Below are 52,296 nucleotides of genomic sequence, written 5' to 3'. Positions count from 1 at the left end.
AAAAAAAAAAAAAAAAAAAAATGGGCAAAGGATCTGAATAGACATTTTTCCAAAGAAAGACATAGAGATGGCTAACAAGTACCTGAAAAGGTGCTCAACATCACTAACAGGGAAATGTAAATTACAACTACAATGAGATATCAGCTCATAGCTGTTAGAATGGCTATTATCAAAAAAACCCAGGAAATAACAAGTGTTGATAAGGATGCGGTAAAAAGGGAACCCTTGTGCTAAAACGCTAACTCAAAAAGATATATACACCCCCATGTTCACTGAAGTATTATTTACAGTAGCCAAGACATGGAAGCAATCTAAGTGTCCATTGATGGATGAATGGATAAAGAAAATGTGTATATGCAGTAGAATATTATTCAGCCATCATAAATAAGGGAGTCTTGCCATCTGTGACAACATGAATGGTCCTTGAGAGTATTATGCTAAGTGAAAAAAAATCAGAGAAAGACAACGTATAATCTCATTTATATGTGGAATCTTATAAAAAGAGCTCATAGACACAGATAACAGATTGGTGTTTGCTAGAGTTGTCAGGTGGGGATGGGGGTCAAAATGGGTGAAGGAGATCAAAAGGTACAAACTTCTAGTTATAAATAAATAAGTCCTGGCAATGTAAGGTACAGTATGGTGACTGTAGTAAATACTGTACTGCACATTTGAAAGTTGCTAAGAGAGTAGATCCTAAAAGTTCTCATCACACACAAAAATTTGTAACCATGTAAGGTGATGGATGTTAACTAGACTTACTCTGATCATTCTGCAATATACACAAAAACCTAATCGTTATGTTGTACACCTGAAACTAATGTTATATGTCAATTATATCTCAGATTTTAAAAAGATACCTTTTAAAATACCTTCATACCATTAATATTTGTACATTTTAACAGTTTAATAATTTTTACTTAGAAAAAATGTTAAGAATTGATGAATCTTTGTGATTCTTGATATTTGAGTGTTTGTTATTGGAATGAATAATAAAAAAACATTTTTCTTTAATCATTGAAATCCCTATATCTGGTATTTAAAGGTATGTTGTTTTACAGGTAAAGATGGTACTTAACGGTATGTTGTTTTACAGGTAAAGCTGAAAACTATAAATGAAAGCTGGAAAAATCTCTCTAGTTCTCAAAAGCAAGTAAGTAGTATGGTTTTAGTCTCAAGTGTCTAGTTAGAATATCTATGAGAATATGTTAGAGCAAGGCTTGATTCATGTGAAAACAATGTTATATTACACAAAGTATTTTTAAATCATTTTCATATTCTTGGAAGCAATTTGGCTTTTCTCTTTTGGTAGTTTTTTTTTTAATTGGCTTCATTTTATTTTATTTTTAAAAATATTTATTTGTTATTTTTGGCTGCGTTCTGGCACACAGGATCTTTTGTTGCAGCATGGGCTCTTCATTGCAGTGCACAGGCTTCTCTCTACTTGTGGTGCGCTGGCTTCTCTCTACTTGTGGCACGTAGGCTTAGTTGCCCCATGGCAGGCATGTGGGATCTTAGTTCCCTGACCACGGATTGAACCCATGTCCCCTGCATTGGAAGGCAGATTCTTTTATTTATTTATATAGAAATAAATAAATAAATACACACATACATACATACATACATAAATTGAGGCTGCATTGGGTCTTTGTTGCTGCTCGTGGGCTTTCTCTGGTTGCGGCGAGCAGGGGCTACTCTTCATTGTGGTGCACGGGCTTCTCATTGTGGTGGCTTCTCTTGCTGCGGAGCACGGACTCTAGGCACGTGGGCTACAGTAGTTGCGGCTCGTGGGCTCTAGAGCACAGGCTCAGTAGTTGTGGCGCATGGGTTTAGTTGCTCCACGGCATGTGGGATCTTCCCAGCCCAGGGCTCGAACCTGTGTCCCCTGCATTGGCAGGCAGGTTCTTAACCACTGCGCCACCAGGGAAGTCCCTGGTAGGTTTTTTTTTTTTTTAATTTATTTATTTTTGGCTGTGTTGGGTCTTTGTTGCTGTGCAGGCTTTCTCTAGTTGCAGCGAGTAGGGGCTACTTTCTGTTGCGGTGCGCAGGTGTCTCATTGCGGTGGCCTCTCGTTGCAGAGCAGGGGCTCTAGGGCATGGGCTTCAGTAGTTGTGGTGCATGGGCTCAGTAGTTGTGGCTCGCGGGCTCTAGAGTGCAGGCTCAGTAGTTTTGGCACACGGGCTTAGTTGCTCTGCAGCATGTGGGATCTTCCCGGACCAGGGATCGAACCCTTGTCCCCTGCATTGGCAGGTGGATTCTTAACCACTGCGCCACCAGGGAAGCCCCCTGGTAGTTTTTTACTGCAAATAAAATTGGTATTTAAAACAGTGTCACTCATAACTTAGTGTCACTGTATCCAGTGGTGGTCACACCTGGCCCCTGTTCCTTTTCCATACTCCAAGCCCTGAAATTGTAACAACTTCATTAATATTTAAAATTTTTCTCTCTTACCTTTTTTCATCTAATTTTTATCTCACGAAAACATTCGTTTCCAATCCCCCCTTACACATGTAGAATAGTAAGGTAATTTCTAGAGTATATATAGGAAAGCATTCCAGAAATTAATTGCAAAGATTCCTCTAAAGAAATCATTTTAACGATTATACTTTTTCTCAGGTATATATTCAACTTGCTAAAGATGATAAAGTTCGTTATTACAACGAAATGAAATCTTGGGAAGAACAAATGGTTGAAGTTGGACGAGATGATCTTGTACGACGGTCAGTGAAATACACAGCAAAATAGTGACCCTGAGAAGTATTAAAATAGAAGATTGAATTATGTTCATAATGGATAGACACAAGAAACCAATTAGGTCTCAATACCCAAAGCTGTTGTAAAATTAAAATGGATAAAAGTTGGTAAACATTTATATTTAATTTCTTTTCTTTAGCCCGTTGACTTCTGCCAGCCAATTCAATACATTTTGTATTGGTGTCTTGCTTTGGAAAACCCAAACAGATAAGAGTTCATGCAGAATGTATTTTGTGTTTAGGAACCACTGAGCATCAAAATAATCCATGAAATGTAACCGTGAATCATTTTACCTTTGATAAAGGTAAATCAGACTGTGAAGTTTTTTTATACTCTATGACTATGGAAAGAATATTCTTGTTTCCTTATATTATGGAGGCAGGAGTTTCCTTTTCAAAAGTGTCTCAACGTTTATAGAACCCATAATGTTCTGTGATATAATTGTTCGTTTTTAATAGAGCATCCAGAACTCATGTTGGCAAATTCCAAATCCTAGGTATAATTCATATTGTAGTCAGAGTTGACGGTTGTACATGCAAGAGATTTCTGGTGTCAGTTGCAACTTTTATAAAAGGGATAGAGAAATTTATAAACCTTTTCCTCATTATCTTTTTTCCTAAATTAAAAACTAAAAAATTATGTACCATATCTATGCATATTGTTTTATATTGCATAGAGTAAAAATTTAAGTGTTTCCTAATTATATGTTTTAAGGTGAGACATTCATTTTACAGCTTTCTCGGGTTTTTTTTTTTTTTTCTTTGTTTTTTTAAAGTAGGAATTTGTATTCTGAATTATTTTTTCTCTTATATGATTATATTTATCCAGAAAGTAGAGAACTTATTTGGTATAAGTTTTAAAATGAGAGATCTAAAAAACATAAGTCTCCTGTCTCTAGATTTGGAGCCTGTAATTTTTAAACATTTTGCATAACATACAAAAACCTATGTACGGGACCCAGCTCTGGCCTGTTGGTGAAATCCAGCCCACTGCCTGCTTTTCATGGCCTTGTGAGGTAAGAATTGTGTTTACAATTTTAAATGGTTAAAAAAAAAAGAATATTTCAAGGCACATGAAAATTAATATGAAATTCAGTGTCCATAAATAATGTTTTATTGGAACACAGCCATACTCATTGTTTATGGCTGCTTTTGTGCAACAGTGACAGAGTTGACTAGTTGTTACAGAGATGGATAGCCTGCAAAGACTGACCCGTACAGTGTGGAATGAGATGCTCTTAAATTATTTGCTATGGCTCAGTAAAATAATCCTTAGGAATTTGCCAGTTAGCATATAAACCTTACTATCCTTTAGCATTTGTTTATCCTCTTAGGAGAGTCAAGCAAAGGTTTTCAAAATCCTTACCAGCCTTTTGAGCAAAATATTCTACTGTCATCATCAGTTCACAAGAATAAGATAACTCAAAATTTATATTATACAAAATATTATGCCAAAAAATTGTGTATTCTAGATCTCCAGAAACAAATGAAGATTTTTGTAGTTTGTGGATAGAAAATAAGTTAAAAGTCATGAAAAAATGACTTTTTACATACCGAATTTGGCAAAGGTAGGGACTGTAGAGAAAAATATAGCTTAAGAGAAGCCTAAGAGTTAAATATATGAAGCTGAGTGTATTCAGACAACTTTCCCCTGTGGATAGGAATACAGGACAAAGTCTGCCATTAGGTAGATAGGCACCTTGGGTCTGAGGCTAGAGTATTTTGGGGAGTAAGGGTTAGGGAAAAAAAGGACGTGTGCTAGTGTCTATCACAAGCTTTTCTCAATTAGGTTTCCAGGAGAGAAGTAAGCCCTAATTCCCTATAGCATCTAGAATGGTACTGATTTTGTATCATCCTCAAGAGAATGGAGAAAATAATCACTCAAATAATTTACTGTGTTCTGTGCGTCAGATGAGCCTAGGGAGCAGATAGGAGTCAGTGTTTGTAATGAATATTATAGAATGGGTGAGGTAGAGAAATTAGTTATGTAAACACCTGCAGGACAAATGTAGTGTAAAACACATCTTTGCAATTACTTTCTGAGCTCTTTTAGCATTTACCTGTATCATTTTATAGCAAACACATTCAAATCTTATCTTCCCGAATATACTGGGAAGTTCAGTGTCTGGTAAGTTCTTAAATATATACATCTTAATATAGGGAAGAAAAGTATGAAATAGTGAAAGGAGCTAGAGCAAAACCATTTTATGATATCATTTTATTTGTTTTTGTTTCTAAAAGAATGTCATCATTAATACTTTAAATATTAGGATAATCTGATTTCACACCTTTCTTAATAAACTTCAGTACCTGTTGAAGACTGGCATGCCATATATCAAATGCCATCCAGTTTAACAATATACACAAATATTCTATTGTTATAAAGAATAAGAGCTTATATCAATAACCAGTGGCCAGTCATATAACACCTTACTTTTTAGACTTTTCTTAAATTGACCCAACAAAGTAATTGCTGTAAGAGCTAAAGAATAGTGCCAGGGAAAAGATGCTGAGGAAATGAAAGCAGTGTTTATGCTTTTCTGAGCAGTTGGTCATAAAGAGATGTTTATACTTTTGTTCATTAGAGTACCAGTATTAAATTTTTTGAAATAAATTGATGATGGGTACGTGTGTAATTATTTTACTTTCTGATGTTTAAGGGATATTATGTGCAGATTCAGCCTACTGTAATCATGTAATTTTGCTGTTGCTTTTGGCTAACTCCTTTTTTGGAAATCCCACTTTCTTTTTTTAAATAGTTGGCTATGAATGTATATATTTAAATTTCTGAATTAAAATGATATTACTACAAGTAGAGTTAAAGTAACTAGAAAACTTTATTGATTTTTCTGACATTTACTGTACCTAAAATTAATCACCACCAGGTTGTGCTAAAGCAGCAAGAAGTTCTTATGTAGTTAAGTAATAAGTGTCCATTATTTCTTTTAATTTTATCAATCTTTTTACTATAAGAATTCTCTCAAGAATACTCTCTTACTTTCCTCTCCTCACAGCCCCTCTCCCTTCTTCTTTTCAAAGCTCCAAGCTCTTACAGACAAATTTGAAAATGTTATAAGCACAGACTGTATGTTTTGAAATTTTAAAGCAGTAATACTTTTTTTTTTAAATACTTTTTAAAAAATTGAACCTTTGGGAAGAATAAGAAATGAACATATTTATTACTTTGAATTTGTAAAACTTTCCAAACAGAAAGTAAAACTATACAAAGCTAGTATCAGTCTCTCACATTGTTCACAAATAAAGTACTTTTGGTAATTGATTAAATCATTGATTATATTTAATGGAAAATACATGAAACATGACTATTTTCTAGCACATTAAAAAATACTTTAAAAAAATTTTTTTTTCCTGGCTAAGAAGCTACATACTTAAAATTGACCCTAAACAAGAATTTTAAATAAGCTAAACATTTAAAAATCACCCTAGGGCTTCCCTGGTGGCACAGTGGTTGAGAGTCCGCCTGCTGATGCAGGGGACGCGGGTTCGTGCCCCGGTCCGGGAAGATCCCACATGCTGTGGAGTGGCTGGGCCCGTGAGCCATGGCTGCTGAGCCTGCGTGTCCAGAGCCTGTGCTCCGCAACGGGAGGGGCCACAACAGTGAGAGGCCTGCGTACCGCCAAAAAAACCCCAAAACACCCTAATGTCATTTAAATCATCGTTACATAATGGTGTCTGATTTACATGTGATGTGCAAGAAAATAATTGAATTTACTTTTTTGCCCGTACTAATTTAAGATTTATCCAATTTCATTTCTCCACGCCCACAAGTCATGTATAAGAGGAGAATAAGGAAGGCAGTATAGTTGACCTTTGACCAGTGCAGGAGTTAGGGATGTGGTCAGAAATCCATGTATAACTTATAGTTAGCCCTCTGTATACATGGTTCCTCTATATACGCAGTTCTGCATCTGTGGATTCAACCAACCATTGATTATGTAGTACTGTAGTATTTACTGTTGAAAAAAATCTGCATATAAGTTAGACTCACAGAGTTCAAACCCATTATGTTCAGTGTCAATTATACAGTTCTGACACAGTGACTTTTTACTATAGAGACTACCAACCATCAGCCTTCACATTAAAAAGTTGATTGGTTATACCCAACTCTAAGATTCTATTTAAATTATCTGTTTGATCTGGAGACAGGGTGGGATCAAGATGGAGTAGGAAGACCTTGAACTCACCTAGCCCAATGAACACATCAAAAATACAACTATGTATAGAGCAATTCTTCGTGAAGGAGACCTGAAGACTAGCAGAACAGCTCTTGTACAACCAAGGCTGTGGTACACAGAGTCTGGTAGGGAGGAGAAGCATCCTAGCCAGGATCTGCATCCGTAGCTGGTGATCCAGAAGATTGGGATGTCACAGGCTTGGGATTGTTCCTAACGAGCAAGGAATTCACACCCCATATGAAGCATCCCAGTCCTGGGGTCTGTCACTAGGAAGACAGCCCTCTTAGTTGGTTTGAAAACCACTGGGGCTTACTGGAGGGCTGTAAGAAACTGAGACTCCACTCTTGAAGAGCACACACAGATTTGCTCCCAGTCCCAGCACAGACCAGCAGATTGAAAACTGTCTGGTGCTCTGGCCAGCCTGCCAGGACACCCCAGGGTACACTCCAATCTGCACCAGGATCCCACTCCAGTCCTGCCTGAACTGGCACCATTCCCCATTAAGGTGGAGACTGCCATTGCCAACACACATGTATGCACTGGGGAAAAAGGATAGCCAGCTCAGAAGTGAAACTCCAACACCTTGGCCGCAACCTCACCTCTGACCAAAGCAAAGACTGCCACCACAATTGCACGTGTGCGAATGTACTAGGGAAAGAGCAAGCCAGCCTAGAGGTGGGGTTCCAACCCCTTGGGCCCTGACCCCACCTCTGACCAAGGTGGAGCCTGCCATTGCCATCACACATGTGTGCGTGCACTGGAGAAAAAGCAAAGCCAGCTCAGAAGTGCTGTTCCAACCCCTCAGCCCCAACACCACCCCTAACCAAGGCAGAGACTGCCATCATGCCAGGAAGAAACTTAACTTCCTTAGGGCTCCTGCTCAAGCCCCTTGGACTTGGTCCCACTTCCCAATAGGGTGACAACCACCACTGAGCCTGGGACAAGTCCCAGCTCACATCTGACTCCAGCTCTATTCCCTTGGACACTAGCCATACCTCCCATCAAAGCAGCTGCCATCAGCACACCCCAGGAGAAGACTGCTCCCACCAAAGCCACTGGGCTAACACAGACTGCATAAGGAGGCTCCCACAGAAGGACATGCCTACAAGACCATAATAGGTAACAGTTTCACCTAATTTCATAGAGACAAATAGAGAAAGTCAAAATGAGAAGACAGAGTTATATATTTCAAATGAATGGGGGGGAAAAAACCCGGGGGGGGGGAAATGAAACATAATTTACCTGATAAAGAGTTCAAAGCAATAGTAAAACAAAAAACAAAACACACACGAAACAGAAAACACACACACACACAAAAACTTGGGAAAAGAATAGAGGAACACAGTGAGAAATTCAAAGAACTATGAAACATGAAAAAGAACCAGTCAGAACTGAAGAATAACTGAAACAAAAGTACATTAGAAGGAATTAACAGGAGATTAAGTGATAAAGAATAATGCATAAGCAATCTGGAAGATAGAATACAGGAAATCAAATCAGAACAGCAAAAAGAAAAACTTTTTTAAATGAGGATATTTCAAGAGACCTCTGGGACAACATCAAGAATACAAACATTCACGTTATAGCGGTTGCAGAAGGAGAAGAGAAAGAGGTTGAAAATATATTTGATGAAATTATGGCTGAAAACTTCCCAAACCTGAAGAAGGAAAAAATGTCCAGGTACAGGAATTACAGAGTCCCAAACAAGATGAATCCAAAGAGACCCACACCAAGACATCATAATTGAAATGATGAAAGTTAAAGAGAGAATCCTAAAGACAGCGAGAGTAAAACAAAGATGCTTTTTCTTTTTGGCTGCATTGGGTGTTTATTGCTGCGTGCAGGCTTTCTCTAGTTGCGGCAAGCGGGGTCTACTCTTCATTGTGGTGCACGGGCTTCTCATTGTGGTGGCTTCTCTTGTTGCAGAACACAGGCTCTAGGTGCGTGGCCTTCAGTAGTTGTGGCATGTTTGCTCAGTAGTTGCAGCACATGGGCTCAGTAGTTGTGGTGCACAGGCTCTAGGGTGCGCAGGCTTCAGTAGTTGTGGCTCACGGGCTTAGTTGCTCCACGGCATGTGGATCTTCCCAAACCAGGGCTCGTGTCCCTTGCATTGGCAGGCAGATTCTTAACCACTGTGCCACGAGGGAAGTCCATGGACTTGAATATTAGATGCTTTTTATGGTTAAATTTTATAGGTGTGGTAATGGTATTGTGATTATGTAGGAGAATGTCCTTACTCTTAGAAGATACATGATGACACACTCAGGGCTGAAGTTTCATCACAAGTAAAGACATCTAGATAAAGCAAATATGGCAAAATCAGCTATTGACTCTAGATACGTCTGCTCACTGAATCTTTCAAATTTTCTATTTGAAATTTTTGATAAGGAAGAACTGGGAAATATATTGACCAAGAAAATGTTTATATTGTTTACTGAAATATTGCTTGAATATCCCATTTGTGTAAAACGTCAAATAGTTGTGCATGTTATCTAAGGTAGATGAGGCTGTGTGTGATAATCTGTTTTTTTCAGTTTGTGTGTATTTTTACTCATCTAACAACTTTGTGTATTGCAAGTGTCAACTGAAAAAGAATGCACAACCTAAAAGTTGAGAGTTATGTTTTATGAGGCTGACATTCTTAAGACTTCAAGCCGGGGAGGCAGCATCTCAAGTAACCCTGAGAAAACTGCTCTGAGGAGGCGAGGGGCAAGCCAGGATATATAGTAGTTTTGCAACAAAGGGCAGGTAGTCGGAACAAAAGATTATCGTTAATAATAATAATAAAAAACTAGGTATCTCAAGTTAAGGAATTTAGCGCTTTTCTACGTATGGGAAGATGCAAGAGTCTGGGCTCACTGAAACCATTCCTTTGATACGCACCTCAGCGATCTGGGGCCAGTATCCTGTGTTTTCGAGTGTCCTCAGGTCTCACTGTGGGGAGTGGCTGCAATCCGATGGCTGCTAGATGGCAGGTATTCTTTGTTTCCTTTCTAAGTTCCCTCAGGGCTCACCGGCTCACCCTCGGAGGTGGCTGCAATTGTTGATGACTATGACCGTTGATGACTATGACATCCTTTGTTTACTGACATGGCAGGCAATATTCCATTTCTCACAAGTAATTTTGAGAAGCTGGCATCATCACACTTTATCATGATTACTACTACCGCCAATGCCACCAGCACTGGGCTGCTGTGCCTTCCTGGGAGAAGCCCTGCTACCACCAGGTTTGTTTTCAAAGTTTGCACTGCGGGTCTCTTTGGTCTTCTCTTCCACCCGCGTTAGCGTCTGGGCTAGCGCAGCAACCGCCTCACACCGGCTCCCTGACTGCGATCAAAGTGGCTCAGGTCCCACCCCCAGCTCCGGGCGGGGCTCCAGCCGCGAGGCCGGTCGTGGGTAACACCTTCGGGGTCGACAGGCCCTCTGGCGCATGCGCCGCCCTGCGCGCAGCCTCAATCGGGGTGCGGCGGGCACTGGAGCACGGTCGGCGCTTGGCCGGTGCGAAAGGCGGCAGAGCTTGAGGGAGGGGCGGGGTTCAGGCTCCTATCCCGGCCAGCGGCAGCTGCTGCAGTGGCTTGTTCGAGTCTGGTCCTTGTACGCTTACCTGCGCCTGCGGGTCGCCAGAGAGGCCGCCGTAGTGTTGGCGGCCACTGTTCTGAGGCCGCTGCGCACTCGGTGAGGACGGCAGGGACTCCTCGCCCTCCCACTGTATTAGGACCGGAAACTGACTCAGAGTGGCTAGCGAGTGCCTCAAGACGGCAGAGCCGGCGGAGGAGGCACATCCACATCTGCTTCCTCCCTAAAAAACAATTCTGCCTAAACGTTGTGCCCGTCCCTGCACTGAGCCAAAGGACATCGCTGTCAAGTATAACGTGGACTCTTTTCTCATGGGGCACGTGTATTTCTGGGATTCTTGGTGTCTCTTCGGGGGTCTGGGATCATAGTTCATAATGGTTAGTTCTGGGGCTGGTATGAACTGTCCAGCCTGTGTGTTTTCAATGGTACTGATTTGAGTTTACTGAAGGACCCACCCAAGATTTGGGGGCACAGGGTGTTCCAAGATTTGGGGCGCTCATATAGGTTCCAACTAAAATGATTTTGTCCCTTGGGTTCAGGTCCTGATTCCTAGGAACAAAGCGGATCTTGTGAGGTAAAGAGGAATCCCACCTGGAAGATGGCTCATGTGAGTGGAGACCTTCCACCAGGGCTGCAGAACAGAGGAGGATCAAGGCCAAGAAAGAGCAGACCCTAGATTTGCACAGCCGATTGCACCATGCACCATGTGATCGTTGTGCTCTGCAAGCCACCTGTCAGACTGTGAGAACCTGAGGTGTGAGCCAGGTTTCAGGAGAGGGAGCTGGCCTAAGGCAAGGGGCAAGTCTGCCCAGGAAATTATATAGTCTGGGGGAGAGAAATACCACCTACCACTAAGAAAACTTATCTCAGACCTTCCTAACAGCCTTTGACTTCTTTCACATTCTCTATTCTTTCCAGTGCCTGAGGGGGCCTCACCCTATGCCCTTTATCACCCGTGACATTGAGAGACGTGGATGCTTCCTCCATCCTGACTTCACAGACACAGGAAGTAGTGAAGGAAAGAGCTTCCTGGACTACTTGTTTCTGCCTAGGATGAAAGATGAAAACCACTGAGCCCAAGAGGATGAATGACCAGGTCATCCCATTCGTAGCAACCTAGCCAATAGTCAGATTTTCCGACATAGTTAAGTCAAACCCAGTTTCTATTAAAAGACTGAGAAACTACTGCCAAGGTAGTTCAGGACCAAAAGATGTTCTACAGGAGGACATTTTATCCTGCTAGTGTGTGGAGCTTATAGGTAGGAGAATCCAGGAGATGCAAGGCAGATCAGATCTCTTGTGATCTATTCTTTCTTCCTCCAGCCCAACTTTGTAGTTCACTATGTGTTTCCTCGATCCACAGAAAATGAACAGATCTCAGGTGGTTTGTTTATTTTTTCCCTCCTTTGTTTACAGTGTCTTACATGAGACTTTTTAGGGTTAGTAGGTTAGAATGGAAATATAGAAATAGATGAAAGTCAACTTCAGGGATAATAGGAATGATATCAGGATGAAGTACTATGCAGTTATATGCAGGTTATATGCTATTACTAGACTATTCTGTGCTATCATTGACCGAATTTGTCTGATTTTTCTGATAGTCAGAAAAAATGCAGATGTTCTTTGTTACATGATTTGCATTGGCCCTTAAAGAAATCATCATGTGAATTCCTCATGAGGCATTAAGAATTCTAAAGAAAATGTTCCTTTCCTAATCTTACTGTAGGTAACATAGTGAATAATCTTTCAGTGACTATGGGAAATGGGTGTAGCCAGCTGCTTGTAATTGCTCCTCAGGGGAAGCAGGACACTTTGTGTCAAAGGAGAACTCAGTCAATTGAGGTTTCCAGGGGCTTCTCACCATGGTCTTGTAGACCTCTTCCTCATGGTCCCACTTGATCCGGGCATAGAACCAGGGATATCTGCAAGAAAGAATGGATTATGTCACCTTCAGATAATCTTCTCTAATATTATGTATAGATTGTGCTGCAGATAGATTAAAGTTGTATTTTCTGGCACACGCTTCCCCAGTGCCCTTTTACGTTTCAAAGTGCATCACTTGTTGGATCTGTATGGTGAGGAACACCGGTAACCTTATTATGACAAATGTCATTGATCTTATAGTATTTGCCTTAATTAAGCATTCTATCCAGTTGACACTCATGTTCAGTCCCTCCTAGAAAGTGTTGATTGGTTTCTGGTCTCTTCCTCTGTGATGATTTCTTTTCTGTTTTCTCAATGGAGTCTTCTTCCTCTTCTTGCCTCTTATTACTGCTTCTCCCAAGGTGTCCATTATTGGTCCCCTATTGTCCTCACTCTCCTGGTCTTGCTGAGTGATCTGTTTTCCTGTCTGGGGATGCATCATTTGCTGGGATGCTTTTCTGGCTCTCCAGCCCAGACCTCTCCCCTACCTTAGACCCAAATGGCCAACTCTCTGCTGGACATCTCTGTATAGCTCTTCTAAAGGCCCGTCATACTCTACAATCCAAAAGGAAAGTTGTTATTAACAGCTCCCCCCACTTTCTCCTTTATTTCCCATCAAATGTTATCACCAGCCAGTCCATCATCCCAGTGAAAAACCCAGTATCTATTTCTAAGTGCTGTCCTTTACCTGCTACCCGCATATCCAGTCAGTGATCAAATCTTGTTACATTCAATTTGTTAATATTTCTTTCTTTTTTTGAAATTGAAATAAAGCGCACACAGATCCTCGGGGTACAACTTGATGAATTTTTCATATGTGCTACAGCTGGATAGCTATCACCCAGCTCAAGATAAAGGCCATTTTCTGTACCACAGAAGTCTTCTTTTCTTTCCAAGACTGTACTTGCCCACTCATTCAAAGGTAATTATTATTTTGACTTCTGTTATCATATATTACTTTTGTCTCATTTTAAACTTCATACAAATAGAGTCATGTAATATATAATCTGTTACGTCTGACTTTTACTCATCATTATGTTTGAGGTCATCCATGTGTAGCAGTAGTTTGGTTTTTTTCCCATGGTATGAATATACCAGTTTATCTGTTGTGTTCTGAAAGGATATTTGGGTTGTTTACAATTCTGGCTTTTGTACACATGTGCACTTGAATCTGAGGGATAGAAACCTAGGAGTGGAATTGATGGGTCATAGCATGCATACATATGTTTAACCTTGATAGATTCAGCCAAACGGATTTTACAAAGTAGTTGTACTGCTTGATACTCCCGCCAGCGGTATGTGAGAGGTTCTCTTGTGCCATCGCCTTGTTAGCATTTGGTATTGTTTGTGAGGTTTTCTTTTTTCTTTTTTAGTATTTGGTGGGTGAGTGTAATGGTATCTCATTGTGGTTTTAATTTGCATTTCTCAGATTGCTGATCATGCTGAGGATCTTTTCATGTTTTCTAACCATTTTGATATCTTTTTCTTTAAAGCGTGTATTTGTTTTGTTTGTTAAAAAAATTGATAGTTTTTCTGTGCTGTATTAACTTGGATGTTTATATTTCTAGATATGAGTCCTTTGTCAGATATGTGTACTACAGATACCTTCTTTAAGTTTGAGACTTGTTCTGAATTTTAATTAAGTCCAGTTTATCAATATTTTCTTTAATGGTTAGTGCTCTTTGTGTCCTGTTTAAAAAAATTTTTGCCCATCCTGAAGTCGTAAAGGAATTCTCTTATATTCTCATCTAAAAATTAGAATTGTTTTAGCTTTCACATTTAAGTCTATGATCTATTTTGAATTATTAGATACATATACATAAACATATACATATCTTTTTTTGAGCTATGGCTAGTCAGTTCCCACAGTACCATTTATTGAAAAGACCTTCCTTTCCCCACAGAATTGCAGTGGTGTCTGTTAGAAATCAGGTGACCATATGTGTGTATCTCTTTTTGGATTCTTATTTCTGTTGCAGTTGCCTCTTTGTCTACCCTATGCCAGTACTGCCCTGCCTTATTATTTTAGCGTTATAAAAAGTATTCATATTTGTGGATATAAGTTGTCCACTTTTGTTCTTCAGGATTTACCGTAACTACTTTAAGTCCTTTGTATTTCTTTTTTTTCTTTAATTAATTAATTAATTTGGTTGTACTGGGTCTTAGTTGTGGCAGGTGGGCTCCTTAGTTGCGGCTCGCCATCTCCTTAGTTGCGGCACGCAGGCTCCTTAGTTGCAGCAGGCAGTCTCCTTAGTTGCGGCTCCAGGGCTCCTTAGTTGTGGCTCGCCACCTCCTTAATTGTGTGGCACATGGGCTCCTTAGTTGTGGCATGCGAACTCTTAGTTGCAGCATGCATGTGGGATCTAGTTCCCTGACCAGGGAATGAACCCAAGCCCCTGGCATTGGGAGCACAGAGTCTTATCCACTGTGCCCCCAGGGAAGTCCCAGTTCTTTGTATTTCTGTATAAACTTTAAAATCATCTTGTCAACGCCCTGCCCCCCTTCCCACCCTTCCCTGGGAATCTGCTGGAATTTGGTATTGCATTGGATCTATAGATTGATTTGGGAGTTAGGTTATATTAATATTGACTTGAATTTTCAACTCATGAACATGGCATTTCTCTTCATTTACTTAGGTCTCCTTTAATTTTTCTCAGGAATGTTTGATAATTTCCATGTGTACATGTTTTACTTCTTTTGTTAGATTTATTCTTAGGTAGTTGAAAAATTTTCTCCCTATTTTGGCGTTGCTAGTATATATAGTCAATTTTTGTATATTGAACTTGTTTTCAGTGACCTTACCATTTATTAACTCTAATATTTTATCTGTAGATTATTTTGGAGTTTCCTTCCACACAATTATGTTATATGGATATTTCTTACTTTTTGTCCCATTTAAAAACTTTAATTTCTTTTTCTTTATTGCTGTGGCTAGGAGCTACCATGGAATAGAATAGTACATACTTGTTTTCATCCCAGTCTCAAGGGAAGCGTTTCGATATTTTATCATTTAGGATGATACTTGCTGTAACATTTTTGGTAGATGTTCTTGGGGAAGTTTCATTCTACTCGTGGTTTGCTGAAAGTTTTTATCATCCAATGGTGTTGAATTTAATTATTGAGTTGATTGTATGGTTTTCTCCTTTATTCTTTTAATGGATTGATATTAACATACTGATTGATGTAATTCTATTAATGTTTTGATTTTCAAGTGTTAAACCAGCCTATTTTTCCAGGAAAAATTCCCACTTGGTCTTGATATTCTGTCATCTTTGAATGTATTTCATGATAAGTTGTTTAGGATTTTTGTCTTTCTTCATGAGAGAGACTTTTATTTACCTTTTTTATAATGTTTTTGTCATGTTTTATATCAATTGTATATGGCCTCAAAGAAACATGTTAAGTATTTCCTCATTGTCTATTCCCTGGAAGTGTTTGTTGAAGATTGGTATTATTTATTACTTAGTTGTTTGTAAAAATTCACCAGTGAATTTATATAGGGCCTGGATTTTCTTTATGGAAAGTTTTTAAATTATAGATTTAATTTCTTTATATTAGGGAAATTATTTTTTAGAACATGATGTAAGTTGTAGTTGCTTCTTCCCAGCTTGTCATTTGTTATCCCCAGCTGGGAGCAGGTGCTTTTTGTCCCAGGGCAAAGCACAATCATACCAAGGGTTTCTCACATTTTGCTTTACTCTACACAAACTTCCACCTTAAAATTGCTACACTAACCCCCAGCGTTCCCATCCCCCTTACCTTAATACACTATGTATTGTGTATTAAGGCACTGCTCCAACACACTCTTCCAAAACACTTCTCATCCAACACTACAGTTTCATTATTACTATGCTGTTTATTGTCTGTTTTTCCCTTCCTGAATGAATATAACTCTCCTGAAGACTGGAGGGGGACGTCATTGTTTTTCACTGTTGTAGTCTAAGTGCATAATAAGTATTGAAAAGTCGCTAAGTGAATGAATGAATGAACTTTCATGTGCCGTTTTGTTTTAGGTGTTTCCTTTGTAAGCACCATGTAGCTCAATCGTTTTAATCCAATCTAAGATTTTCTACCTTTTTGTAACAGACTTAATATGTTATTACTTGGGTGCTTCCTTGTCTTTTGTTTTGTGTTTTATACTTATTCATTCAAATATATATTTTTATATAGTGTGAGGTATAATTTTTTTTTTTACAAGTAGGCACTGTACATATATTTGACTCAATTCTGGGACTTTTTCTTGTCACTGATGTATTTTTCTTTTGATTAGAGGAGCTTTGTAATAAAAAGTAATATCCCTTTATAGTTTTTATTTTGAACATACCTTTTTCCTCTTTTGAATTAAAAACATTATATCCGGGGCTTCCCTGGTGGCGCAGTGGTTGAGAATCTGCCTGCTAATGCAGGGGACACGGGTTCGAGCCCTGGTCTGGGAAGATCCCACATGCTGCAGAGCAACTGGGCCCGTGAGCCACAATTACTGAGCCTGCGCGTCTGGAGCCTGTGCTCCGCAACAAGAGAGGCCGCGATAGTGAGAGGCCCGCGCACCTCGATGAAGAGTGGTCCCCGCTTGCCACAACTAGAGAAAGCCCTTGCACAGAAACGAAGACCCAACACAGCAAAAATAAATAAATTAATTAATAAACTCCTACCCCCAACATCTTCTAAAAAACAAACAAAAAACCCCCCAAAAAACATTATATCCGGTATATTTCCTCCCCCTCTTGTAAAAATTTTTAGGCACAACAACCAAAAAATTGTTTGCTAAATTAAATTGTTTTAAAGTTTTATGTTAGTTTTCTTCCCCCCCAACCCCAGTTTTGCCCATTTTATGTATGAGATATACTGAAAAAAAATGCTTTTGGTTTAATTTAGTCTTCCTCATTTATTTTGGCTTTATTTTAATTTTATTCACTTAAGATTTTATCCTTATTTTTTCATACTTTTTTGATTTGTTTTTTATTTTTCATATTTCTTTCAGCTAAACATGAAGTTCATAATTATTTTCAGTCTTTATTTAAAAAATAAGTTAAAGACAATTTTTCTCTGTGACAGCTTTAGTTTTAGGTCTTAAGTTTTCATGTAATGAATTTTCCCCTTTGTTTCTTTCTAGGACAGTAGTAATTTGGATGTTGGTTACTTTTCTTTGATCTAAAGTTTTTAATTTGGAGAATGTCTTATTTTATGAGTTAATGACTTTTTAGTGAATTTTTAAAATTTTGGTTTTATAGGTCATAATCAGACAAAGTAGCTTGTAAAACCTCTGATTTGTAGGGTTTAGCAATATTGTCTCTGAAAGCACAGCATAACATAACGATTATAAGTGGTGCTTTATTTTCAGATGACCTAGTTCAAATTTAGGGTGACTCTGGGAAGTTGGGTAACCTCTTTCTGCCTCAATTTTCTTATCTGTTAAATGGGAAAAATAGTATCTATGTTATAGGTTTGTCCTGAGTATGAGGTAGTATGTATTTAAAATATTGTATGAAAGACATTTTTCTAAGTAACTGAATTTTAACTATCATTAGTAATTACCTGAACACGTGAGTTCAACAAACTCCATTTGATAGTCCTTTCTTGTTGATAGAGATATATTGCCTCTTACCGTGATTGTGGTTTGTTTTCTTTAACCAAATTATCTTGTAACTGTAGTAGTTTTTCTTTTATCTATTTGGACATATACAGATTTGACTTAAACCTTGATTAATTTTTACCATTTATCGTTACATGGTATCTGCCTTTGCCCCATTGAAGTTTAAGGCTGCAAATTCTGCTTAATCTGATATAAATAAGACCATGCTTGCTTCCTTTTATTTGCATTTTCTTGTAGTATTTTGTCCATTCCTTCTTTTTTAACCATTCTTTATCACTTTGTTTTAGATTTATTTTTTGTAAACAACAAATGGCAACATTTGGGTTTTTTTTAAAGACTAATATGGCATGTTAGTCTTGCATAAGAAATATATCCATTCCCATTTTCTGTGATAATTCGTATATTTGGTTTTATATATCTGTCTTAGTTTACTACATATTATTTTTCAGTATAACATAATGCAATATAAATTTATACTATTAATTATACTTCTTTAGAATCTTTACTTTTTCTGGTATATTCAAATTTGTCATTGCTTCATTTTTCTTCTCTGTTAATTTGGTAGTTTTCTGATTTTTAGTTCTCATAGCTACAAACCCACACCTAAATATTATAACTGAGCCATATCTACTAACATATCAGATTACTTTGTTGCTCTTCTGCTGCTCCATGGTGTAGTGATTGCTACTGCTCTTCCTCCAGCCCCTCTTAGATGACCTTCGAAAGTTTCAATCCACCCATTACTCCTCCCCACACCCAGTCTCCATTTTAATAATTCTTTTTTTTTTTTTTTACGGTACGCGGGCCTCTCACTGTTGTGGCCTCTCCCGTTGCGGAGCACGTGCTCCGGACGCGCAGGCTCAGGGGCCATGGCTCATGGGCCTAGCTGCTCCGCGGCATGTGGGATCCTCCCAGACCGGGGCATGAACCCGTGTCCCCTGCATCGGCAGGCGGACTCTCAACCACTGCGCCACCAGGGAAGCCCCATTTTAATAATTTATCAGTATATTACTGGCTCTGTTCTTACGGAGAGTCTCTTCTGTTTCAGGAGGTGTTCTTTAATATTATGTTATACATTTCAAATCATGTTAATATTATCCATCTAGTTGTAACCATGTTTCAATAACAAGCTTGATTGTTTCTCACTCCTTCCCCTTGCTTGAGACTTGCTTGGCAGCTTGTTAGTACCTCCTTAGTGTTTTCTCTGCAGAGATTACAGGGGTGATTTATTCCTCGAGGCCCTGCTCATTTGAACACATCTGGTTTTGGGCCTGTCATATGAAAGACAATTTATTTATGTATAATATTCCTGGATTGAAATTCTTTTCTCATAATCTCATTGTCTTTTTGCTTTCACCCCTGCAGAGGAGAAGTCTGAAGCTAGGATGCTTTTCTTTACTTTGTGAGTCAGCTGTTCTTTCATCTAGAAGCTCTTAAGAGTTTATCCTTGTCATTCAGAATTATATAAATGTATGCCTCAGTGTGTCTTTTCATTAATTCTGGGTTGGTGGTTTTCTTCCTTCAACACTTTAGATATTTCACTCCATTCTCTCCTTGCTTGCATTGGATTCTGGCTTGGATTCTGAGAAGTCGGTTGTAATTCTTATCGTTGTTCCTTTGTAGGTAAGGTTCACATTCCACCAACCCCTGGGGCCCAATACCACCCCCACCCCTTCTTTGCTTTTTTCAAGATCTTTTGGATTTGGTTTTCTGCAGTTTGAGTAAGACAGGTTGAGATGTGGTTTTGGGGGCATTTATCTTGCTTGATATTCTCTGAGTTTCCTGGATTTGACATTAATTTTGGAATGTTTGGTTATTACTACTTCAGGTATTTCTTCTGCTCTGTTCCTTCTTCTTCTGGTATTATAATTATGCATATATTATGCGTTTTAATGTTGTGCCACAGTTCTTGGATGTTCTGTTTTTTTCATTCGTTTTCTTTTCACATTTCAGTCTGTGAAGTTTTTGTTGACCTATTTTCAAGTTCACTGGTTGTTTCCTTGGCCTGTTGTGTGATGAGTCTATCAGAGGCATTCCTTGTTTCTATTACTGTGGTTTTGACTTGGAGCATTTACTTTAGATTTTTTTCTAGAATTTCTATTTCTCTGCTTATATGACTCATTTATACTTGAATGTTGTCTAATTTTTTTCATTCAACTCTTTAACATGTTAATTATCGTTATTTTACACTCCCTGTCTGATAATTCCAACATTTGTGTTGTATCTGAGTCTGGTTCTGATTATTACTTTGTCTCTTCTTCATGTGTTTTTTATTACTTTTTGGTATGTATTGCAATTGTTTTTTGAGAGCTGGACATGTATCTGGTGATAGAACTGAGGTAAATAAATTTTTAGTGTGAGGATTTGTGTTAGTCTGGCTAGGAGTTGGGCTGTGTTTAATGTTTGTTGTAGCTGTAGGCGCCAGAGCCTTCAAATTCCTTTAGTGTCCTTGTTTTTGACTTCCCTAGATCACTGGTTTTTCAGCTTTGGTGTCTCATACCTAGAGGGATTATTAAAACACTGTTCACTAAGTCCCATGCCCAGAGTATCTGTTTCTGTAGATGCCTTAATCTAATGCTGCATAAGAAAGCACTGCAATATTTCGCAGCTTAAAGACAACAAGAAACACTTATTGTCTCACGTAGGGGTCTCATGAGGCTGCAGCCATCTGAAGGCTTGACTGGGGCTGGAGGATTGGCTTCTGTGATGGCTCACTCACATGGCTAGCAAATTAGTATTGATGTTTGACAGGAGGCCTCATTTTTTTCCCCATGTAGACTTCTCCATAGAGCTGCTTGAGTGTCCTCATGATATGGCCGCTGGCTTTACCCAGAGAAAGTGATCCATGAAGGAACAAAGTGGAAGCAGCAGTGTTCTTCTGTGACTTGGCCTCATTGGTCATACTCTGTTATTTCTGCAACATTCTATTGGTTACAGAGGTCAGCCCTATTTAATGTGGGAGAGGATTGTACAAGGGCATTGGGGGAGGAGGTGATGACCATCTTGGACACTGGCTATCATAGTAGGTCTGGAATGGGGCTTGAGAATTTTGCATTTCTAACAGGTTCCCAGCTGATGCTGATGTTGTTGACTTATGGACCACACTTTGAGAACACTGCCCCAGGGAGTACCCAAGAAAAGCTATTGGAATGTGGGAAGGAATTATTAGCATATCGATGTTCAGATATTTGTGTTTTAAAAATAAGAATGAGATTTCATGTACATATAAAGATATAAATAGCCATGCTGGATGAGTGCTCAAACTTTAATTAAGGGGTAAATGATCAAATGTTTTGAAACCCTTCGGCTGGAGGACATATCCACAATAACTTGTAATCTTGCTTATAATCTTGCTCTTAATTATGTCTGTGAGGCTTTATCTTAATACATCTCAAACCCTTTTCTCCTACTGTATAGTTCCATTAACTTATCAAGTATTCTTTTTTTTTTTGAGCCATGTGTTTTCAAATTTATCAAGTATTTTTTAATGCTTCCATGCCTTTTTTTGTGTCGTTGGCCCATATTTATAAAGAATATGTGATTCATGTGTCAAGACTTAATACTTTACTCCTCCATAAAACTCAACCTGATAATACAAAATAAAACTTAACATTTCTTCCCCCTTTGCAACTACCCATTTACCTTTCAGAGACTTTTTATCATTGCTTCTATAAAATTTATTGCAGATATTTATGTTTAAATATGTTTTCTGACCTGAATATAAACTCCTTGAGAGCAGGATTAACCTTTTATTTTTCTTTGTATTCCCAGAAATTGGGACAGTTCCTGGAACACTGGCAGGAACTCCTATGCTCTTTGTATGAATTAAGAAATTAATACACTGGCCAGACCTTATACCATGATTCCTCATTTTCCCACAACATATAGTACTGAGAGAAGGGATCCTACATTGCATTTTCTCTTCAACTATTAATTGTGAACATGACCAGGTGTTAGATCCCCAACATATTGCATGCTATTCAGTTCTGGTCACTGTAGATTGAACACAGATGTGCTGTTTCAGGGGCCAGTGTCATTTGAGGATGTGAGTATGGGCTTCACTCAGGAGGAGTGGCAGCACCTGGACCCTGCTCAGAGGACCCTGGACAGGGACGTGATGCTGGAGAACTATAGCCACCTCATCTCAGTGGGTAGGGATTGTATAATTTGTAACTCCAAACAATATTTGTTTCCTTTTTAGCTGCTGATATAGGTGGTTTCTTTGTAGAGATTAATAATTTATAGATTTGAAATTCAGGAGTCAAAGGTGATCCCTTTCGGGCACTACAAAGAACACTTGTGTTCTCTTCCCCAGTGAAATGTTCCAGTGGATTTATTTTCGTGCAGGCTAACTTTGTCCTCCTTTAAAGGTCCTGAACCTCAGGCCACCTGGTCCAAGTCCTGTGTCATTTTCCATTCACAAGGTATTGTGTTACCAAACCAGAGGTGATTTTCAAATTGGAGCAAGGAGAAGAGCCATGGATGTTAGAGGAAGAGTCCCAAAGTCAGAGCCACCCAGGTGAGTTAGCATAGACTTTACTGTAACCTGGGAGAAACTGGATCCCAGGGAGTTAGTTCAGATGTTGGCATGTTTGAGATTTTTTAGGAAATTTTTTTTAGAGTTAATAGAACTTTGGAAGTGACCAAGAATAATTGGCCTTCATGCCTCAGATGCATATATCACCCTGGCGGATAAGAGCTAAATGGTTTCTTTTTGGGTTTTCTTCCAAAAATCCAATCCTTGCCTCTCTCATTTTAAATATTTGTTATTCTTTCTACATCAATTTCATTTCATCTTTTAATCATATATTATGTATTAATTCACTAAGTATTAATTTGACATCTACCATATGCCAGGTTTGTCTGTGTGCTGGGGTTGCAACTGCTAACAATATAATGACTGCATTTTAGTGGCAAAAGAGAATGAAATGTGGTACTCTTTATGAAAGTGATCAGGAAAGAGCCTCTTTAAGATCAATATTATAATTAACACAGATCTGAATGGAGGGGGACAGTGGATTTTGAATATTCCAGCCAGATGGTATACCCTGTGCCATGAACTTGAGGCCGGAGTGTTTAGTGTCTGCAGAACAGGATAGCATTTGCCAGGATGAATAGAGATCAGAGAGTTAGAGATGATATCAGAGAGGTAGTTGGTGCCAGTATTTGGCTTTACTGGCTATCAAAAGCTCCTTAATTCTTTTTTTTTTTAAAGATTTATTTATTATTTATTTATTTAATTTTTTTTTTGCTGCATCAGGTCTTATTTGTGGCACGCAGGATCTTTATTGAGGCGCGTGGGATCTTTCATTGTGGTGTGTGGGCTCTTTGTTGTTGTGCACAGGCCTCTCTCTAGTTGTGGCGGTGGGTTTTCTCTTCTCTAGGTGTGGCTTGCAGGCTCCAGGACGCATGGCCTCTGTAGTTGTGGCGTGCAGGTTCCAGAGTGCATGGGCTCTGTAGTTTGCAGCATGCAGGCTCTAGTTGAGGTGCGTGAGCTCAGTAGTTGTGGCACGCGGGCACATTGTGGCATGTTGCCCCACGGCATGTGGGATCTTAGTTCCCTGACCAGGGATTGAACCCGCATCCCCTGCATTGGAAGGTGGATTCTTTACCACTGGACCACCAGGGAAGTCCCGAAAACTCCTTAATTCTAATTGAGATGGAGTCATTGGAAGGTTTTGAGCAAAGGAGCACATGTTCTGATTTGCTTCATGTATACCCCTGGCTGCCCTACAGTGGAAATGTTGACAGAGGGGGTGGGGAGGAGGGATGAGTAAAGTCAAGGAGAGCAGTTAGCAGTTCTCCATGTGAGGGATTGTGGTGCCTTAATACCGGCTTGGAAATAGAAAGTAAAGTGACATGATTGGATTCTTGATGTATTTTGAAGTTGTAGCCAAAACAGGATTTGTTGTTAGATTGGATTATGGGTATGAGAAAAAGAATAATCAAGAGAAAAACTGAAAGGTTTTTTTTCCTGAGGCACTAGATGTCTGGTAGTACCTTTAACTCAGACAGGGGAACTTGAAGAGAAGCAGTTCTGGGAGGAAACAAGTAAAGATATGGGTACGTTTATACAAATATTATCTGTATAAATTACAGATGATCCCCAAATTACAGTGATTCAACTCATGATTTTTTGACTTCATGGGTTCAAAAGCAATACCCATTCACTGGAAATTGTACTTTGAATTTTGATCTTTTCCCTGGGCCAGCGATATGTGGTGGTAAGATACTCTTTTGTGATGCTGGGTAGCAGCAGTGAGCCATAGCTTCCAGTCAGCCACATGACCACGAGGGTGAACAACCTTACAACCATCCTGTACCCATACAACTGTTAGTACAGTATTCAGTGAACTGCATGAGATATTCAACGCTATTATAAAATAGGCTTTGCATTAGATGATTTTGCCCAACTCTAGGCTAATGTAAATGTTCTGGGCACGTTTAAGGTAGGCTAGTCTAAGCTATGAGGTTCAGTAGATTAGGGGTATTATATGCATTTTTGACTTTTGATATTGCCAAGTTACAATAGGTTTATGGGGACATAACCTCATTGTAAGGCAAGGAAGATCTGTAGTAGCAATGTTCTGTTGAGTATACAAACAACAAAAATAAAATATTGAAAAACAATAGCATGTAAATAATTTATCAGTTGACCAGACGGGTGTTCTAAAATCCTTTTATTTTTTAGAAGTGTTGTTGAGTTAAATATGAATGGTAAAATTTAATGAGTAAATGCTAGCAGAAAGTAATGTATAACTTCTAAACTTTTGAAGGTAAGAAAATAGAAAAGAAAAAATATACATATATTAGATCAGACCAAAAAAGAACAATGAAAGAGAGGGGAAAAGCAGTAAAAATTAGAATAAGTGGAAACTGTAAGTGAAATGAAGGAAACCAACCTAGATATTTTAGTAATTACAATACATTCAAAAGGACTAAAACCTCTTGTTAAAAGACAGATATTGTCAATTTGGATTTTTTACAAATATAGGTATATGGTGTTTGAAAAGTACATATGAAATATAAAAAGAAAGAATGGACTGTATTCCATTATTGGAATGTAGAAAGGAATAGTGATATACTTCAAATATTAAACAAAATAGAATATTAACCCTTGGTATACCATCAGGGATCCAGTGTACCCAATTTTTGTTTTTGAATTTCTTTTTGAAACAGTTCTAATTATTTGCAAGGGTGGTTGTTTTATGACTTTCATAATTTCTTATAAATTAAAATAAAATTTTAACTTGAATGAACAAAGAGAAAATTTACTTATATTTTTAAATGGAATAAAACTCAGTTTATCTTGCAATTTCCACATGGGTGACTTGGTCCCATTTATAAATCTAAGAAATATGGGATTGTTGTGATCTTATTTTAAAGTATTTTGAAATGTTTTGCTACTTCATCCCCCTAGCAATTATTCCAACATTACTCATCAGTTATGTTCAATAGTGCTAAAATACACTAAAATATAAGAAAATGAATGATGGAATTTCTTGGAAGGATAATGCAATAGTGAGGTAAATCCTCACCATTATATCATCCTTCAGTTTTCTTATTCAGTTCCCTGAAGTATTGCTTCAGCTGTAATGAAGGGATGAAAGAAATCTGGAGACCTTATTTGTTGTTTCTTTTTAAAATTTTATTTATTTATTTTTTGGCTGCATTGGGTCTTTGTTGCTACATGCGGGCTTTCTCTAGTCGCAGCTAGCAGCTGCGCGGGCTTCTCTTGTTGCAGAGCATGGGCTCTAGGCATGCAGGCTTCAGTAGTTGTGGCTTGTGGGTTCAGTAGTTGTGGTGCATGGGCTTAGTTGCTCCATGGCACGTGGGATCTTCCTGGACCAGGGATTGAACCCATGTCCCCTGTATTGACAGGTGGATTCTTAACCACTGCACCGCCAGGGAAGTCCCCCTTATTTGTTCTTTCTTTCTTTCTTTAGATTTCATTGAATATAGTTGAGAATTTAGAATTTTTATTTTCTGCCTTTAATTGCAAAGGGCAGAAAATTGACATAAGGATACTTTCCACAATTATTAGACAAATCAGAAGATGAGTGTAAAGAGATAGGGAAAAGTACTCTAGACCCTAATAACGGTGGATAATTGATTGTATAAGTGAAATTCAGACTGTAAGTTTTTTTTTAATAAATTTTATTTATTTATTTATTTAATTTATTTTTGGCTGCGTTGGGTCTTTGTTGCTGCACACAGGCTTTCTCTAGATGTGGCGAGTGGGGGTTACTCTTGGTTGTGGCACACGGCCTTCTCATTGTGGTGGCTTCTCTTGTTGCGGAGCACAGGCTCTAGGCACGTGGGCTTCAGTAGTTGTGGCTTGCAGGCTCTAGAGCGTAGGCTCAGTAGTTGTGGCGCACAGGCTTAGTTGCTCCGCAGCATGTGGGATCTTCCTGGACCAGGGCTCAAACCTGTGTCCCCTGCATTGGCAGGCAGATTCTTAGCCACTGCACCACCAGGGAAGTCCCCAGACTGTAAGTTTTAGATGATATGCTAGATGAATAAAGATGTGCCTCTGATCCTGTTGTAAGAATAGCCTGAATGTATACTTCATTTAGGCACTACTATTCATTGTGAATCCCCATGAGAATGCAAATATAGCCTAGGCAATAGTTTTCCTTTTAACTCTAATGAAAATGAGTACTTTCTGAAATTTAATTTGGTGGTGTTATGTGGAATAGAAAAGAGGAGGATGAGGTTGTAAGCATGTACATTAGTGAGGCTCTTGCTTTGATAACGACTAGGCCCTGATTTAATTGTTCCGAGTCTAATTGTTCCTTGATATCTCCCCTTACCATCATTGTCTATTAATTTTCCTTGTGATTCTACTTAATATTTGTTGAGTTGTTAGGCTGATTCTATTACCTGTAAGTTCCCCACCCCAAGATTAAGCAGTCATTCAAACATTTTAAATTTATTGTTTGTGTTTATTTCAAATTCTCTATTTTTGAATGTCACAGTTAAATTCAGGTATAATTGGCATACAACATTTTAGTGTCAGGTGTACAATGTAATGATTTGATATTTGTATATATTGCAAAATGATCACCACACTAAACCTTTTTGAAGTGTCAAATTATTGCATTTTGTCGCCAGATTCCCCATTTTTCACTACTGCAAGTTATTTATTTATTTTTCAAACCTAGAGGAGCAAGGCAGTATGCCCTTGAGATTACTTTCATAGCAAATGACTGGGCTAGAATAAGACATATGAATATGTCTTCTCTTCATAAGAAATATATTAACATGTATAAACTATGGCAAATTATTTTCATTTCTATACTTCTGCATAGTTGACCTGATGGAGAAGAGCCAGGAAAAGGAAGACCAGCATTGGTGGAAAGTTGATTTTGTCAACAACAAAACACTGACTAAAGAGAGAAATAGTGTATTAGGAAAAGCATTTTCTCTGGGTACAAACTCTATTTTATCAAGAAAAATACCTGGTAAATATGACTCATATGGAATGAATTTGGATTCTCTTTCAGAACTAATCATTAGTAATAGACACTCCTTTGTAAGGCAGCCTTATGAGTTTAATACACATGGGAAATTACTCCTCTGTACAAAGCACAGGTCATTCTAGAGAGAAATCTTTAGAATATGATAGAACTGGAAAAGCCATTAGTCAAAATAAGGACATATTTCAGCATCAAGATACTCAAACTCTGAAGCTTTCTTCTGAATATAGTGAATGTGGGAAAGCCTTCAATGAGGGGGCAACTTTCATTACCCATAAGAGAGCAAGCTCATGGGAGAAGCCCTATGGAGGTAATGAACATGTCAAAGCCTTTTCTGATAGACCAACATTCATCAGGGAACTCATACAAGGGAGAATCACTATGAATTGAATGATTGTGGGAGGTGGTCTGTTGGTGAGAAGTCAACTTTAAGTAAGCACTATGGAGTTATCATGGGGAAGAGATACTGTGAGTGTATTGAAAGTGAATAGTTTCAGAAAGAAGTCACTCCTTCAGCGAATTTATAAAGGAGAGAAAACCTTTAACTGTTATGAAGATTGGGAAGTATTCTGCAAGAACCCAAATTTCTTGCAGCATCAAGAAACACATATAGGGAAAGAAGTCTATAAAATTAATCAGTGTGCTACTGCATTTTACAAGAAGCCAAAGCTTCCTACATATCAGAAAACAGATGTAAGAGAAAAACTCTATGAATGTAGTGAATGTGGGAAAACCTTCAGCCATAAGTCATCTCTCATCCTACATCAGAGGATACACAGAGGGGAGAAATGCTATGAATGCACCAAATGTGGGAAAACCTTTGGGTATAGGTCAGGCCTCGCAGTACATCAGAGAACACACACAGGGGAGAAACCCTGTGAATGTAATGAATGTGGAAAAAATTTCTGTGAGAAGTCAAATCTCCATGTACATCAGCGAACACACAGAGGGGAGAAACCCTATGAGTGTAATGAATGTCAGAAAGCCTTCAGTGATAGGTCAGCTCTCACAGTACCTGAGGGAATACATACCGGGGAGAAACCCTATGAATGTAAGGAATTTCTCCCAGAAGTCAAACTTCATTAATCATCAGAGGACTCACACAGGAGAGAAACCCTATGGATGTCACAAATGTGGAAAATCCTTCTCTGTGAAGTTGAAAGTGAGGGAACATCAGAGAACACACACAGGAGAGAAGCCTTATAAATGTAATGAGTGTGGGAAAACTTTCTACCATAAATCATCCCTCACAGTACATCAGAGAACCCACACAGGGGAGAAACCCTATGAATGTAACCAATGTGGGAAAACCTTCTACCAGAGTCATTCCTCACAACACATCAGAGAACACACTAGGGAGAAACAGTACAGGTGTAATGGAACCTTTCACCAGCATCTCGATTTCAGTAAACAGCAGAGAAACAGCACTAAGAAGAAACCCCTGTCAACATCCTGAAACCTTCACCCTCTTGTTGGACTCATTGCATAGCAGAAACAACCTGGGACTGAGGTGGGGGACCCAGTATATATGAGAAATCTTTTGCCTAGAAGTGACATTTCATTGAGTAACAAATAATATTTGATAACTTTATTAATATTTTGAAGATGTTACAGTGTCAAAAAAAGTTTAAAAAGGAGGCCTTTTGCAGAATATGTATAAGTATGCTATGTAGAGAAACTTTTCATGATAGGTTTGCTTATTGGAATGCAGCATTGTAGGAAGTATATGTATATTTGCTTAATAACTCATAAAGTTTTTATTTCATAATTTTAATATGAATATGAAGTGTATAAGTTGTCCCATACTTAATACCTATGTAATTTTTTGTTTTAATTGAAATTTTTATTGAGATAATTGTAAATTGTAAGATGCAGTTGTAAGAAGTAATACAGAGAGACCTCATGTACCCTGTACCCTGTTTCCCCCAATGGTAACATCTTGTAAAAATACAGTACAAATATCAGCCAGGATAATGACATTATTGATATAATCCACCAATTAGTTCAGAATTTCTCAATTTTATTTGTACTCATTTATGTGTAGGTATATTTAGTTCTGTGCAATTTTATCACATGTGTAGGTTTATGTATCCACCATTGGCTGTGGCATCTGTTGACTGTGTTATCTATGACCACAGATATTTCATGATATTCAGGGGTTATTAGTTTCTCCGGTATTATAATTATGTTTTTCAAAAGAGTCTCTATATTTTAGAGATAGAAAAATAACATATGCTGCAGCATTCAGATAATTGAAATACAGGCAACAATACCATGAGCTTGGAGATATATATGTATTTAATTGGATCATCTGTTCTTTCATTTCCAGGATTTGTTTTTATAACTTGTATATTTATTTGTTGACTACATTAGGTTACAAATACTTTCTCTTAGACTGTGGCTTATCTTTTAATTTTATTTATGCTATATTATACTGTATAGAAGTTTTAAGTTTTGATGCAAATATAACAATCTTTCTTAGGTCTAGAAATTCTTTTCTAGACTGAGGTTGCAAAGATATTCTTCCAAAAGACTGAAGTTTTGCTTTTCATGTTTATATTTTTACATCTGTCTGGATTTTTTTTTTTTTGGCGGTACGCAGGCCTCTCACTGTTGTGACCTCTCCCATTGCAGAGCACAGGCTCCGGACACGCAGGCTCATCGGCCATGGCTTGCGGGCCCAGCCGCTCCGCGGCATGTGGGATCTTCCCGAATCGGGGCACGAACCCATGTCCCCTGCATCGGCAGGTGGACTCTCAACCACTGCGTCACCAGGGAAACCCTGGAATTTTTTTTTAATGGTATAAATTAGTGATCTACTTTCTTTTTTTTTGCAAATGGAAAAGTCAGTTGTCTCAGGGCCACTTTTGAAGGTCTGTATATTCGTTTTCCAGGGCTGCAGTAACAAAGTACCACGAACTGGGTGGGTTAAAATAATAGGAATTATTCTTCCAGTTCTGGTGATTAGAAGTCTGAAATCAAGATGTCAGCAGGGCCATGCAGTCTCTGAAGGCTCACGGGGAGAATGTCTTCCATGCCTTTCTCTCAGCTTCTGGTGGTGACTCTCCATCCTTGGTGTTCCTTGGCTTACAGCTGCATAACTCCAATCTCTGTCTCCACTGCCTCATGCATTCTCCCTTCTTGTGTCTAGGTCTCTGTGCCCCTTTTGGAGCCAGCAAGGCCATGGCCCTGTCTGCTTGCCCAGAACCTCAGGCGCAGCCTAGTTGCCTCAAACCTAGCTCCTGCCGGTGCGCAGCACACACTGGTGGAACTGAGCAGAACCCTGCACCCACCCCTATCCCCCTGCCAAGGACAAAGGCCCCTCCATATCCCCTGCCTCTTATTTACAAAAAAGTACTAGATCTATGGCTAGCACAATTTCAAGAACTTGGCCTTAAGAGAACGGGATTAACACTGTTGCTCATAATAATCTGTATCTTTGTGGGCATCAAAATAATCGTAGCTTGTTCTGCCCGTATATGTAAATGGTCAACTACAATTGTCAGTAAAGACATACTACAGACCCGTGTCGACATCTTCCACTCTAAGTATATGGTGCCCTATGTCAGCATGAAGTTACAGAAGACAGACCTTCGACCATAATCCAATAAAAATGGAATGATGTTCTGACAAGTGGGGATTTGTAAGCAGCTTTTGGCAGGAAAAAGCTCTTTGCCGGAAAGAGCTCTCTGCCAGAGGCCGCTTTTGTCTTGTCACTAACCTTAAACCAGGTGCCCCCATGCTCTACTTATCTCTGGCCCTATTGATCACATAATACCTTGCCTAATCTGTGGGTTCTTTCCATAGATCAAAGAAGTAGAAATGAATAAGTAATTAACACATGACCCGATCTCTTCCCTAGCTTCCCCTTCAGTAATCTTGCGAGAACGAACTGTGTGAGCAAGACAGTATTGAAAGAAAGATCATAAGAAGTCAACAAGCCTGCATGATAAGCCTGCATTCAGTGGGGGATGGCGATGCCTCTGACCTCCTGTCTCAAGGATTAACTGAGATTACTTACCTTTTCCCTTTAAGAACTTCTCATGGCTGAGCAGAATCTTGGGAGGTGGGTTTTGGGGAGTCCACCATCTCCCCAGCATTCTGATTAAAAGCAACTTTCCTTTCTACCAACATTTGTCTCTCTTGAGTATTGATTTCTGAGCAGCAAGCATCCAGACCTGATTTGGTAACACTGGGACGGCAGCACAAGGTGTGTGGAGGGTGGGGGTCTTTTCTTTTTATTGCCTTGTTGCACAGGCTAAACATCTGGGACAACGTTGACTACAAGTGGTGAGTAGACATCTTTGCCTTGTTCCCAGTCTTAGGAGGAAACCGCTCTTTATTTCACCATAAAATATGATGTCAGATATATGTTATTCCATAAATGCCCTTTATTAGATTGAGGATGATTCCTTTAATTCCTAATTAATTGACAGTTTTAAATCATGAATGTGTTGAATTTTTTCAAATGCTTTTTCTACATTATAAAGATATGGTTTTTCTTTTTTAGTATGTTAATATAATGAAATACATTGATTTTGAATGCTAAGGCAACCTTGCATTTCTAGGATAAATCCTATTTGGGCACGATGCATTACCATCTTTTATAGATTAGAAGTTTCAATTTGCTATTTTTTTAAAAGAATTTTTGCATCTATGTTCATGAGAGTTATTGATCTATGATTTTCTTTTCTTGTGATGTCTTTGTCTGGCTTTGGTATGTGGGTAATGTTGACTCGTAAAATAAGTTGGAAAATGTTTATTCCTAGAAGAGTTGGTGTACAGTTGTTACTAGGTCTTCCGTAAATGTTTGGTAGAATTCACTTGTGCCATCTGGCCTGTACTTGTTTTTGTGGGAAAGTTGTCAGCTACAAATCGTTTAAATAGGGCTATTCAGGTTTTCTCTTTCTTCTTGAGTGAACTTGGGTAGTTGTACCTTTCAAGGACTTTTTCTGTTTCAACTCTTCAGGTATCTTTCTGTTAGCAATTTCTAATTTAATTCTATTCTGGTGCTAGAATATACCTTGTATGATTTCCATTCTTTTAAATCGTTTGAAACTTGTATTATAGCCCGTATTATGTGCACTTGAAAAGAATGTGTATTATGCTGTTGTTGGAGTATTCTATAAATGTTGAGTTAGTTGATAGTCATTTTCTGTCCATTTGTGCTATCAATTACCTGAGAGTGTTGAAATATCTAACTATAATTGATAAACTGCCTACAGCTATTTCATGTTTTTATTTCATGAATTTTGAAGCCCTGTTATAAATGTATTGGAGCTAGAAGATAACTGCTTTGCTGTTGGATGGTCTCTAGGGGCCATTCAACAGGGCCATTTCTACAGAGAAGAAATTTCCCATCTCTTGCTGGAGGGTGAGTCCCTGGTTGACAATGCACAGGGGTTGCGGAGGAGGGCAAGTGTGTATGGAATGAGGGGAATGTCCCGTATACGACTGGCCACTAATTTCACTGCTTTCCTTTCATGTCTCACTTCTGTCCTCCACAGTATTAAGCATTTCTGAGTCTGGAGCCAAGCTGGTTCCTTCTTGTCCTTAATGCAAGTAGTATAAATGGTCTCTGCTTCTGCTCTGATACAGTAGCTGTCCTCCTTCCATATTTCAAATTTTTATTGAGACCTCCTATTTACTGGTGGTTTTTCATTTGTTCTCTTCATTGCTGTGGTATTATAAATGTAAAAACTTTCTAGGATTTTAATGCTGTCCAGAGAGATGTTTAACAAAAGCACACTTTCTAGTCCTTTTCCCTTAAGCATTTTGCTTAGCTGACTAAACCCTGAATGATTTTCGTAGCCCCTGCCGATCAGTTGCCACACACTCCCTATGTCTTAGCTTTTCCCAGCTCTACCTCTTGAACCTACTTGTTGGTATCACTTGCTCTCAGGTACCAACTCAATGTCAGTTTTACTCTTGCAACTACTTCGGGCACGTTGCTTTGGACTTTTCCTGGTCCTCATTACCTACGGTTCAGCCTTGCCCTCCATGCTGTTATGTGCCTTTCTTTTCAATGAAAGTACAGTGAGAAAGGTCATGGAGCTGCAAAAGTGAACGTCCATATTTTATCCCCTAACTGGCTATCAGGGTGGGGGATGAGACAGGAAGAATTTAAAAGGTTATAATTTAGGAGTGTGACTACAAGGAGTGATCACATATTCACCAGTATTTTGACCTTAAGATCTTAAATGATCCACACAGAAAGTAAATAGCACCTACCGAATAGGTAAGAATTGTTTTTTTTCATGTTTTTTTACGGTACGCGGGCCTCTCACTGTTGTGGCCTCTCCCGTTGCGAAGCACAGGCTCCGGAAGCGCAGGCTCAGCGGCCATGGCTCACGGGCCCAGCCGCTCCGCGGCATGTGGGATCCCCCCGGATTGGGGCACGAACCCATGTCCCCTGCATTGGCAGGTGGACTCTCAACCACTGCGCCACCAGCCCGGTAAGAATTTTAAGAATTGTAACATCTTGTCTCAAGTACTCAACAAGTAATCTGTAACCTAGATTCTTTGCTGAGTTAGTGTTAGAATTATCAATTGAATACAATTATTGAATTTCCAAAGCTCTTTGTTCAAGTCAAGTACTGGTAAAGGATCAATCCTAGGGCAACCCTTGAATTCTGAAAAGGAACCATTTTGCAACATATCCTTTTTTTTTTCATGTTCACATCTCTGAAACTGGGGGGTGTGTGTCTTAAAAATTAACAAAGTGTTTTCTCTTGTCAATCCATTGGCATCTTTAAGATCTGATGAAATGTGACACATCCCCTGTTGTTCTTCCTGCATTTTCATGCAAAAGTCTCTTTTTCTAACTAATTTTTTCCCCCAGACTGCCTTACCACAATCAGTGAAATGCTTCCCAAGGACTCTGATCACACTTCAGTTGTATTAAGGAAGGTAATGCTTAAAAGAGAACAGTAAAAGCTAACCATAATTAAAAACATTGATAACTTAAGGTACGTATAAAAGGAGACTTGGAAAAACAGGCTAATTTATACACGTTTGAAACTTGGACTTCAAATCTACCCTCTGGTCTCAGTGCACATGGATTCTTGTGATCTTATTTGACTCCAAGTCCCAGATAGATTATATACATCAGCCAATTAGAAGACATATATGATAAACGAGTCAAATCCAGAACAGATGCTCAGATATAATCTTATGAGGGCAGGAGAAACTGGGAGGCATTCATCATTCTAGAGGTCACTGAAGCAGAATCACATCACTTGTGATGCCATCTTACGGTATCCAAACAAGTGAGTGTATTACAGAATGCCGAAGGGCAGATGCTGAGTCACCACCCTAACCATTCCATGTGGGCTGCTCTGAGTTGGAGTCAAATATTCTGGGACTATCTCTTGAAGGAAGGCAAGTCTCAATCTGTGGCCCTCCTCCATTCCTTCTTTGAGATTAACTACATTTCCCCTAAGTTAACATGTCACTTCCCTGTTATCTACGTCCAGTTAACTGCTTCAGGTTACCTTTGATCAGGGTAAACCAGTTACAACCCCACCTTCTCAAGGTAATAAATATTGCATCCATATCCCCCCCACCATTTTTCATGTATGGATATTAGTCATTGGTGGATAACTGAAATATAGGTGACTGGGCAGCCTCCTGAGCACTGCTTGGGGAATCATCAGTCATTGTTTAGAAAATCAGGGCTGCAATTAGGAGTTCATTGTATAGTAACTTCCACTCTATTTATGTATTTCCAATCACGTTTCTCTCAACTGTTGCACAAGCTTCTTGTTTTAGCTTAACCCTTTGCGGTGTCCTAGCTCCACACCCCAAATGAATTATTTGTGCATATTTTAAGCCTGGTCATCCCAAACATACTCTCCAAGCCTTCTCAGAGTTCCAAAGAGTAAATTTAATCAGAGAAGTGAGAAAATGCAGAAAGAAAGGAAAACAGTCAAGCAAGACAAAATAACAATAGTTTAGCCATTAAATAAAGTCAAGGACCTATAGTTCCTCCTGAAGGGCTATAGATAATATTCTGAGCAATGTCCTTTGAGCTGTTTTGCAGATACTGAATCTGCCACCAGGTGGAAGAAGTTAACTGTATGCTGCCCACAAGCAATTAGACCCCAGAAAGGATGGAAACAGAAGGCTGACAATGTTGACTCTCGATTAACTCACCACCAACCAATCAGAAGAATGTCCACGAGCTGATCATGCACCCCAGTCCCCCCTTCCTCACCCTTTTAAACTCTTTCCCTGAAAGCCATCAGGGAGTTTAGGCCTTTTGAGCACTAGCTGCTTGGACCCCTTGTTTGGTGCCCTGCAATAAATGGTGCACCTCCTTCACAACCCAGTGTAAGTAGATTGGCTTTATTGTGCATGGGCAAGCAGACCCAAGTCTGGTTCAATAATGATGCTGCAAATACAAATGACTTTTTGGGGGTATATGAAATATTAAAACAAGTTGAGTCTGAAGAGAAAAATATCAGAACTCCCTCTCCTGACTCCTTTGTTTGGTTCAGAACATGGACGGTGAAGAAATTTAAGGAAATAAGAGAGGTTCAGTGTTGAGAGACAAATTAAATACATTTAAATATATTTCAACTTCATTTAACATGTTTCAACATGGTGTAGGTACCCTACTTGGCTTTAATTTGGTGGGGGTGTCATCTGAGATGGCAAGACCTGGAAGCACCCCAACAGACTAGCTGCACCCAGGAAAAAGAACTACTTATGTTCTTGAGCAGTTGCCTTGTGGGGAGGAGGGGGAGGGGTCCCACATCCTGTAGTGTGTGGGGTGTACTGCACGAGTAGCTCTTCTCCACGTTCCTGTGAGGCCACAGGCTGTAGTACGTGTGTGCAATAACAGATTTCCATGCCCACTATACCTCCAACCACCCCCTCAACCTAAAACTAACATATTGTATAACCAGAATTTGGAGAGGGCTACTCAGGGCTGGAAGGAAATAGGAAAACACAAGGCACGTGATTTGAAGAGAAGCCAAAGTTCCAATTTCTCAGAGAATGTGAACAAAGGAAACATGTTCTGCTTGGAGAAATACAAGGTTCTTGCACTTAAAAATGCTGGGTAGGGTATGTAGTTCTAGTAACACTGACTGAACAGCACAGTATAGACATTTTCACTCTACCCATCTGAGGAACAAGGGCAATCAATTCACTGTGTAGCATAACAAAGTGCTTGGTAGTTAAATACTTTAAATGATTTTCCAGTGAGGGAAGTTATCTGAATAACTCTTACTATATCCTGAGAATATAAAACTAAGAGTGATGTTAAAAATATTTAAGTCTTCAGAGTACAAGCATGTGATTGAAGACCTCATTTAATGGGGATCTTTCCTGTGGACCCGCTGGTGGATGTGGAGGTTGGAGCTCTGGCTGAAGCCCTTCCCACACTTGCTGCACTCGTAGGGCTTCTCTCCAGTGTGGACTCTCTGGTGGATGAGGAGTTTGGAGCTCTGGCTGAATCCCTTCCCGCACTTGCCGCAGTGATAGGGCTTCTCCCCAGTGTGGACTCTGAGGTGGATGCGGAGGTCTGAGCTCTGGCTGAAGCCCTTCCCACACTCATAGCACTGGTAAGGCTTCTCCCCCGTGTGTGAGCATCGGTGGATGTGAAGGTTTGAACTCTGACTGAAGCCCTTCCCACACTCTCCACACTTGTAGGGCCTCTCCCCCGTATGGATGCGCTGGTGGATGTGCAGGTTGGAGCGCTGACTGAAGCTCATACCACACTCCCCGCACTCATAGGGCTTCTCTCCAGTGTGCACTCGCTGGTGGATATGCAGTTTGGAGCTCTGAGTAAAGCCCTTCCCGCACTTGTCACATTTGTAAGGCTTCTCGCCTGTGTGGACTGAGTGATGAATGAGCAGACTTGAACTCCTCGTGAAGCCCTTCCCACACTTGTCGCACTTATAAGGCTTCTCATCTGCATGGACTTCGCGGTGGATAAGGAGACTTGAGCTTCTCGTGAAGCCCTTCCCGCACTGATCACATCTGTAGGGCTTTTCTTCTGTGTGGTCCCTCTGATGAAGGACTAGCTCTGAGCGCTCACTGAAGTCCCTACCACACTGACTACATCTGTATAGTTTCTCAGCAGTGTGGATTTTCTCACCTGGGTGACCACCTGGGCTGGTGGTACGTATTTTCCCACAGTCATAATGGGTGCAGGGCTTCACCTCTGCATGAGCTCTCTGATGACTACAACTGATCACCCATGACTTCCAACCACAAATGTCCTTGTGTTTACAGTCAAAGGGATCCAAGGATTCTTTCGACTGGCCAATCTGGCATATTGTCTCACCTCTGAATGAGGGCGAGACCACTTCTTTTACATCAGACACAAGTTTATTTTGAAGGTTCTCTGAACAATGGTCGATGGGAGGACTTTTGCTCTCTGAGATTTTCCTCTCAGTGCTTTCTTCAGTTAGAAACAGACTTTTGCTTTCCTGAGGATCTTGGGGCTCATTCTTACAGAAGGTCACTGAGTCCTGTGTGGCCATTTGGCTTGGGACTTTCAAAGACAAATATTCTTCACTTTCCATGTTTTTTAAATCATCACTCTGAAGAGTCACCAAACTGCTTTTGTTTTTGGAAATATGAGAAGATGCTTCTCCCCACTTTTGACAAGGGGGAACATCTAGTTCAGGGTTCCTGTACACTGAAGATTCACAATTTAATCCTGACTCCCAGTTATTGTACTGGACATCTCTTCCAATATTTGCCAGGAGGAAAGCTATTCAGGTAAGAGATAACCTAAGTCCTTTCTGTTGATTCTCCACAGAATTTTCATTCAAGTCTCCTAGGGAACAAAGAGAATTCAATGATAACAGACAAAGGGTAGATTTCAAGATTTCAGAACTGCAGTGCCTAAGGTAGCTAGCAAAAAGTTCAGTCTTGTCCGTATAGTCATGTCCTTTGGGTTAATGTCAGGATGGGAGAGGGCATGGGTACACAAGACAGAAATCTTGTCTCTGCTTTTAAGTAAAGCCAATAAAAGTATTCATATCCCAGCCCTGCAGATGGCTATGGATCCCACATCCTTGCCACATTTCATTTCACTTTACTTCATTTTATTTTAATTAAATTTGCATTTAATTGGTAATCTAATAGGTGCTGGGGATACAAAGAAGAAAATAGAAATCCTTTTGCTTGACACACTAGAGTCTACTGGGAAGAAGGACAAATAGGTCAACAATAATACCATGTAAGTGCTACCATAGATGCGTGCGCAGCCAGTCACGGGAGCACAGAGTAGGGGCATTCAGCTCAAACCTTGGGGAAGATTTCTGGGAGCAAATGTAAGGAAAAAAATAAAGTGAAATGTGGAGAGAAAATATGACATGTTCAGAGGGCTTGGTGTGTACTCAGAGACTCCTCCGAGATGTAAAGCTATTAAAGGATTACAACTGGGAATGAAACTGACTTTGATTATAAACACCATCAAAAATGAGCAAGACTTTAAGGCAGAGAGAGAGAGAGCGCTGCTGCAGTGAATCAGAATAAAAGTGGTAAGGAGGATAGTTACAGAGAGAAAGGGAGAGATTCATTCTAAATCACATGATGACTGATTAAACTCAAAAGGGAAAGGAGGCACCAAGCATGATCCTCAAGTTCCTTGAGTGACTTAGGTATGGGGGTACTATACCATAACATAGGGAATCAATCTCCAAGGCTGGAGTGGGGAAGGGTGACAGATAACAAACTCAGAATCTGACTTGTTTAATTTGTGGTGTTGGTGGAACATTCTTGCACTGTTCAGTAAGCAGTGAGATACATGGGTCTGGAACTCCTGGGAGAGAACTGTGCTAGGAATACAGATTTTAGACTTACTGTAGATGGTCCCTGACTTACGATGGCTTGACTTACGATTTTTCGACTTTATGGTGGTGTGAAAGCGATGTGCATTTAGTAGAAACAGTACTTTGAATTTTGATCTTTTCCTGGGCTAGCAATATGCTGGACAATACTCTCTCATGATGCTGGGCAATGGCAGCAGCCACAGCTCCAAGCAATATGCCTATAACCATTCTGTTTTTCATTTTCAGTATAGTATGCAATAAACTTCAGGAGATATTCAACACTATTATAAAATAGGCTTTGTGTTAGATGATCCTGCCCAACTGTAGGCTAATTTAAGTGTTCTGAGCATGATTAAGGTAGGTTACGCTAAGCTATGGTGTTTGGTAGATTAGGTGTATTAAATGCATTTTTGACTTAACACTATTTGCAATTTACAATGGGATTATGGGAATGTAACCCCATTGTAAGTCAAGGAAGATCTGTGGTATGTATGTTAGTCAAAACAATTAGCGTGAAGATCCTCATATTACACTGAAATGACAAAAAAACAAAACCAAAACCACAGTAGTCTTGGAAAAAAAAGAAAGGTTGTTATCACTAGAATGCTGGGGAACTCCTAGTGATAAAGAGCAGATGGATGAGGTCTAATGGAGAAAGTAGGAAAAAAACAAATGCACAGCTCAAATTATGTACAGAAAAAGCCTCCTAAAGAAGTAGAAGAAATTCTCAAGAAGTCCTAGAAATTCCAAGCTCAGAATCAACAATTATGAAGTAAGAGAGGTTTATTCTGGAAAGAGGTTTATCAAATCATGTTAAGCATTTCTAATGGCTCAACTAGTTGCTGCAGCACCACTCTCCCAATGACCCTCTTCCCCACAAAAAATGAAATACTGGGAGGCTAAAGGTAGCGGCCTCGTATAAAGCTTCAAAAACAAAATAAATTGTCCGCCAAACAAGGACTCCTAATAGTATTATTTGGGCTGAAGAGGGAAGCAGAAGCTGAGGTAATGCCAAACCTGTAAAATGACAGGATTGAGGTACAAAAAGAAACAACTGACTCCACATGTACCCAGGATAAAGCCTCAAGAAAAGCTGTGAAGTGGAATTTCCGACAAGGAGGATACCCCAGAGCTGGAGACTGAAGCAGGGCATGTCCCAGATAACTTACTGGCCTGAACAGGTAACCTCAAAAAAAAAGGGTCTACGTCACTCACCATCTGGATTCTTATTAGATCCATCCCAAGCCCAGTCAGCAGAGGTGTCCCCTGTAAGTAGAACACGCATGCACCAAAAAGGGTTGAGCATCAGCTGAGGATGTACACTCCAGTATCATACTGCGAACATAAGACTTTTTGGTGGGGGGGAAGACAATTGAGAAAACATAAGGAGACAAAAAAAAATGTAGAAAACTAACATCAATAGAGACACAAACTCAACAAACAGAGGAAATAGAATTTAAAAGGTTCATAATTAAAATCCCAGAGAAATCTGAGGGGATATCACATCTAAAAAAAAAATGGGACAATCGGGCTTCCCTGGTGGCGCAGTGGTTGAGAGTCCGCCTGCCGATGCAGGGGACACGGGTTCGTGCCCCGGTCTGGGAATGCTGCAGAGCTGCTGGGCCCGTGGGCCACGGCTGCTGAGCCTGCGTGTCTGGAGCCTGTGCTCCACAACGGGAGAGGCCACAACAGTGAGAGGCCCGCATACCGCAAAAAAACAAACAAACAAAAAAAAAACGGGACAATCTAATAATAAAATATAAACACACTGCTATGAAGAATAATCAGAATTCTTCTAAATTAATGAAAGGATTGAAAAAGATGATAATCATAATATTTAAGATCTACTATGCTCATTTGAAGCACTCAGATACTGGTCGCATGATCTTATGTGAGAGGAACTATTAGGACACCCATTCTACACCAGAAGAAACCAAGGTTGAAATGATCAAGTAACTTGTGTCATAGCTACCAGGTGTCAGGCAGTCTGATTCTAAGGCCTGCAATCTAGATGGGCTGAAGAGCAAAACGAACATCTGGCTAAGGTGGAAGATTGAGGGGTACTCCTGGAATGAAGAGTAAAGGGTAGACAGATGCAAAGATAAAAGTTAAAAGCCCATCTTGTAGGAGTTCGATGAATATAGTGGAGGTAGAATGAAGGGAAAGAAATGATCAAAGAACTAACAGGAAAAAAATGTTTTCTAGAATTCAAGATTCAGAGGTCACTAAATGTGAAACCTCAGGACGTCAAGGAAAAAACCCCCAAACAAACCGAGAAAATGCTAAAAGCATCCAGACAGAAAAGCCAGGTTATGTGCAAATATAAATGAGAATTATATTGACAATGAACTACTAAACAGCAATACTGTATACCTCAAGTCAACTGAGCAATATCTTCTAATTTTGGAGGTAAAGTGATTGTGAAGTTAGCATTCCATTCTATACCCAGCCAATCAAACATTTCAGTGGGAGGAACAGACACTTTGTCAGATAAGAAAGGATTTAAACAATTACTGAAACAATTATTCAGCAATGTACTGTAGCAAAAAATTTTTAAATTACTTTAAGAATAAGATGATATACAATAAATAGCAGTGAGCAAAGAAGTCAAGAAAACAGACAAGCTGAATCAATCGTTGATATATAAAAGAAAACAATACTTAACCAAATCAACCAAAACTCTGTAAAACAGAATGGAAAGGAAAAAAACCCAAATAAAATATATTTTAAAAAGCAAGTATTAGTTTTAGGAAAGGGAAAAAACAAAAAAAAGGAACTGTAATCATATTATACTATTTGACTCTGCAGGAACAAGAATTATGAAGTCAAAGCAACTAAGCATTGATCCCTGATGCGACTGACAAATTGTTAGAAAGATGGGCATGTTGGGAGAAATAATGTAAAAGAGCTAAATCTTCATCTATGACATAAAGAAGTCAATACAAAATATCAAATATTGATAAACTGAAAAAAATTGCAGTATACCATAATATAATAAATTCAAATTAAAACTATAATGAGGTGCCATTTTCTACCCGTTAACACTGGAAAAAACCCAAAGCATGGTGACACAGCTTGTAAGTGTAAATTGGTATCACCCTCCCCCCCAGAAGGACATTTTAACAATTATGTATCAAAGTCACAAATGCATGCACTCAGCAGTCCAGCTTGGGGGTTTTATTCTTCAGATTTCCTGGCACAGTTGTGAAGTGATACTTGCTCAAGATTTAGTCACTGCAGACAGTTTGTGACAGCAAATGACCAGAACCTGGGTAGAGTGGAGTCAGGGACATGAAAGAAAGTTTTCACTGTGCACCTTTTAATTTGTTTTTATTTTTATAGTATAACTTTAATAATTTAAAAACATTTAGTACATTTGCAAATCTTTTCTTTGCTACTCATGTATAATTTGTTTTCTACCCTTCTCCAGCTTGTCCAAAATCCTCAGTGTACATTTTTTCCCGGCTTTTTTAGGCATAACTGCGAGTAACATTGTGCAATTTTAATGCTTCTTTTCTTAACCATGTGAGTGCATTTATTCTTTAAAAAAAGGAAAATAAGTAGCTGCATGAGCATATTTGTAAATATGAAGGCAAACACCATAAAGAACAAGTGAAAGGATTCAAACTGAGTGCTTTGAGAAGCCACTCTGTGGCATGAAGAGCAGCAGAGCAGGGAGACTGGTTTGTATTATAAGCCTTTCAATAGGATTTGTTTTACCTAGGTGAATGTACTTTTTGTGCACAGTTTGCAAAGTTTAAAAGTAGTGGCAAAAAGAAAAAGGAAAAAAATAACACTGAGAAAAGCTGTGCAGTTTGGAGCAGTTAAATCAGGGAGTGGGCTGAAGTTATTAAAGGCCAAAGGACACTGCTTCAATATCCCTGCTGTACAATACTTGGGAACGGCTGCAGAAATGACAGGTCTATGAAAATCAGTGGAGGAGGAACTGTATTAATGGTAGGTTTTATAAGCAGTAGTGAAATCTTGTGATAACTGTTTTTTAAAATATTTAAATATTATCAAGAATGAGTATGTAATAGTAGAAGACAATGCGGATGTAATGAGAAAAGGGGTCCTTTTACAGGGAGTTAATATGATGTAACAAAGATCTCTAAGACATGATGTGAAACACCCAGTTGAAAAATACATACAGTATAACCTCATAAAATTTTAACACGTATTTGTAAAATGCATACATGGAGAACACAGAAAAAGTGGATACACAAGCTATTATTAGTGACTTTACTTCATAATCTTCATCTGTGTTCTTTGAATTTTGTGATTTTTATATCTTACTTGCATAAAAAAATGTTGGAAAACTATGTTCAATTTTATATCAAAGAAAAAGGAAAACCTAGAGCAGAGCTTGAAACTGTAAGCATAGATCCTACTTCACTTTTGCCTCTCTGCAAACCAGTCTATAAAGCAGTCCCAGTGATCCTGGGTAAATCAGTTCATACCATTTCATTGTTCTAATGGCTCCTCACTGAACTCAACACAAATTCACATTTTTTACCCATGCCTTTAATGCCATGAATGAGCCAGGCCACACTCTATTCTTCCCAGATGCTCCCTGTATTCTAGCCACACTCCTCCTTTTAGGTCTTCGGGTCTTCCCTCACACTATTCTCTTGCCTGGAATATTCTTCCCCTACCCAGTCACCTGTTTAATGCCCATTAATCCTTTGGAACTCAGTTTAAGTATCACTTCAGAAGCTTTCCTTGAAACTCTCAACAATACATACTTCACCCTTGTCCCATCCCATGCCTTCATTCTCTCAGAGCATAATTCTCTGTGCTTCATAGGACTTACTGAATTTATTTATAGTAACATACTGTGTTTACCATAATGTCTCTTTTACAAGACTGTAAGACATATTTCTTTGCTGCTAAACTCTACAGCAGTCAATTTTTAAATCTTGGCTATGTACATATAGCAGCATAAGTATTAGATACGTTGCTTTCCCTCCAGAAACCTGGCTGGAAACAAGAAAATAAATCAGACTTGCAGATCCAATGGTTAAAATAAAAGCATATAAAATAATATGTAATCAGGTCTGAGCCTGTGTGAGATATAAATTGAAAGTTCTGAGAAAAGAAGGAGGTCGAAAGGGAGGGGTAGTCAAAGATTTCACACAGGTAATGGAGTTCAAATAAAATCTTAACAGACAAAAGTAACCAGAAACCAGAGCACGGTAATCAAAGGTCCCAGAACAAGGAAGCATAGAGGACCTCAGGGAAACAGGCTTAGCTGGAAAGGAGGGTGACATTGGGGCAGCAGAGAATAATGCTCTATAGGTAAAAGTAGGGCATGAAGGGCTTTGAAAGCCAGGTGGGGAGTTTAGAGGCTTTACACCAGGAACTAAAGGTAATGGGCATGGAGAATTCTCCATTATATAATGATCTTCAACTTGCTCCAACTGAGAGAGCACATCTGAGAAACACACAGGGATTGGGTGACTGTGTGGGGAAAAAAAAAAAAATTCAGTCCCAAACTCTGGCTTATAAGTGATGGACCAGGTATGGTTTCTTGGACAACTCAGTAAGGTTACCATTCTCCAATTCTTACCAAGTAAAGTTCTTTAGCTGCTTAGAATAATCAGAAACATCCTTTTCTGCCAAAAAGAAATTAGGAAACTGATTCCTGAATTACAGCTCCCGGGGCCCAAGCCCAAATGATATTTAAAATTGAAGAAACAGAGACTGCAGTGCACTGGTGTCCAGGTTCATGTTCTTACTCACTGAGACCAAGTGACTGTAGTCTTCCAGCATCACAGCTGTGTGCAGCTTCCTCTGAGCAGGGTCCAGCAACCCCACTCCTCCTCGGTGAAATCCACAGAGACATCCTTGAAGGTTACTGGTTCCTAAAAGATTAAGCACATTCCTCCTCAACTGACAACCATCTGCACAAATGCCCCAGAAGGAAGGTGAGGTTGGGAGCACTGGAAGAGGGGAGAAGGGTACAGAGGAAGTGTGCAGTTCAAGGATCGGGGTGATGCAAGTTTGGATGGAAAACCTTTCCTTTCTCATCTCCTTTGCTACTTCCTTCCCAATACTTCCCCTCCTGCCCACAACTCACCCAAGCTCAAGCTATCCAACTACTGAATCTCTCCTTATCAGTGTCATATCATGGTCACTGCTGAGTTGTCCTTTCCGCCCCATTCCTACTGTTATCCTGACAACCTCAACACTCATGAGAACAAATTACCCAACAGCTAACCTCACATTTCTTAATCTCTCTCTCTCTCTTTTTTTTTTGGCTGCGTTGGGTCTTCGTTGCTGCAGGCAGGCTTTCTCTAGTTGCTACGAGCGGGGGCTACTCTTCATTGCAGTGTGCGGGCTTCTCATTGTGGTGGCTTCTCTTGTTGCAGAGCATGGGCTCTAGGCACGCAGGCTTCAATAGTTGTGGCTCACAGGCTCTAGAGCGCAGGCTCAGTGGCCATGGCTCACGGGCCCAGCTGCTCCGTGGCATGTGGGATCTTCCCGGACCAGGGCTCGAACCCATGTGCCCTGCATCGGCAGGCGGATTCTTAACCATGGCGCCACCAGGGAAGTCCCTCTTAATCTCTTTAATGCCAATGATCTCTGCCTCAACAACCATAATTAGGGCCATTTCACTATTTGGACCACTGTTCTTTTGAAATATTAATATCTCAAAATTCACACCTTAAAAACATCTTCCTATTTTTTCTCCTCTTCCTCCTCCACGACATCTGCTTTATCAAGATCACCATCCTTTGATCCTTCCTCTTTTTTCCTCTCAGCCAAAGTACACTTCTGATCTCAATTTTTTCCCTAGTCATATAAATCATATGTCCTTTCTTCTTCTAAACTAAGTAGTTGACCATTCCTGGAAGAAATAAAAATAGCACATTTACACACAACCAAAAAATATTCTCCTTAGGTATTCCCACATACCTCTAGCCCTAACCTTTCTCCTCAACTCTAGGCTCCAATTTCCGACCTACATCTACACTTGGATGGCTAAAAGACACTAAGACTCACCAAGCCCCAAACAGAATTCTTGCTCCCAACAATCTCCATCAGTATCTGGTCTTCCCTTGTTGTCCCCATTTTAGTAAAGAGCCACACGACGCACCCAATTGCTCAAGCCAAAATCCTGGAAGTCATTTTGATTCTCTTCTCACTTCCTCATATTTTATCCATCACCAAGTCCTCTCAACTCTGCCTCTGAAACATATCTGAAGCTACCCATTTCTTTTCACCTTGCACTGTTATCATTACAAGTCCCAGCCTTCATTAACTCTCCACCTGCACTAACCTCCTAAATTTGTATCTCTTGCTCCCCCACGTGACGGATTTTCCACACAGCAGCCTGGGTGATCTTTCAAAACACATACCACTCAAGGCATGAAACTCCCCAAAGGCGTTTCCATGGACACCGAGTAAAATCCAGGCTCTTCATCTTGGCCTGCAAGGCCTTGCAGACTGGGGTCCTGTCAATTCTCCAATCTCAGCCTGAGTCCCTCCTCCCTCACAAGTCACCTGGCCCCTGTGACCACATCAAACTCATCCCACTTATGGCCTTTGCACTGGCTATCCCCTCTGCCCAGAATGTTCTTTCTCTACATCATTCAGATCTCAGTCGAACCGCTGCCACCTCAGAGAAGCATTTCCTTGACTGATTAATCCATGGGAGCATCCAGTAACCATCACTTCTCCCTGTTTTATTATCTTTGTACTTATGCCTTATCTCATTTTCTAATCTATACATTTTCCTTCTTGTTTACAGTCTGTCTCTCCCTACTAAGTTCCCCAAGAACAGAGGCTGCCTGATTTGTTCATGGCTGCATCCCCAAGGCCTCAAGCAGGGCCTGGCATGTAAAAAGAGTCCAAGTACTTATTTAGTTAACCTCACAGTGAGTCTGGTTCCCTCCAAGGTTCTATTGATGGAGCAACACTTCTTGAACTACCTCTGGTGAAGGACCAGTTTCTTTTAAGATTTTTCTAACATGTCACAGACATATTTTTTTAAAATACATTTTCTAAAAAGTTACTAGAAAATAAGAATGCAGACACATAAAATACCAATGCCAATTTTTAAAATTAGATTCAACAGATATAAAATTTAAAAAAACTCTCAATTTCTGTCCTTATATCTTTTTTTTTTTTTTTGCGGTATGTGGGCCTCTCACTGTTGTGGCCTCTCCCGTTGCGGAGCACAGGCTCCGGACGCGCAAGCTCAGCGGCCATGGCTCACGGGCCCAGCCGCTCTGTGGCATGTGGGATCTTCCCGGACTGGGGCACGAACCCATGTCACCTGCATCGGCAGGCGGACTCTCAACCACTGTGCCACCAGGGAAGCCCTGTCCTTGTATATTTATAGACTGGTAACAAGCAGTTTGTTGGCTGGCACCAGTCTGCAGGCCACACTCTGAAAAGCAGAGGATGGAATATACACAAAACAACTGAGAGCCAGTGAAGCCGAAAGCAGCGGTTCAACTTGGGGCCAGGGGAGTACCCAATAACCTTCAGAAGTGCTGACACCATAAGCCTCAGCCTGAAGGGGCACCACCCACACCCTCCTCAGGAAACTGAGGACAACCAGGTCCCCCGGCAGGAGCGACTCTACCCCACTAGTCAACAAAGGAGAAGCAGCTGTTTCCTCCCAGGCTCTCCTCTAAAGGTCACAGTCTCCACTGTGTCTGAGGAAGAGGGATGAGGTTGGACTAGAGAAGGCTGCAAGGCCCTGTGCAAAGGTGGGACAAAGAAGCAGCAGAAGCAGAGGCTGTAGCCTTAAAGGCGTAAACACACCTGTTAGGAAAACACGGCTGGGGAGTATCAGTAGATTAGCTACTCCTCTTTTGGACTTTTTCTTTTCAGAGACAACAGGTTTCTTTCTGTCCGTGGCTAACCTCTCCTTGCACATTCTAGATGGAATCCTTCCTTCCCTTCTGAGATTCAAGTCCATCAATGATCTTCCTCCTATATTTTAATCCATCTTCCACCTTGTCATCTGAGATGTCTAAGACTCCTTTCCTACCTTGACCATAATCAAACCACTTCTTGTCAATTCTATCTCCTAAATCTCCCTCCAGCATGTTACTTCTTCTTATCTCTGCTCCTACTATTCTAGGAAAGGCCCTCATTTCTTAGCTAGGCCACAATAACTCTTTACCAAATCTTCAAAATACAAGTTTTGTCATGTTTCAATCCAAGGATCGGACAGTCAAGAGTTATTAATTTTTTAAGATCCCACAGATAAAGTGGTAGGGAGAATTCCATGTTGAAAACAGAAAGGATATGTTGATGGACTACCAACTTTGTAGTAGGCTGAAAATTCCAAGATGAGAAATGGTATGACAGTGGACCAAATTAGAGGACTCAGTGTGTCAGGGGAAAGGAAAAAGAGGAAACAGTGGTCTCGCTAAAGCAAGACAAAGTTGGAAATGAAAGAATCTGAATAATGAATAATCTCCCCAGGTACCAGTGGAGCTATTCAGTCACCCCAAGGTGGAACTTGTGCTTCCTGTGGGAGAATGGACTCAGTATCCTGAGGGCCAACCAAAGTATAAGGCTACAGGATAGTAGTTTCTGTACTAATGTAAATGTCAAACTCCTCGAAACTACATGTATCACATAGCTTAGCACTTCCTTTCCAGAGCCCACCCCTGCTAGATCCAACAATTTACTTAGGGGCAGGAAACAGTGATCCAGAAGGCAGTGATGGGCAGGAGCTGTCATCACCCTGGATTACCTGTAGTCATCCGAATGTCATGCTCTAGTCTAGAAGAGCCCTTTACATGTTGCTCCTGCCCTGACTTATATTTCTCCCATCGTCCCATCCATTTCAGTTTCAGGACAATCAACAACCTCCTTTCTGAAGCATAAGGATATGTTAAATTTCTCCTTCTCAAAGATCTCACAGTATCTTGCATATACCTCTACTATAGCTATTAAATTTGTCTCCCAAATTGGCTATAAGATTCTCAGGGATAGAGGCAACACTCAACTAATCTTTAAATCCTCAGCAACTAGCACAACTGACTCAAAATCTAAATGGTAAATATTTATAAATTCACATTCAATTTAAATCATGAAATAAAACTTGAGATCATCAAACTCAGCACTCTCATTTTAAAGATGAGAAAACTAAGGTTCATAACTGTAAAGCGACTTATCCAAGGTCACAGAGGGAGAGGGGGGTTAAATGGGAGTCCTGCCTTTCAGCACTCAAAGACAACTCCTGGTACACAGAAAACAGTAAGTACTGGTGGAAATGAAGTCCTTTCTTTAAATTCAAAAAATTATTAACATATGCCAGAATCTCAAAATTTCACTATACTAGCAATCCCCAACTTCATCACCGTGAATAATCTTCATTAGGGAAGAGAAAGAAGAGAAGGAAAATAAAAAGAGCACAGGGTTTTACTTATGTCAATCTTTGCTGACGTTCTCAATTATTTTCAAGGCACAGAGATGTCATGCTTTCAGTACCTTGAAGCAGCTTACTGTCCTCTAAACAAACCAATTTTTATAAGAGCTCATGCTGTTTTCCTATGGATGTGAGGATTGTTTTTGCCAAGCATGTAGAGAAGTATTTCACAATAAATGCAATAAATCTTTGGATGTACAAAAGGTCAAAGGGATAAAAAAGTGAAATTCTCCTTTTAGTATGTCTAGGGGAATGGTGCCTAGGAACCTTTAATTCTTAAAAGAACACCACAGATAATTCTGATGCACAGCCTGGTTGAGGAGCATTTCTGGGAGTGATATGGTAATTACGGTGTTGTTATGTAACAAATTTTCTCATGTCTGTAACTCATTCAGGTTTAATAAATGATTATTGGTAATGTGCATACCTTTTTTCATATACATCACCTGCTCATGAAGAAAAGCACCGTAGTTTTTTTGTTTTTTTTTTATCGGTACGCGAGCCTCTCACTGTTGTGGCCTCTCCCGTTGCGGAGCACAGGCTCCGGACACACAGGCTCCGCGGCATGTGGGATCTTCCTGGACCGGGGCACGAACCCGTGTCCCCTGCACTGGCAGGCGGACTCTCAACCACTGCGCCACCAGGGAAGCCCAGCACTGTAGTTTATAATTCTATTTGTTTTCCTGAGACCACTTGGCACTGGACTGAGCATGTAACAGCTTTGAATGACTTTCAATGTGCGTGAAATGCCTGGCAGGAAAAGACATGCTTTGAGAGACAGGACCAGACAAAGATGCTGTGTGGAGTCTTTCAATAAAAGAGCATAGCCCAGTGCTCTGGGGAGTGGGCCAAATTCATGGAAGCAGAGTGGTACACTGAAAACTGAGGTGGAATTTAAAGTCAGCAGATTATCTGTGCAGACTCTAGTGACATCATTTGATAGATATATGCTCTTAGTATCTTAATGTTCCTACACCCATATTTATAAAATAATGTATGTCTCACGCTGAAGTCGGACAATAAATAAAAAAACCACACAACCAAGACAGGACCTGACACCAGATACGCACTCAATTAATGCTGATGTCCTTCCCAAGAAAGAAAGGTTATTTACATTCTCAGAAAAGAGAAACCCCAACTCACCTGGAACTTGGTCATTTCCTCCTCTCAAGAAGGATAGATTCCTGGAAAAGTAGAGTTAGAGAAAGCGAAAAAACCATGAAAATCAAGTCCACCTTGCAGGACATAGACTAAGCAGTCCAGCAAGATTGTAGGAAAAAAGTTAATCAGCTCCTGCTACCTTCACACACCCTCTCCTGGGGTGCCCTTCCTGTCTTTCCAAGCTGCACCTCCCTCGCATCTCTCCACTAGGCTTGGGACCAAACAGGCCAAGCCTCCCCCGCAAACCCATGAGGGTAAGAAACTCCCACTGGCCCCAGCAGCTCTAAGATGTGCCCGTTTCCCCAGGCTTTGCGATTTTTGCCCTAACGCTCTAGTTAGAGCAGTAGGAGCTCTCCGGTAGGATGTGTCTGTCGCCTCTCGGCAGAGATTTCGGCTGCCCGAGACGCCTGAAGGCCTGACTCGTTTCTGGGGTGCGGGGGCTCTGACGCAATCTCTTTTCAGCGAGGACAGGCCTGTGGGGACGGAAACTTCGGTCTCTCACAGGAGCCCCTCTCGGTCCCCTAACGTCCACCGAAATCCTCCTTCGAATAAGGCCAATCACCGGCGCGGAAAAGGCCGGTGCGGCCAACTGCGAGGCTCCCAGGCCGGCCAAGGCCGGAGCTCAGGCAGGCGAGAGGAGGGCCTCTCGGAGCCGCGGCCGGTTTAGCGCTAGGGGCCGCCTGGTCTCAGGTGACCGCGGCCAGAACCGGCGAACGCAGCGGCTGCCGCGGCGAGCGGACACACGTGCGGCCCGTGCTCGCACCTCCGCCAAGATGCGCGCCCTCCCCCGGCCGCCCGCCAGGCTTCCGGGCTCCTTTGGCCCAGCGCCTCCCCCGCGGCACTCCCACAACTCGACAGCCAGACGCTTCTCTGCAGGCCGCGCGGATTGCGCGAGCGGCCATACCGCCCTCACCTCCCACGTGGAATCCGACACCTGGAAGCACAGGATTCGCTATACGGCCCCGCTCCGTCGCCTACAGCCCCGAACTACAAGTCCCAGAAAGCAGCGGGTGGGCCGCGCCCACTTCCGGCGTTGACCCTGAGGCTTCGCGAGGCGCTGAGCCCAAGGGTAGGGTTCCGTCCAACGCCGAGTGCTTTTCTCAGTTTGTGAGGCCTGCGACTAGGTCCTTCAGGTTGTTCTCCTGGTTTTTATTGCAAACGCGTAAGAATTATATTAGAAATGCCCATTAAAATGTTTTTCGTTTTGGTAAAGTGCTCCTGGGGGAAAAGAACGTAAATATCACGCGTAATTTCGCATTACCTTAAAAAATATTTTGGAGTGAGTGTCCCCTTCTCACCTCTGAAGTTCATTTCGCAAACATTATTTGAGGTCCTGCTATGTTCCAAGAACTGTTCAAGACACTTAAAAAAAAAATCACTGTGGATGTTAAATTCTAGTGGCATTTCCCACTAGATCAATACGTAAT

General features: G+C 40.2%; 4 protein-coding genes across 4 annotated transcripts in view; 3 read left to right on the top strand and 1 right to left on the bottom strand.

Annotated features, from left to right (window-relative positions):
- TFAM (transcription factor A, mitochondrial) overlaps window positions 1-5,568 on the top strand; it is a 17,061-nt gene extending 11,493 nt beyond the window's left edge. The window contains exons 6-7 of the mRNA XM_027111866.1: window positions 1,097-1,153; window positions 2,617-5,568. Coding sequence (XP_026967667.1) covers window positions 1,097-1,153; window positions 2,617-2,745 — 186 coding nt within the window. The 3' untranslated portion in view covers window positions 2,746-5,568. The remainder of the gene's footprint in view (window positions 1-1,096; window positions 1,154-2,616) is intronic.
- Window positions 5,569-9,239: 3,671 nt separating this feature from the next.
- LOC113623129 (putative zinc finger protein 487) lies at window positions 9,240-27,940 on the top strand. The gene is given in 6 exon segments (XM_027111865.1): window positions 9,240-10,176; window positions 11,065-11,279; window positions 11,444-13,370; window positions 22,466-22,560; window positions 27,353-27,635; window positions 27,637-27,940. Coding segments are annotated over 4 exon segments (759 nt in total). The 5' UTR covers window positions 9,240-10,176; window positions 11,065-11,279; window positions 11,444-13,263; the 3' UTR covers window positions 27,911-27,940.
- LOC113623126 (zinc finger protein OZF-like) lies at window positions 27,932-30,141 on the top strand. Its single transcript, XM_027111857.1, is given in 2 exon segments — window positions 27,932-28,572; window positions 28,574-30,141. Coding segments are annotated over 2 exon segments (1,014 nt in total). The 5' UTR covers window positions 27,932-27,961; the 3' UTR covers window positions 28,977-30,141.
- Window positions 30,142-35,384: 5,243 nt separating this feature from the next.
- ZNF239 (zinc finger protein 239) lies at window positions 35,385-51,766 on the bottom strand. The gene is given in 6 exon segments (XM_027111856.1): window positions 35,385-38,177; window positions 38,180-38,312; window positions 45,051-45,176; window positions 45,979-46,162; window positions 50,136-50,458; window positions 50,852-51,766. Coding segments are annotated over 2 exon segments (1,380 nt in total). The 5' UTR covers window positions 38,220-38,312; window positions 45,051-45,176; window positions 45,979-46,162; window positions 50,136-50,458; window positions 50,852-51,766; the 3' UTR covers window positions 35,385-36,837.
- Window positions 51,767-52,296: the final 530 nt, after the last annotated feature.

Source organism: Aethalodelphis obliquidens, unplaced genomic scaffold (assembly GCF_003676395.1).
Source record: "Aethalodelphis obliquidens isolate GAN/ISIS:26980383/991018 unplaced genomic scaffold, ASM367639v1 scaffold11, whole genome shotgun sequence".
Taxonomy (NCBI): Eukaryota; Metazoa; Chordata; class Mammalia; order Artiodactyla; family Delphinidae; genus Aethalodelphis; species Aethalodelphis obliquidens.
Note: the sequence above shows the minus strand (reverse complement) of the source record. Positions and strands in the feature narration are given on the sequence as shown.